The following is a 72,089-nucleotide window of genomic DNA, read 5'->3' on the forward strand; positions in this document are numbered from 1 at the left end:
TTCATTTAAAATAGCACTTTTCTTTTCCTAGTGCTGTTCTTTATGGAGGGCCTATCTGAAGGTGGAGGGTGGGAGGAGGGAGAGGAGCAGAAAAGTAACTATTGGGTATTAGGTTTAGTACCTGAGTGATGGAATAATCTGTACAACAAACCCCCGTGGCACACATTTACCTATATCACAAACATACACATAGGACTTGAACCTAAAAGTTTAAAAAGGTTAAAAATAAAAAGGCACTTATTGAGTATCAACCATGTTCAGTAAAGTCTGAATATAGAAGTGAATAAAGTCACAGGCTTTGTACTCAAAGAATTCATGGCCCGATGAATTATGAGATACATGCAGAGGTAACACAGGTGGTACCCTCATTGTGCTATTTGATTCAATGCGTTAGTGAATCTTCATTGAAATGACTGAGAACATCTTCCTGAAAGAGTCTGAAAAGACTTCACCAAGAAGGTGGCAGGATCTTGATTAGGTATGAAAGGGAACAGAGGAAAGAATTCCAGATAAACAGTATGAGCTACAAACATTACCCTTTTAGGAAATGGCAAATAACCCAGTGTGGTTGAACCTAGGATGAATATTTAGGGGACTAAAAGGAGTAAGGCCAACAATTTAGGCAGGAATAGGTTTTCACAAAAGTTTAGTGATTTTTATTTTTCTTGTAGCAATGAGATCCTATAAGTGGTTTTCAGCACGGAAGTGTTAGGTTGGTGCAAAAGCAATTGCGGTTTTTGCATAAAAAGTAATGGCAAAAACCACAATTAATTTTGCACCAAACTAATAAAATATGTGGTCTGTCGCACTGTAGTGGATGAGGTGAGCAGGGGTAGAAAACTAAGGAGGTTTTTATACTGACAGGGGAAAGAGATGATGATATGTCAATTATGGAAGGCACAGGGCATGGAGAGAAGAAGAACAGCATGAGACAATTCAGGGGCAGAATCAAGGGCCACCATCACTGACTGAGAAAGAACTCCATGAGCTCCAGTACCTGTGGAAGGCCATATGCCTGGAGAATAATGAAAGAAGTGGAAGAGATGAGGCTGAAAAGTGAGTAGTGACCAGACCAAGCAGGATCTTGTAAGCCAGAGTTAGAATGTGCATTCCATCCTAAGTACAATGGTAGCCCATGAAGGCTTTAGTGAAGGCCTTGCCTGATAGAACTTGCTTTCTTAAATGGCCTTTTTGGCTGCAGTACAGAGAATGAATTATTATAGAAGGTACAAGATTCCATACCACTGAGAAGAGTTAGAAGACTTTTGTAGTCCAGATGAAAGATGATGGTGACTTAAATAAGAGTGCTTGGCAAGGCACACAAAAAGAGTAGGGACTGGAACACATAGGTCGATCACACTTGCCTTTTGAAATTGGATATAAAGGATGAGGAAGGGGACTGAATCAAGGATTACACCCTGGGTTTCTGACCTAGCTATAGGATGGATGGTAATAATACATACTGAGATGGGCAAGTCATGGAGAGGAAAGAGTTTGTGGAGACAGATTTCTGTTTTGGCCCTATTTTGTTTGAGACTTTAAAGTGGAACTATCCAGTGGGAAGTAGGATATGCTAGTTGGGAACTCAGAGTAGAAGCTAGACAGTTGAGCATTCCCTGAATATTGATTTCTCTTGGCATTTTTACCACCTAAGAGAGCACCTAGAGAAGTATGAGAATAAAAGGGCAACAAAAAGAGGAGAGAAAAGAAGAGAGAGAGAGGGGAATACACAAGCAATGATAAGATCATATAAGGGGAGTAGAGGAGATGGGAGCTAGATTGGAAGGAATTAAAAATTAAGAGATGAGGAATTAGATAATGAATTACTCAACTTTTTCAACAAACATTGTTGTGAAGGAAAACAGTTGCGGGTGTTAGATGGAGGGAGATATAAGGCCAAGGAATGCGGGATTGTGCTGATGTCAAGAAAAACATTTTAAAAAAGGGGGCAGATTTGTGTGGGAGGGGGAATATTGTAATGACAAATAACAGTTTTACAATGCTTTACAGTTTACAGGGACTCTTCTCATGATTTTATCTTTCCTCATCATGAAGCAGTAAAATTGTCATGGAAGATATGGTTATGCCTTCATCTATAGGTGAGGAACCTAAATCTTTAAAAATTTCAGTGATTAATACTAGTTTCTATTGGTAGGCTGATGGCTCAATCATTACTTAAACCCAAGTCTTTAGATTCTAATTTTTTTTCCTATATCATGATAATGAGTTTGAGTTATATTTCTGTTAACTTGAATATGCTGGATTTATACTTCTTAGGAAGCAATGAGGTAGAAGCAGAAGAGTGTAGTGATTTAAGACATTGGATTGGGAGGCAGCAAACCAGAGTTCTCGAAGCTCAAGTTTCATCTTTGACGTTTTCCAACTGTTCTGATTGTTAGTGACTTAGTCTTTTGTTTTCTCAATTCATAAGTGTCCACGTTTACTGAGCACTGTTTCAAGATTTGTGCTAAGTGTTTTAAAAGATCTCAAAATCCCCAAAAGAAAGTTTTTAGGCAGGAGCTGAAAAAAAAGGTGGCACAGGTCAAAAATATTGCAAGGAAATGTTTAAACGTTTTCAAGGGAAATGACAACAGAAGGTGGAAAAAGATAGAATGATAAGGATCCCAGATGGAAAAATAGTGTGAAGGGAATAGGTCAGTCTTGCAAAAAGGTAAGTGTGGGGCATCTCTTCTTCTGAATGTCATGAAGTCCAGGAAGGAAGAAGCACGTAGAGATGAAGGTTAAACTACAGTTAGGCAAAAGAGAACAACAAAAGGGCTTCTCATGTTCTCAAGTTACCTGGAGGTAGGGCTTTAGTTGGAGGGATTTCTGAGTGTCAAACAAGGACCTACGAAACCCTGCTAGAAAAAAAATCTAAAGAACTTGTAGGGAAGTGAATTATTAGAAAGTGCTAACTACATTTATTTTTCATATGACCAAGATTGACATTTCAGGGCAGAAACTCTTTCATAATTGGGAGTGTAGTTTGAATTGGAAGGCAATAGGAAGACAGTGACGGTAAATGTTTGTGGGTATGATTTGAATTAAGCAGCAATCTGTATTATTTACAAAGTTGCTTTTGGCCACATGCAGGCCACAAAAGGCTCTTCCTCCACTTGATTTCTCAATAAGGCTGCTTTGTAATACTAGCTTTATTGGAATTAAATGTCCTGAGCACCCAGTGTTTTTATAAACAGCTTAAGGGCAAGGATCATGCATAATATTTCATGATACATATGATTATTTTCTCATTTCTTTTCATGTCTAAAAATGGGTCTAAGAACTAATCTTCTCACAAGAATGATCAGAGTTTGAATGTGAGCATTGTAATTCTGCTGATATTGAATATTCTCTGGAAGGGCCCTGTGGAAGCAGATAAGGAGGAAGAGAATTCCCAGGAGCCATGTCAGCCTCCAATATCACCTTAACACATCCAACTGCCTTCTTGTTGGTGGGGATTCCAGGCCTGGAACACCTGCACATCTGGATCTCCATCCCTTTCTGCTTAGCATATACACTGGCCCTGCTTGGAAACTGCACTCTCCTTCTCATCATCCAGGCTGATGCAGCCCTCCATGAACCCATGTACCTCTTTCTGGCCATGTTGGCAGCCATCGACCTGGTCCTTTCCTCCTCAGCACTGCCCAAAATGCTTGCCATATTCTGGTTCAGGGATCGGGAGATAAACTTCTTTGCCTGTCTGGCCCAGATGTTCTTCCTTCACTCCTTCTCCATCATGGAGTCAGCAGTGCTGCTGGCCATGGCCTTTGACCGCTATGTGGCTATCTGCAAGCCACTGCACTACACCAAGGTCCTGACTGGGTCCCTCATCACCAAGATTGGCATGGCTGCTGTGGCCCGGGCTGTGACACTAATGACTCCACTCCCCTTCCTGCTGAGATGTTTCCACTACTGCCGAGGCCCAGTGATCGCTCACTGCTACTGTGAACACATGGCTGTGGTGAGGCTGGCGTGTGGGGACACTAGCTTCAACAATATCTATGGCATCGCTGTGGCCATGTTTATTGTGGTGTTGGACCTGCTCCTTGTTATCCTGTCTTATATCTTTATTCTTCAGGCAGTTCTACTGCTTGCCTCTCAGGAGGCCCGCTACAAGGCATTTGGGACATGTGTCTCTCATATAGGTGCCATCTTAGCCTTCTACACAACTGTGGTCATCTCTTCAGTCATGCACCGTGTAGCCCGCCATGCTGCCCCTCATGTCCACATCCTCCTTGCCAATTTCTATCTGCTCTTCCCACCCATGGTCAATCCCATAATCTATGGTGTCAAGACCAAGCAAATCCGTGAGAGCATCTTGGGAGTATTCCCAAGAAAGGATATGTAGAGGGTGAGGTGGAGAAAGAATGGGTTGGCTTGTCTGCTGGAGTTGGAGACAGGCTATGGTAGAATGTGCACGGCTGCCAGGATCTTCATGTTTAGTTTTTTCTTGGAAAAAAAAAAAATGATGTCCTGAAACTCAGAGCCACCAGTCTGTTCAGGACTCATGGGTCTGTGTCCTCTGGTAGCCTGTGGATTGAATGTGCTGACTGTGCTGTCTTCTCACAGTGCCCTCACCCCTATCAGTAACTTGACAGAGACTTGACCCATGGGTCTCCAGGTGACTTCACCGAAAGACACAAAGATGCTTCCAACTTCATTTGCTGAAGAGAAGACTTTGAAAATCTGAGTTTCTTTTCTTAGTCATTGGGAATTTGGTGAACTATCTACTCAGGACCTGGGTGAGGGCCAACAGTATATCTGACATAGGAATCCTTCATTCATTCTGACTGGTGGTGTCCAGCTTCTGATGAAACACTCAGTGTTAGGAAGTTTGAAACATTCCAGGGCTGCAGGTTCTGAGTAAGACACCTATGCTTGCTAGAAAATCATTTTTTCACCTAAGCCAGTATGTGTATTCTTTTGCTTATATTTACCAATCCATCCTTATGTCCAATTCCTTTTATTAAGTACTTTGAATAAGACATGTCCTCTGGCTTTATGTTTCATGCAACTCTTTCTTTGCACATAGATGTATCTTATGTTTTCAAGAATGAGAATGGCTCATTTATTTACTAATTCCACCAAATCTGTGATAGGGGATGGGGACACATATACTAAATTAGGGGTGTCAGACTTGTGTATTTGTCCTAAGACAGAGAAGGAAATGATAATTATGATAGATTCTGTTCTCTGAAATTTCCATCCCAAGGCCCAGCATAATAAAAGAAGAGCAAGACCAAGCAGATAGGAGGCAAGAATATTATGTTTCTCTTTTCCTGTCTCATGTGAACTTACCTACTATATAATTCTCTATTAATCCTGACAACACAGCTAAGCTTTTCACACAAGCCCTGTATAAATACATTGTTCTGCTGTTATCTTCTGACCCACTTGTTTCCTCAGATATTATTGCTTAGAAATTATATATCTCTTTTGCTATCACTGTATCTTTCTCTATTTACCTGTCTATATTATTTAGCCTTGAAAGATAATTTCCAAGCCTATTTCAGGTGGGGTGTAGAAGGTTGGAAGCTGTCCAGGAGGGAAGAGTATAGCAAGAACCTAGAGTTTTACTTCCCCTTATATTCCACCTCTGCTCTTATAATTCCCTTTGACACAAAAACAAATACCCCAGAGAAATAATGTATTACATAAAAAATTGCTACATGCTAGATATATATATTTTTGGAGTATATGTGATATTCTGATATATTCATATAATAGATAATGATCAAATCAGGATAATTGGAATATCCATGACCTTAAATGTTTCTTTTATGCTAGGAACATTAAAATTATTCTCTTCTAGCTATTTTGATATATACAGTAGATTGTTTTCTATAGTCCCTACTGATTTCTTGAACACTACATCTTGTTATTTTTTATATCTAGCTGTATTTTTATACTCAATTAATCTCTTATCCTCCCTGCCTCCCTTCCCAGCCCCCAATAACCACCAATCTGCTCTCTATTTTCATGAGCTGTACTTAGCATCCACATGAGTGAGAAATACAATAATTGTCTTTCTGTACCTGGCTTGTTTCACTTAACTTAATGACCTACAGTTTCATCCACGTTGCTGCAAGTGACAGGATTTCATTCTTTCTTATGACTAATATTCCATGTGTATCATATTTTTCTTTATCCATTCAGATATTAATAGCACTTACATTGATTCCATGTTTTGGCTATTGTGTCTAGTACTAAATATAGGAATACAGATATCTCTTTGACATATTGATTCCTTTCTTTTGAATAAATACCTAGTAGTGGGATTACTAAATCTCATGGTAGTTATATTTTTAGTATTTTGAGGAACTTCCATACTGTTTTTCAGAGTGGTTGTATTAATTTGCATTCCCTCCAGAATTGTTGAGGACTAGATATGCTAATGGCAGCACAAGGAAGACTTTGTTCAGCCTTAGATGAAAAGTATTGCTTTTGGGTAAACCAACTGTGAAAAGTACAGGACAACATCACACGACTTCCAAATCAAGCCTCCATTTATTATGGGAACTTGCCTCTCAGGGTTGGTTAGATAGGGAAGGAGCCTGGAAATGGTTCTCCTGGGTTCTTTCCTTTTTAGGACCACTTGTTATTCTCCTAGTTTTGCACCTTTTTGGTTCAGGTCTTCTAAATTCTAAACCCAATTTGTCTCCTCTCACCCCCAGGCCATCAAGCTCCAGATGGTCCTCCGTGAGGTATACTGTCCTCTCAATATTCAAGAGGTACCCTTCTACAGGGAACCGCTAGACTGCTCATCAGTGGACAGAAAGTAGGCAAAATTCTGCCCCTGGACCTGGCTGGATACCACTTTTGCTAAGCCACTGAGTCACCCTCCTGCCCTGACAGCAAGAGGCCAAGACCCACAGAACCACCACCACCACCCCTCTGTCAGCAGAAAGCAGTTACAAAAGACTGACCTTCATCCATTTTCCTCCAAAGATTTGGGGTCTTGGGCTCTTGAGTGGGGGGAAACATTACAGGTAGTTAGACAGGCATGAGTGGGGCAGGAGGGGGCCCTACCACCTACCCACCAGGAATGTCTGACTATAGTCAAGTGATGGTTGGGCAGTTACCACACTGCCCCTCTAAAAATGATAACTTGGCCATCAGTGCCAGGGAGAGACAATCTCCCGATGGTCCAAGCTGCCACACTAAAGTGTTAATTGAATTCAGGTACCTAAGAGAGGCAACTTCCCAAACAGATGAAAATACTTGAGATTGGTAATCAGTTTCCAGTAAAATCACAGGAAATGAGCAAGTGAGCCTGGGCATGTTCATTAAAAAACAAAGTGGTGGAGTATGACCTTCCAGAGGCATTCTGTCAGAAAACTGAAGAAAGCCTCAGATGGGCATGCGTACAACTTCTTAAACACACTGCGCATGCTCACTTCCTAAGGGTAAGGAGGGCACTGTGCATTCAGGCAGCCCACCCTAAGGGAAGAATCATGGGAAAGGGGTGCAAGACCCTGGAAGTGGGCCATCTTATAAAGTCCCAGGATCAAGATTAAGTGGGGCACTTGTCCTTCAAGTCGCCTGCTTGGGTCTCTTCCAAGTGTACTTTCCTTTCTTTCCTGCTCTAAGGCTATTTTTTTTTTTTTTTTTTTTTTTTTTTTTTTTTTTTTTTGAGATGGAGTCTCTCTCTGTAACCCAGGCTGGAGTGCAATGGCATGACCTCGCTCATTATAACTACCGCTTCCTGGTTTCAAGCTATTCTTCAGTCGCAGCCTCCCAAGTAGCTGGGACTACAGGTGCCTACCACCATGCCTGGCTAATTTTTCTATTTTTAGTAGAGACGGGGTTTCACTTTGTTGGTCAGGCTCATCTCGAACTTCTGACATCAGCTGATCCACCCACCTCAGCCTCCCAAAATGCTGGGATTACAGGTGTGAGCCACTGTACCTGGTGCCTGCTCTAAAGCTTTTTAATAAACTTCCACTCCTGTTCTGAGACTTGCCTTGGTCTCTTTTTCTGCCTCATGACCCTCAAAATTCTTTTTTCTGAGGAGGCAAGAATTGAGGTTGCTGCAAACCTGTACAGATTCACTGCTGATAACTTGGATACCTTATATACGCATAACAGAAGCAGATATGGGACTAGATATTGGTGTTAGAACAACTAAGTTCCTCTTCAAAACTTAACTTTCTTGTTATAAGTTGTAAGATTGTAAATTAGCCCTTCTCCCTGCTTTGGCCTTCAAAGTCCTCATCTCACTACCTTATTTGGAAGAAGTTTCAAACTTCCTTTTTCTCTCTGTTCTGTGACCAACCCTTCCCTCCTTGCTGCACCCAGATATGCCTAGACATGCCTTCCCTCCTGCCTAGTTAATAACAGTCTCTCCCTCCCCTCCTCCCTTTGCAAATTGTGCATTTACTCCATTTGGAAAAGTTTAAGTCTTTTACCCTATTTGGAGAAGTTTAAGTCTTAGCCAATCTGGATAGCTTAGATTGTGAGGTCCAACTGCAGCCAATGGGGAAAGGACACAGAAACAGGAATTAGGGATAAAAACCCCTTTTCTCCTTTGTTTGGTGTGCTCTTGCAATCGTGGCTGATGCAGGTAGCACTGTTCTGCAGAAGTAAATTGCCATTCTGAGACAACTTTTTGCCTGAGTGCTGGTTCTTCTTTGTGGCATCAAGCATTTGTTTCTAACAATTTGGGGGCTCATCAGGGATCCCATTCTCCTCTGGGGAAGGGTCTGCAAACCCCTGTCATGAGGAGATGCATCCCGCTGCCTCATTGCAGTGGCCTCAGGAATAAGGAATTGAGCCCCACCCAGCGTGATGAATAAAACCAGGACTCTCAGCAACATGGGAGGAAAAGGCCTACAAATACTGCAGTGACCAGGTAACTGTGCACAGACTGTGGTAAGAAAAACCATAGGGGCAGTAAAGTATTTCTTGGTGGTCAGGGCATCCTGGAGGTTGAAAAGGTGTGGGTGAGCTGCACAATTGAGTGCGAAGCCAGTGTGGTCCTGATCTGCAGTTCTGTGGTCACCTCATATGGCTTACGCTGGATTCCTGTCGTGGGGTTTACATCAACATGCCAATGCTAAGAGGGACCTAAATTCACTCTGTGGAAGCAGCCAGAGGTGGATGAAGCAAAAGCAAAGGAGTGCAAGAAACCTCCAGTAAGGGGGTTGAGCCTCTAGAGTAGAGGGTACAAGAAATCTCTAGTAAGAGATGTTGACCCCCCACTTAGGGGTCACACTCAGGAAACACCTAAAGCTTCTAGGATGGGAAATAGCCCAAGCAAGACAGGATAAAAAGGAAAAGATGGGCAATAAAATACACTCAGATAGCCCTCTAGGTCTCGTGTTAAAATATTGGAAGGATAAGGAAAGAACTAAACAGAAGAAAAAGCAGCAAATGATAAAATATTGATTTTTTATTTGGACCAAAGAACCTATCCTCAAACCTTCAAGTCTTCTAGCCAAAGTTTGGGTCTAGTGAGGAATGGATTTGTCAACTTTTAATAGAGTATGTCAATAACAAAAGTCCTATCTCCCTGGAGGAAATAGACTATGCCTTGTGTTGGTGGCAGAGGCCTGTCATCCTCTAGTCCATAAAACTACAGGACACAAGCCAGAAACTACTTCCTCTCAAGAAATTAATATCCCTCACCCCAAAAGTGTAACACGTGGGCTGCCTTAGACCAACTTCCCCCACCAAACTTCCTTCCCCCTCCTACAGACCAACTTCCTCCTCCAAACATTACTAACTTCCCTCCCCCTCCAGCAGTTGCAACTGCCTCAAACTCTTCCCCAACTCACATTGTCATTTCCCTCCCTTATGACCCTGACTCTTGGGGCTGTCCCCAGCCCTCCCTTAGGAAGGCTTCAACATGAGATAGAACAATGTAAGAAGGATATCCAAACTTTCCTTTCCCCACTACCTCTAGAGGATTGGCTGCAAACCTTTTTCCCTTAAGGGAAGTTCCTCTAGGAGGAGGGGGCATTGGCTTTGTGAATGTCCCCTTAACCAGTTCAGAAGTCCAAAGCCTGAAAAGGGAACTAAAACCACTCTTAGATGATCCCTATGGAGTAGCAGATCAAATTGATCAATTCTTAGGCCCCCACTTGTATACTTGGGCCGAGTTAATGTACATCCTAGGCATCCTCTTTTCGGAAGAGGAAAGAAGCATTATCTGTAGGGCTGCTATGACCTTTTGGGAGCGTGAGAACCCCCCGGTCAAAACATCCCTGCAGCTGAACAGAAATTCCCTCCTCAAGATCCCCAATGGAATAACAATATAGCCTATTGAAGAAATATGAGAGACCTAAGGGAAATAATTAAAGGAATTAGAGAATTGGTGCCCTGCACCCAGAATATTACTAAAGCCTTTAATACACAACAGGGAAAAGATGAAGGGCCCATGGAATTCCTCAACAGACTTAAGGAACAGATGAAGAAATATGCAGGTTTAGATGTGGAGGGCCCACCTGGACAAGGGATGTTAAAGCTCCACTTTGTCAGCAATAGCTGGCCAGGCATCACAAAGGAATTACAGAAGACAGAAAATTGGAAAGACCATTCCATAGAGGAACTTTTAAGAGAGGCCCAAAAGGTATGTGTACGGAGGGATGAAGAAAAGCAAAAGCAAAACGCAAAAATTATGTTGTCCACCTTACAACTCCCTAACAGGCAGCCCAGGGAAATAGAACTTACAAATCTTCTAAGTCCCTGGCTGTCAGACCCTACACAGAAGGAAAAGGGATCAAGCCAGACAGCCATGAAATAGAGAAAAGAAGCAAAATAAATGTTTCAAATGTGGAAAAATAGGTCATATTAAAAGAGAATGCCCTGAATGGGAAAAAGAAAAGGAAGTTATTCCCCTTATGGCTTTTGAGGAAGATTAGGAGGGTCAGGGGCTCTGTCTTTTCTATATTGAGTTCCACCAAGAGCCCTTGATAAATTTAGAGGAGGGACCCAAATTCAAGCTTATTACCTTTTTAATTGACTCAGGGGCAGCTTCCTCCTCTGTTTATCATTCCCCATCTGGTGTAATTTGTTCACAAGAAGAACTCCTTATTTCAGGAGTGAAGGGAGAAGGATTTAAAGCAAAACCTTTAGAGGAAACAAAAGTCATATATAAAAATAGATCAGCTAATATACAATTTTTGTTAATACCAGAGGAAGGAACTAACCTAATAGGAAGAGATTTAATGCTAGAATTAGGCTTAGGCCTCTATGTTAACCAGGGAAAATTTCTCACCTCTCTAAACTTACTCACTACTATAGATGAAGAGTATATCCATCCTAATACCTGGTCAAAAGAAGGAAATCAAGGAAAATTATTTGTTTCCTCAATAAAGGTCAAATTAAAAACTCTTGGGGAAGTAGTAAGAAAACAACACCCTATTCCTTTAAAAGCTAGGATAGGTTTAAAACCTATAATTGAAAGCCTTGTTCATGATAGACATCTTGAACCCTGTATACCCCCTTATAATACCACAATATTACCTGTAAAGAAGCCAGATGGGTCATACTGGCTAGTGTAAGACCTCCGGGCTATTAATCAAGTAGTTCAAACTACATACCCTGCTGCTCCCAATCCTTACACCATTAACAGCAAAATCCCACCTAACTATGAATGGTTCACTGTAAAACCTGAAAGGTGCCTTCTGGACTTGCCCTTTAGTGGAGGACAGCTGGGACTTGTTTGCCTTTGAGTGGGAAGACCCCCGATCTAGTTTAAAACAACAGTACCCATGGACAGTTTTACCCCAAGTGTTTACAGACTCTCCAAATCCTTTTGGTCAAAATTTAAAATAAGTCATAGAAAAATTTTCCTTGCCCTCATGCATATGCCTACTCCAGTACATGGATGGCCTGCTTATTTCAGGGGAAAACAAAGAATGGGTAACAGCATTTTCAATCAACTTCCTTAATTTTCTAAGAGTAGAAGAATTAAGAGTCTCAAAAAGTAAACTTCAGTTTGTAGAGCCTGAAGTAAAGTACTTAGGAATTTTAATCAGCAAAGGCAAATGGAGGATTGGGTTTGAACGAATTGAAGGTATTATATCCCTACTTCTGCCAGAAACAAAAGAGGAGCTTAGAACGTTCTTAGGCTTAGTTGGATACTGTTGCCTATGGGTTGACTCTTATGCCCTAGAAAGAAAACTGCTATACCAAAAACTCAATTCAGAGGGAGTCGCCCCCACTTATCTGGACCCAACCAGAAATGCGACAGATAGAAAAATTAAAACATTTACTAGTAACTGCCCCTGTTCTCATTCTACCCTCCCTAGAGCAGCCATTTCATCTTTTCGTCAGTGTAAACAAGGGAGTGGCTTTAGGGGTACTCACCCAAGATCATGGGGGCCACCAGCAGCCCATAGCCTTTTTGTCAAAAATTCTAGACCCAGTAACCCATGGATGGCCTGCATGTGTCCAATCTGTAGCAGCAACTGCCTTGCTAACAGAAGAAAGCGGAAAATTAACCTTTGGGGGAAACCTCATTGTTAGCACACCTCACCAAGTCAGAACTATTCTCAACCAAAAGGCAGGAAGATGGCTTACTCAATAATTTTAAAATATGAAGCTATCCCACCATTAGAAAGGATGACCTAGCACTAACCACTAAGAATTCCCTAAATCCCATTGCTTTCCTAATAGGAAATCCAAACCCAGAAGTAACAGGGAACTCACACCCAAAGAAACCATAGCATAAATGTTTAGACCTAATTAGTTGCCAAACCAAAGTTAGACAAGACCTATGTGAAACTCCTCTTCAAACAGGGAAACATCTTTTCATAGATGATTCCTTCCAGGTAATTGAGGGGAAAAGGCATAATGGATACTTCATAGTTGATGAAGATACCCTCACAAAAATAGAATCAGGAAGATTACCAAATGACTGGTCCACACAAAGGTGTGAGCTATTTGCCCTAAATCAAGCCTTAAAATTTGTACAAAATCAGGAAGGAACAATTTATACTGACTCTAAATGTGCTTTTGGAGTAGTACATAGTTTTGGGAAAACCTGGACTGAACAAGGCCTTATCAACAGTAGAGGTCAAAACCTAGCCCACAAAGAGTTAATAATACAAGCATTAGATAATCTCCAGCTGCCTAAGGAAATATGTTGTTCATGTCCCAGGACACCAAAAGAACCTCTCCTTTGAAAGTGGGGGAAATAATCTAGCCGATCAAATGGCCAAGCAAGCTGCCTCTTCCCAAGCTGCACCCGTTTTTCATTTAACCCCTCACCTTCCCCCTACAACTGCACTCCCCATCTTCTCCCATGCAGACTAGGAAAAGCTAAAAAAAATCAGGAGCTAAAGAAAACCCAGAAGGAAAGTGGGTATTACCAGATGGAAGGGAAATGTTATCTAAGCCTCTTATGAGGGAAATATTGTCACAACTTCATCAAGGATCTTATTGGGGTCCTCAAGCTATGTGTGATACAGTCCTTAGAGTCTATGGGTGCATAGGAATATACACCCTCACCAGACAAATAGTGGAGGGTTGCATCGTGTGCAGAAAAACTAATTAAAGGGGGCCAGCCCCTCCACACCTGTGGGTATTTCTCATCAGGTGGGATGAGAGACTGAGAAAAGAAATAAGACACAGATGAAGTATAGAGAACACTCGGCCCAGGGGACTGGGGCTCAGCATACAGAGGAACTGCACAGGCACCGGTCTCTGAGTTCCCTCAGTATTTATTGATTACTATTTTCACTACCTCAGCAAGAGGAAGTGACCCAGACAGGATGCTGCAAGGCGAGTCTGAATTGCTCCTTCACTGTAGTGAACTGCAGGTTGGGCAATAATGGGTGCTGCTGGCCAAGTCGCAGTGAGCCTGGTTTCAGGCTCCCTCCTCCAGCACTCACTTGGCTGAGGAGGAGGTGGCCTTCATGGTTTTAGTCCTGATGGCCCTGATGTTTCTGGACCTTTTCCTTTTAATTTTAATGTTTCAGGATATATTACCTCCTGTAATTGCTTGTAGTCAACATTTTGTGTTGACCGAGCCATTACAGACTCTGTTACATTTTTACAATGTGAACTTTCCATTCCTTTCTTGAACTCTGTCTCTGCCTCTTCTTTACAATCTATTACACAGCTCTCAGGGGCATCAGAAACTGAAACACTATCTTCTTCTATTTGAAACGGTTTTAAAGTTGCTTTAATAATGGCCCAATTATTCCATACTGTAAGTGGGATGATTTTACCTTCCCTACTTGCTTGTTTTAATTCTTTGCCAATTTTTTTTTCCAATCTTTTAGATCTAAAGTTCTCTCTTCTGGAAACCATGGGCAGAATTATTCTATTGTTTGAAATAGCATAATTAGATTTTCTGTAGAAGCTTTAAGGCCCCCTCTTCTTAAAAGAATTTTAATGAAGCTGAGATAAGAGGCATTTTTACTTTCAGTTTTTCCCATTGTTACCATGGGTTCCTCCCAGCACACAAGCTTCCTGCAAGGCTGACCATGGACGTACTTGGGAATCTGTCATCGACTGTCCTCAATGCTCATGTTCTTAATGTATCTTCACCCTAGAGAAAGGCATCTACGCTGGGCGGCAGATGAAGGAGGCCAGCCCCTCCACACCTGTGGGTATTTCTCATCAGGTGGGATGAGAGACTGAGAAAAGAAATAAGAGACAGAGCTCAAGTATAGAGAAAGAACAGTGGGCCCAGGGGACCAGTGCTCAGCATACGGAGGACCTAGACCGGCACTGGTCTCTGAGTTCCCTCAGTATTTATTGATTACTATTTTTACTATCTCAGCAAGAGGAATGTGGCAGGAGAGCAGGGTGATAGTGGGGAGAAGGTCAGCAAGGAAACATGTGAGCAAAGGAATCTGTGTCACAAATAAGTTCAAGGGAAGGTACTATGCCTGGATGTGCACGTAGGCCAGATTTATGTTTCTCTCCACCCAAACATCTCAGTGGAGTAAAGAATAATAAAGCAGCATTGCTGCCAACATGTCTCGCCTCCCACCACAGGGCAGTTTCTCTCCTAACTCAGAATTGAACAAATGTACGATGGGGTTTTATACGGAGACATTCAGTTCCCAGGGGCAGGCAGGAGACAGTGGTCTTCCTCTATCTCAACTGCAAGAGGCTTTCTTCTTTTACTAATCCTCCTCAGCACAGACCCTTCACGGGTGCTGGGCTGGGGGACAGTCAGGTCTTTCCCATCCCACGAGGCCATATTTCAGACTATCACATGGGGAGAAACCTTGGACAATACCCAGCTTTCCAGGGCAGAGGTCCTTGCGGCTTTCCGCAGTGCATTGTGTCCCTAGTTTATCAAGCCTGGAGAATGGCGATGATTTTACCAAGCATACTGCTTGTAAACATTTTGTTAACAAGGCACATCCTGTAAAGCCCTAGATCCCTTAAACCTTGATTCCATACAACACATGTTTTTGTGAGCTCAAGGTTGGGGCAAAGAGGTTGGGGCAAAGTTACAGATTAACAGCATCTCAGGGCAAAGCAATTGTTCAGGGTACAGGTCAACATGGAGTTTCTTGTATCTTCCCTTTCTACATAGACAGAGTAACAGTCTGATCTTTATTTCTTTTCCCTGAAACTAAATAAGCAAACCTCAAAAAGGCAACCTCCCAGGGACGAAATCCAGGGTTAAGGCCATTCCAAAGTGTCCAAGTTGATTATACTGAAATGCCCCCAATAGGCTGCCTCAAGTATTTACTAGTTAATAGTAGACCATCTCACCCACTGAGTAGAAGCCATTCCCTTCCCAAGCACAACAGCCAGTAATATAGTCAAAGCTCTGTTGGAATGTATCACACCCAGGTTTGGACTAATAGAAAACATTGATTTGGATAATGGGACCCACTTCACTGCATACATCATTAAGGGGCTAGCCCAAGTATTAGGGATAAAATGGAAATATCATACTCCCTGGCACCTGCCCTCATCAGGGAGGTTAGAGAGAATGAATCAAACTCTAAAAAACATCATTTAACCAAACTAATCTTTGAAACTCGGTTACCATGGACAAAATGTCTTCCCATTGCCTTACTAAGAATCTGAACTGCCCCTAGGAAAGATCTTGGCCTGTCCCCTTATGAAATGCTCTACGGGCTGCCCTACCTAAATTCTACTACTGACCTTCCTAAATTTGAAACAAAAGATCAGTCCTTGAAAACTATACATTTGGTCTGTCTTCTAGCCTTTCCTCCCTCAGGACTCAAGGCCTCCTAGTGCAGACTCCACCCCTCAAATTCCCAGTTCACCAACACCAACCCAGAGATCACGTCCTTGTCAAAAGCTGGAAAGAGGGAAAGCTTGAGCCCACCTGGAAAGGACCTTACCTGATGCTCCTCACAACTGAGACAGCAGTCTGAACTGCTGAAAAGGGGTGGACCCATCATAGCCGAGTCAAGGTGTCACCCTCTCCAAAGCCATGGACCATCATTCCAGGGCCAACTCCCACCATAGTAACGTTAAAATGAAAAGTCTAATCTGTCCCTATTTCCTCTTCTTTTTCCTTTAGTTACCAAGGACACCTTATCATCAATGTAACCCGATCACTTTTCCCCCAAACAATTACATTTGATGCTTGCCTTGCCATATCTTGTGTGGACCTAAAAAGTCAAAGACAGCTCAGTTCTTCAGAAAAGTATCTTTGTCCCTCCGGGAGGACAGTATGGGCCCTCACTTATTATATTTGGGGAGAGGTTATATGGACCACCAAGTATCAGGGCTGGACTGCAAATTCTGCCCTAAAGCCCTACCTCCACCTCACCAAAGGAACCACCTTCCCCATCCCAATTGCCAAACACATCAGTGCAACCCAATACTTATCTCCATTACTACCCCTACCTCCAGTAATTCTAACCCCACCTTAGAGCACTTCTATGGTTTAGGAGCAGATATAACTGGAAAGGACCCTGTGGGTTTCTTTGAAATGTGTTTTGTTTCTCCTCCTCCACCCTCTCACCAAACCCACAAAATCAAACTATTTCTCGCTTCACATCAAATGACAAAACTAAGGTAGCTATAGTAGAAGTCAATGACCTAAAGCAAACTTTAGCTATTGAAACAGGGTATCAAGATGCAAATACCTGGCTAGAATGGATTAAATATTCCATCTGTACACTAAATAAAAGTGATTGTTACGCTTGTGCAACAGGCAGACCAGAAACCCAGATTGTCCCCTTTCTACTTGGATGGTCCTCCAACCACCCAGGCATGGACTGTATGGTAGCTCTCTTCCAAAACCCCACAGCCTGGGGCAATAAGCCATGTCAAACCCTCTCACTGCTATTCCCAGAAGCTAAACGTCCTGCAGGTCAGCCCCCGAGGGCCATCCATCCAACCTCCAGCTATAAATGCCAATTTCACCTCCTGTCTCTCACAGCAGGGGGGAAATGTGGCATTCCTTGGAAGCTTAACTGGATCCAGTGAGTCTAAACCTTTCCAAGAACTAACCCATCAGTCTGCCCTTGTTCATCCCTGAGCAGATGTATGGTGGTATTGTGGTAGACAACTATTGGGTACTCTGCCAAGTAACTGGAGCAGCACTTGTGTTCTAATACAATTGGCCATCCCTTTTACCCTGGCATTTCATCAACCCAGCAAAAAGAACCACCACCACAGTAAAAGAAGTGTCCCTCATGGGTCTTTTGATCCTCATGTTTATATAGATGTTATTGGAGTGCCCCAGGGGGTACCAGATGAGTTTAAAGCCTGAAATCAAATAGCCACAGGATTTGAATCTGTATTATTCTGGTGGTCGACTATAAACAAAAACAGATTGGGTAAATTACATTTACTATAACCAACAACATTTTGTCAATTACAAAAGAGATGCCATTAGAGAAATATTTGAACAACTAGGTGCCACCAGCCAGATGGCTGGGGAAAACAGAATAGCTCTTGATATAGTAGCTGAAAAAGGTGGAGCCTGTGTCATGATGGGAGTTCAATGTTGTATTTTTATTCCTAATAACACGGCCCTTGATGGAACAATTACAAAACCATTGCAAAGCCTTATCAATTTAGAAAACGAATTAGCTAAAAATTCTGGAATAAATAACCCTTTTACAAGTCTCATGGGAAATGGTTTGGGAAGTGGAAAGGACTCTTGACTTCAATATTTACTTCTTTTGCAATTGTTATAGGTGTACTCATTCTTGTAAGTTGCTGTATCATACCCTGTATTTGTGGGTTAATGCAAAGGCTTCTAGAACCACTCTCACAAAAGCCTTCCTCCACTCTCCCCCACCCTATTCAGATAAATTCCTACTTCTAAACTACCAAGAGGAACAACCAAGCCGAATTACGTTAAGACATTTTGAAGAGAAAGAATTATAAAATGGAAAAGGGAAAATTTGTTAGAACAATTTCCTCTTCAAAACTTAACTCTCTTGTTGTAAGTTGTAAGACTGTAAATTAGCCCTTCTCCCTGCTTCAGTCTTCAAAGTCCTCATCTCACTACCTTATTTGGAAAAAGTTTCAAATTTCCTTGTTGTCTCTGTTCTGTGACCAACCCTTCCTGCCTTGCCACACCCAGACATGCCCAGACATGCCTTCCCTCCTGCCTAGTTAGTAATGGACATCTCTTCCTCCCCTCCTTTCGCAAAGTGCGTGTTTACCCTATCTGGAAAAGTTTAAGTCTTTTTCCCTATTTGGAGAAGTTTAAGTCTTAGCCAACCTGGATAGCTTAGATTGTAAGGTCCAACTCCAGCCAATGGGGAAAGGACACAAACAGGAATTGCGTTAGGGATAAAAACCCCTTTTCTCCTTTGTTTGGTGTGCTCTTGCAATTGTGGCTGATGCAGGTTGCACCATTCTACAGAAGTAAATTGCCTTGCTGAGAAAACTTTTTGCCTGAGTGCTGGTTCTTCTTTGCAGTATCAAGCATTTGTTTCTAACATTGGGAAGAGGCTGGACAAATTTGGAGGAGCATCTTAAAAGCCTAGACTCTGATGAGGGCTTAGAGGAAATAAAGATTAGGGAACATTTGAAACTCTTTAGAGATTAAGTGGTTGTGGCCAGAATGCTGGTAAAAATATGAAGTGTAAGGGCCATTCTGATAAGGTTTCAGATAGAATTGAGGGACAAATTATTGAAAACAGGAGTAAAGATCATCGCTGTCATAAATTGGCCAAGAACTTAGCTAAACTGTGTTCATGCCCAAGGGCTTCGTGAAGGGCCAGACTTGACAGTGATAAACTAGGGTACTTGGCTGAAGAAGTTTCTAAGCAAAATATAGAAGGTGCTTCATGGGGGTTAATTTTGGCCCCTTACACTGAGATTCAGGAGCAAAGGCATAATTTAAAAACAGGATTTATGATTAAAAGGAAAGTAAAGTGGAAAGATTTGGAAAACTCTCAGCCTCTTGATGTAAAGAATGAAAAAGTGTGCTCAGGAGAGGAAACCAAGAGTGTAGCCCAGACGTGGTTTGCTACAGAGATTAACATGGATTGAAAAGAACCAGGTGCATTCCTCAAGACAATGGAAGTATAATTTGAGAGACCAAAATAGATGCCCCTTTATCAACTGATATGGACCCTAAGTTTAAGGAAACAAAAGTTACCTACTGGTTGAGGATTCACGCTTGACTGGCATGGTAACTTCCTAAATTCCTTATGGCTACAAGAAGAACCACACTCTTGCTAATCTCCCTAACAACAGGAGCTATTAGGTAGATTGTCAAACCTTTCCTAAGTGATTTACAACCCAGGCCACTACAATTCTGATTAGACAGAGGACTTGCCTTACACTCTTTCCTGATTAACAATTGCAGACCTCAAGCCAGTTTCAGCAAGCTCATAACTGTCTTTGTGTCCTATGGTTTGTCTTTTGACAAAAGGCAAAAATAAAGAGCCAAGTTCTGCCTCATTTTAATGCTAAAACCTCACTCCAAAATGAACATGAGATGTATATTCCATATATCTTTACCCACTATGCATATGCTCAACTCCCCTCATAAATATGTATTAGCTTTTTCTCCAAACCTGCTGAGTATGTATGACTATCGTGTAATACACACCTTGTGAAGCATAAAAACCAGTCTGCCCTTTTCCTCTTCAGAGAGAGAACCTTTGGTACAAGTTAGAGACTATCTTTTCCCGGTTTGCAACTAATATTGCCAATAAAATTCCTCTATTATTTAGCCATTGTGGTGGTCTTTTGCATGACAGAAGAAAGACCCTGAAGGCGTTTCAAAGATAGTTGAGGCTGTCACTCCTATCATAGGTCCAGAAGCCTAGAAGGAAAAAATAGTTTCCAGAGAGAGGCCCCAGGCACCCTCCAAAGGTTTGCTACCCAGGGCTGTCTTGGGATTCTGCTCCCTAATTTACTCTGGCTCAGTGCTTCTCAGCTGATCCAGCTATGGCCCAAGCAGCCCCAGGTGCAGGTCGACTTGCCCTTTAAGAGGATACAAGCCCTAAGCCTTGGCAGTGTCCATGTGGTGCTAATGCTGCAGGCTTGCAGAAAGCAAGAGCTGTGAAGACTTGGCAGTGTCCATGTGGTGCTAATCCTGCAGGCTTGCAGAAAGCAAGAGCTGTGAAGACTTGGCAGTCTCCATGTAGATTTCACAGGAAGTTGATTACAACGTGGGAGCTGGGGCAGAGACTTGTGGGGCAGAGCCACTGCACCCCTGCTAAGAGCCCCCACTAGAGCTGTGCTGAGTAAAAATGTGGGGTTGGAGCTGCTGCAGAGAGTTCTTACCAGGATGATGCCTAGTGTCATGAAAGCAGGACGCCAGAACTGTAGCGTTACCAGCAGCAGGCAATGCCTACCTGGGAAACCCTCAGAAACCTATAGAGGCAGTGTTGTGTGGAGTACACAGCAAAGCCATAGGGTGGGGCTGCCTGGGGCTGCCAGGAGGCTTTACATAAAGTGAAAAGCAATTATTGTCTAGCTTTAAGATGTAATGTCTGCCCTGCTGGGTTTTGGCCTTGCCTGGGGCACGTTATTCCTTTCTTTTTGCCTATTTCTCCCTTTTGGAATAAGAATGTCTGTCTTATGTCTGTAGCATCAATGTATCTTGGAAGTAGATAACCTGTTCTGATTTCACAGACTCATAGATGAGAGTCTGCACTTTGGACTTTTGAGTTGGTGCTGGAATGAGTTAAAACACTGGGGCTATAGAGATAGCATGAATGTATTTGTATGTCAGAACATGAGTTTTAGGGGGTGGGGCAGGGCAGAATGCTATGGTTTGAATATTTGTCCCTGCCATACAAATCTCCAATGTGGCAGTACTGAGAACTGGGGCCTTTAAAAGCAGTGACTGGGTCACATGGGCTCTGCCCTCATGTATGAACTAATCTATTCATGAATAGATTAATGGATTAACAAACCAGCTTGTTAACATTGTGGTGGGAATGGTGGCTTTATGAGAAGAGGAAGAGAGACCTGAGGTAGCACATTAGCATGCTCAGCTCCTTGCTGTGGGATGTCCTGTGGCCCCTTGAGACTGTAGGGAGGCCCCACCAGCAAGAATGACCTAGGCCCCATGATCTTGGGCTTCTCAGCCTCCATGACTGCAAGAAATCAATTCCTTTCCTTTATAAGTTACCCAATTTAATGGTATTCTGTTATAAGCAAAAGAAAATAGACTAAGACAGGAACCCTGGTAAAAAGCAGCTTTCTTCTCAGGTCTTTGAAAAATAGACATTCAAGTCAGTTGTAGGCAGAAAGGTCACCCTTTATCATTTATAGAGGAACGGTCATTATTCATACACATTCACATTTATACTGTCATCTCAATTATGTACATAAATTTCCCATCCATTCTGTAAGTTATGATAAATTGGGAATATTATCTCTACTTTAGAGATGAGAAAGCAGATTAAGCATCAGAAAATGCCAAACCAAGGTCACAAGTGGGATGTTAATGTAGCGTTCAGTTTAATATAGAATATGCACGCAAAATAGAACACCTAATGGATGACCTTGGCCTGGTCAGACTGGAATCATTACCCTTTCACGTCACATTGGGATAGGAGCTGCCTGCAGTGTACACATTCTAGTGAGTTGGTCTTTCTTTTGAGATACTGCAAGTATGATAGTAAAGGTAAGGAGAGGCACAGCAAAGTCCAAGGTGCAAGCCAGCTCCACTGAAAATGCTCACAGCTTCTGGGAAGTAGGGCATGATCCCTGGGAGGCATGACTCAGTGCTATTAAATGGGGCAGGAAACCCTCAGGGTTTGAGTCCTGGGTCAGGGGAGTCCCCTTATAAAGGCCCTGAGAGATGAGGCCAGAGCCGTCTGTGATCCCTGAGGATTCTCCTCAAGTGCAGCAGTTTCTGCTTCCACAGCCTTTTGGGAGGAGGGCAGAGGTTGGTGAGGATAAAGCCAGCTGCTATTTGCCCAGGTTCTTCCTTCCCAAACTCTTTAGACTAGAAAAGGAAGGTGGCACTGGGGCTGCATGAGCTAAGGGAAAGAGCCCAGAATTTTAAGTCAGACTGAGAAGTGTGAACAGAGCTGCAACTGGGGAGAAAGAGGAAAGAGGTAACAGTTGCGGTGAGCAGGAAGGTGGGTGGGGGCACTCTCAGTTACTTCCCACACCTCACCCTCTGCCCAAACCCCATATTTCCTCATCTTTGCCCTCCAACAGAGGGAAGAGAAGTCTTGATAGTCCCACCTAACTGGTTTGTGTATAAACCCCAGACACTTGCCCCACCACAGAGGATGCCTGCTTCCTTTCTGTGCCAAACACTGTGGGCCATCTCCAAGAGCTCTTAGCTGATTATTCCAGTTTGGATCCAGTCACTGCTTTTCCTAAGTCCCACCAGTGTCCCCATCCCAGTTAAAGGGCTTCTGCATTAGTCAAGAGGAAGAAAATGGGGCCTGAACTAGATAAATGTCAGAGAAAGGTAAATACATGTTTTTGAGGTTCTTCTACCAGAAGCAGTCTTGAAGCACCTTGCATATGTGACTATCCTTCCTTGTCTGGTTCTTAATTTTTCAAATCTGTCATTCTGATATCCTTTTAAGATAAAGCTGTAGGCAACCAAATAGATATCAGTATTAACTGAGTCCATTCAGCATATGGAGGCCTCTTTTAAGGAGTTCTGGGAGACATAAACAGACAAGTCCTTTGAGCATGGATATCTTAGTTCTGAAAACAATGAACAGTCTGGACAAAATTTTCACTACAGAGCAGGTCTTAGATTCTGGATATTAGGGGAAGACGACTGGCTCCATTCACGCTCCTACTCTGAGTCCTTCATTCTGAAAGGAGTTGATTTTAGATGACCTTCAAAGGAAATAAGATTTATGGACTTGGACATCCTGTCTTTTCCAGAAAAATTTAAGAGATGCCATCCATTTTCTATGTGTGAGGATGGGCGAGCAGGTCTCAAGATGATCAGTGATGTTCAGAAGTTGCACAGAGGAATTCAAGGGGGATATGAAGACAAAGTAAAACATGCTTGGATTGAGGAAAATGCATGTTTACAAGGGGAGATGTACAATAGCTGTGTTTTTTTTTATCCCACAGGTTCGTTATGTACCAGCAAATGTTCATGGTACTGAAGATATACCAGTTGAAGAGAAAGAATGTTCTTGTTGTCATAGTACCTATTTGCTACGAGGTCAAATCTTGTTCCTGGAAGAAATGTACAAATATTAATACTTAAAACAGTATTTTCCATTAAGAAGAGAATTTTATTCTGATGTAGGTAACAGAGGTTATTGTTGGGATTCTTAGAACTTCCATCCTAGATGCATTTTAAATTACAAGATAACCAAACATTCTGAGCTTGCATCATATGAGAGGAGGGGAGTAGTAATCTGAGAACGTCAGAGAGATGTCTTTCAGCAGTCTAGAAGTCATGCTTCATTTGGTGAAATGTTCCACGCTTACCATGTATGTTAGAGCCTGAGTTTACAGAAGGGAATAGGCACAGTCCTTTAACTTCAGTCCCTTCACTTTGTGATTTGGTGAATATTTATGAAAGGACAGATATTAGAGAATAAAAGAGGAACTTTGTATACTTGTTAAGATTCTTTTGCAGCAGTAGTTGGTGATAGATGCTGGTGGTTTGCACAAGGGTGATGATGATGGAAATAGACACCTTGGAGATTTAGTCCGTAGGATGATCCAGTGGTACCTGCTGATGGTTAAATATGGTGCAGGAAGAATAGGGAAGAATCCAGGATGACTTGATTCTAGATTGAGCAACTGCTTGGACAGGATGTTGCATTCTGAGATATGGGTGGCACAAGCAGAGAAGTAGTTATAATTTCTGCCTCAGGCATGACAGGTTTGACATATCTGTGAGGCTGATATGTGGGGATAGTCTAGTCTGGAGTTTACAGGGAAGGTAAAGTATTTAAATTATATTTGACATTTCAGGATATGTTTACGTCTCAATGGTCAACCAGAAGAAAGATGCAGTGTTCAAGTTCTTTTCAAGAACAGTATTCCCTTTTTTAATTTTCAAGTTTTCTCCTACTACCGGATAATTTTTCAACAGAAAAAAACATGTTATTTCTCCCTTCTTAAAAACAAATTTACATATAAACACACAGACATGCAAACACACAAACTCTTGACTCTACTGTTCACTTTTAGCCAGTGTTCTATTTACTTACTGGCCTTTACATCCAAACTCTTCAAAGGAGTGAACCATGTTAAAAGACTTCAATTCCTCTTTCAGCTATTCTAAGTCAAGTAACACTTTACCTTCCTCTATTCTAGCAAAATAGTTTTTATCAAGGCATTTGATCCTCTGTGATTCCAAAAGCAGGCTAATTTGGTTTTCAAATTCTTTGACTCATCAATAGCATTTAGTATAATCTTACTAAATCAGTGATAATGTCCTCATTAACAAACTATATTCAATAGACTATTAATATAGCACATCACCTTAAAAATCTTTCTATATTAATACTTGTCCACTATCAGAGTTCTTTTCCAACTTCTCCATGGGCCCCAACTCCTCTCCTACCCCATTCTTAACATTGAGATTCAGTCCTAGGTTCTTTTCTCTCTGTGAACACTTACTATCTGGGTGCTGTTTATCTCTTTTCCACATATATTTCACCATCTTCACTTGAATTTCTGATAGATATCTCAAACTTAACCTGTTCAAAATTGAAGTCTTGACCTCCACCCTCCATAACTTCCCCATCACAGTTGGGAGCAACTCCTTTCTATTAGATGTTTATGTGAAAAATTGGGTCTCATCTTTGACTCTCTGTTGTCTCACATCCTATATCCAGCCTGTCAAGAATATCACTGACATTATTTTTGAAATATATCCCCAATCCCATTACTTCCCACTACATACATTGCTACCTTGATCCTGAGCCAATGTTCTCTCCCTTCCCTGGATTCCTGCAATAGTCTCCAGGCACTTTTCCCCGGTTCTACCCTTCCCTATTTGTGCTATTATCCATCATGGATGCCACAGAAAACTTTAAAAGTCTAAGTCTCCTCCCTCTCTGCTGAAAACAATGTCTTTGATTCTGAGAGAAATGAGGAACCTTTGCAAAGTTCCACAAAGGCCTATGAGGTCCTGTGTGATCTGGCCCCAGCACCCTAACTTGATTCTCCTGCTCATTCACTTCATCCTAGCAGGCTGCCTGCTGATCTTCGAATACCAGGTGTTTTTATGTCTTAGGGCATTTTCTCTGGCTGTTCCATTTTCTTAGACTGTTCCTCTCCTGTGGGAGACTCCTACATCCTACATTATCTTATGGCTGTCTCACGTCCTATCATCTCCCCTTTTTGTTGTAGCCATTGCTGTGGGAACCATTTGAGTGCTGGTGTAGGTTGATAGCACCTTGCTCAGCTGCATCCCACCCCAGAGTTTCTCTCCTTTTTTGCATGGCACCTCGGGGATCTCATTCAGTTATTCTGGTGCATGTATAGACCTAAAAGTGCAAGGAAATTCACCCTCCTTGGGTCGTCCCAAGGATGTGTGTGGAAGCCAGGGTGTGGAAGCCAGTGGATAAGAGTTCCCCTCTTCTGTGTCTAGAGTGGACAATTATTTGGTTCCTTCTTAATGGTTCTTCATGTGGAACTGGATACAGTGATGACTGCATTATCCAGCTCGATAATGCACCTTTGGATCCATATTCTCTTTCCTGTTCCACTCCTTCATCCTACTCTTGTTCATTGTATAATTTTTCTATGTATACCACTTGTCTGGAATTACAGGTTTGGCTTTTTAAAGAAACAAAGCTAGTATTTCCTCACCTCATTTAATATTTGCTAGAATTCCCTTTGCCATGAGGCCTGCAATGATCTCTTTATTTCAGATTTCAACCTCCCCTGCTCCCTGCCATGGAATTCCTATCCTCATTATCCTTGATCCTTTTTTTGGTTTGTTTTTTAAAATCACGGCAGTGAACCTTTGTATATTATGATGTAATTTACTTACTATGTCCTTTTATTATCCTTCTCCAACCTTTAGCAAAATTATTCTAAGGGATCTGTTTTGTTCATGAATTTTTTCTTAATCGAATCAGCAAAAATATTTACATTTTTATTGTACTAAATTTGCCAAATATATTTACTGAATTTTATGTGAACATAGCATTGAACAGAATTAAAGCTTGAGACATGCAATAATTCAATATTTTGAGGTAGGGCTGAAGCAGGAGACTGAAAGAAGCAGCTCCTTTGATGGGTAATGTAAGTATTAAGGGGAGCCAAGAGGAGAAAAGGAGTTTCAGAAGAATGGTCAATTCAGAAAAAAGCTGCTGAAAGATCAACATGAATGAAGGCAAGTATGTGACCATGGCATCATATGGAGGTCATTTCTGGCCCAAATGAGCGCTTTTTCAGGTAGATTAGAATGTGCTAATACTACAGGAAATTTGTGGGAGTTGAATCTGAATATGTAGACATTCCTAGGTATTTTTATGCAAAGAAGAGCTAAACTTTGAAAAAATAGAGAGGATATAAGATCATGGAGGAGAAGATTATAAAGTGTTAATCGACATAGAAACCTTTTTTTTTTTTCTTTTCAAGCATAAGTTTTCTGTGGAGGGAGAGACAGATGACAAATAAGGCTCTAAATAATAAACGTTAGGCTGGGCGCGGTGACTCACGCCTGTAGTCCCAGCACTTTGGGAGGCCGAGGCGGGCAGATCACGAGGTCAGGAGACGGAGACCATCCTGGCTAACAGGGTGAAACCCCGTATCTACTAAAAATACAAAAAATTAGCCGGGCGTGGTAGCGGGCACCTGTGGTCCCAGCTGCTCGGGAGGCTTAGGCAGGACAGTCACGTGAGCCGGGGAGGCAGAGCTTGCAGTGAGCCGAGATAGCGCCACTGCACTCCGGCCTGGGCGAAGGAGCGAGACTCTGCCTCAAAAAATAATAATAATAAACACTAAATAATTATACAAAAAGACATTTTGTGTGTAATTCTAGTATTCTCCCTACAACCCTGAGATAAAGGTAGGGCAGTTTTATTACCCATTTCCAGAGAAGAAACAGGGGCTTGAAATAAGCTATTTGCCACATCTTCTAGCTACGTGACCTTGGACAATCATGATTTTGGCTGAGGCTTCAGATTCTAAACTTTTCCCGTACTTTATGGAAAAAAAGGAACTTGTTTTAGATTTGGATATACAAAACATGAGTTGCCTTTGGGCATTTAGGTAGAAGCAAAAGGAGATGATTATTTAGAACATTAAATTTGGAAAACGCTAGAACTCAAACTTGGCTGACACTATTAACTATGGTGTCTTAGAGATATTATTTTCCCAACACTCAATTTTCTCATTTTGAAAAAAGACCAATAACTAAGCAGTTACTTTGCTTACTGACTGTGCTGTCTCGATGCATTATCTCATTTAATTCTCAGAAGAACTTCATTAAATAAATTCTAACAAGAAGAATGCCCGGGTAAAAACTGGGCAACTTCAGTGTTTAAGGCTTTTGACAGAAGAAAGAAAAACGAGCAAGAGAGGAGAGAAATATTAAAAATTGTTAAGCTAAAGTTTGTGTGTGGGGGAGCCAGATGTTAGTCTTTCTAAAGATGAAAGAGTTCTGTGATGAAAATTAAGGAAATGGAAGATGGACGGAGGGAGACCCACATGAACAGGAAAGTTAATGTGAGTTTAGATGAAGGAAAACCAAAAGAGAAGGCTCTTCATCTTCTCGTAAGCTGCAGGCATAGCTGTATTTTTAAAGTTTTTGTTAAAAGAACCTGGAAGATGTATTATAGAGCAGTGCCCTTTAATGGAGCTTTCTGCAAGGATAGAAATAGTCTTGACCTAAATTGTCCAATATAGTAGCCACTAGTCACATGGGGTTATTGAGCACTTAAATTAGGTCTATTGAGCACTTAAATTTAGATGCTACTGAACACTTAATTTTTTCTGATTGAGGTATGAATTTTTAATTTTATTTTTGATGACTAGAAATAGCCACATTTGGGCAAGTGGCAATGCCATTAGATAGTATACTTCCAGATAAGTTAAACAGATTGTATGATTAATTGAGGCACTGGAATTGCAGGGTTCATTTGACTTATATAGTCACTTAAGCCAGAAAGTTCAACAGAAAATTTACTCATATGATTGGGAGTTTTGTTTGATTGGTAGGTTGAATGGTAACAATGTATGACCTAAATCAATTGATTTAAACATATTTTACTTGTTTGATCAAGATAATCCTGTCACCAAGAACACAAAACAATACCACTTCTGCATTCCTTTATGAGAACTGTTTAGTGGTATCAGGTCTATTGATATCTAAATATTTAGATGTCAGTAAAAATGAGAGTTTCTTGTGGGCAGGAACCATAGATTATGCTTCTCCATGTCTATGAGAACTTCTAGTGGATTTTGTTTAAGGACTAGGAATGGTAACAAGGGCTCATCATAGAAGGTGATTGAACTCTCTAATCCTATGTACCCTGGATACTCTTCCTAGAAGGTGAAGGAGCCTATGAAGATCAACAAGGAGAATTTCCAAGAGTCATGTCAGCCTCCAGTATCACCTCAACACATCCAACTTCCTTCTTGTTGATGGGGATTCCAGGCCTGGAGCACCTGCACATCTGGATCTCCATCCCCTTCTCAGCATATACACTGGCCCTGCTTGGAAACTGCACCCTCCTTCTCATCATCCAGGCTGATGCAGCCCTCCATGAGCCCATATACCTCTTTCTGGCCATGTTGGCAGCCATCGACCTGGTCCTTTCCTCCTCAGCATTGCCCAAAATGCTTGCCATATTCTGGTTCAGGGATCGGGAGATCAACTTTTTTGCCTGTCTGGTCCAGATGTTCTTCCTTCACTCCTTCTCCATCATGGAGTCAGCAGTGCTGCTGGCCATGGCCTTTGACCGCTATGTGGCCATCTGCAAGCCACTGCACTACACCACGGTCCTGACTGGGTCCCTCATCACCAAGATTGGCATGGCTGCTGTGGCCCGGGCTGTGACACTAATGACTCCACTCCCCTTCCTGCTGAGATGTTTCCACTACTGCCGAGGCCCAGTGATTGCCCGCTGCTACTGTGAACACATGGCTGTGGTCAGGCTGGCTGTGGGAACACTAGCTTCAACAATATCTATGGCATTGCTGTGGCCATGTTTATTGGAGTGTTGGATCTATTCTTTATCATCCTATCTTATATCTTTATCCTTCAGGCAGTTCTACAACTCTCCTCTCAGGAGGCCCGCTACAAAGCATTTGGGACATGTGTCTCTCACATAGGTGCCATCTTAGCCTTCTACACACCTTCAGTCATCTCTTCAGTCATGCACCGTGTGGCCCGCTGTGCTGCGCCACACGTCCACATTCTCCTCGCCAATTTCTATCTGCTCTTCCCACCCATGGTCAATCCCATCATCTACGGCGTTAAGACCAAGCAGATCCGTGACAGTCTTGGGAGTATTCCCGAGAAAGGATGTGTGAATAGAGAGTGAGGAATAAGTGGAAAAAGAGTGGGGCACAGTGAATGCTGTAGTGGGCCAGGGCTGTGCTGAGAGTAGATGGGTGCTAGACTCCACGTTTAGTTCTTTTCTTGTATTATGGAAAGAATAAATGATGTCCTGAAGCTCAGTGCCAACAGTCTGTTTAGAATTTGTGGGTCTTTGCCCTCTGGTAGCCTCTGGATTGAACCTGGTGACTGTGCTGTCTCCTCACAGAGCCCTGACTCCTGTCAGTAAACTTGACAGAGTCTTGACCCTCCGGCCTCATGGTGACTTTGCTGAAGGACACAAAGATGCTTCCAAGTTCATTTGCCTAAGAGAAGACTGTGAAAATCTGAATTTCCATCTCTGACTTGTTGGAAATTTGGTGAATTATCCACTCAGATTCCCGAGTTAGGACCTCTACTCCATCCAGTGCAGGAGTTCTGCTACATTCTAACAGTTGAACCCTAGACTCTACCTAAACACTGTCAGTGCTGGTGCACATGCATCCTTTAGGCCTATTTATTCCAAGTGAGACAGCTCTGCTTGTTAGAAGGTTATTTCTTCAACTAAGCCAGTCTGTATTCTTTGACTTCTTTTTACCTCCTCATCCTCATGGCTATTCCATCTCATTAAATACTTTGAAGAAAAACCATATCCTCTGACATTTTATTATATATCACATAACTCTTTCTTTGTGCATAGACGTATCTTATATTTTCAACAAGAATGTGAATTGTTTACTTATTTAATAATCTAGCCAAGTCTATGCTATCTGCTAGGGATACAGACTGTTAAGAAAGGGATGCTGGACTCATGTTTATGTCCTCAGACAGAGGATGGAATAATTCCAATGGTTTGTGTTCTCTAAACTCACCATTCCAAGGCCCAGCATAGAAGAAATATGAGAAGTCAAAGAAGATGAGATGTGGGCGTATTGACTTAGGTTTTGTTCTATTTCATTCAAACTTAGGTACTCAAGAATTCCCTTAATATTAATCCTGAGAACTGCACCTCTGATGCTCCCTCATACCGTGTCTTATGAGTTGAATTTTGTTCCCCTTTCCAATTTATATGTTAAAATCCTAACACCCAGCACTTCAGAATGTGACTGTATTTGAGGATGAAGTCTTTAAAGTAATACTTAAGTTAAAATGCGGTGATTAGGATGGGCCTTAATCCAATATGACAGGTGTCTATATAAGAAGAGAAAATTTGTACACAGACACAGGCAGAGTGAAGACCACGTAAAGATACAGAAAGATGGCCATGTACAAGCCAAGAAGAGTGGCCTCGGTAGCAACCAATTCTGCTTGGGTCTTGGACTTCTATCTTCTAGAATTGTGAAGAAATAAATTTCTGTTTATTAGGCCCCCCAGTTTGTATTACCTTTTATAGAAGCCCTAGAAAACTACTTTTGGCACCAGAAAGTAAGGTGCTACTGTAACTAATACCTAAAAATGTGGAAGTTGCTTGGAAACTGAGTAATGGGCTGAAGCTGAAAAAGTTTTGAGGTGCGTGTTAAAAAAGGCTAAGATTTCTTCGAAGAGATTGTAGGTAGAAATATGAATATTAAAGATGCTTTTAGTGAGGTCTCAGGAAGGAGGAACTGGAAGAAAGATGATCTATGTTATCAAATGAAAAAGAACTTGGACAAATTGTGTTCTAGTACTTTGTGGAAAGTAGAACTTGTAAGTAATGAACTTGGATATTTAGCTGAGGAGATTTCTAAGCAAAGTGCTGAAATTGTGACCCGGTTTGTTCTTGTTGCTTATGAGTGAGGAGAGAGATAAGTTGGAGAAGAATTTAAGCAAAAAGGAATCAGGAATTAAAGACTGAAAAATTCTCAGCATATCCATATTACAATAAATAAGTGTAATTTGGAAAGAATATCAAGGGTGTGGCTGGATAACCATTTTCTAAAAAGATTAGGTATATTAAATGAAATAAACCAGCACAGAATGACAAGTACTTCATGGTCCCACTCATATTTGGGAGGTAAAGAAAAGTCGGTGTTACAGAAGTAGAGACTAGAATAGTGGTTACCAGAGGCTTGGAAGAGTAGGGGGGAAGAGGGTATAGGGAGGAGTTGGTTAATGGGTAGAAAATTGCCCTTTGGGTAGAAGGAATAAGTTTTAGTATTCCATAGCACACTAGAATGACAATAGTTAATAATTTAGTATAGATTTCAAAACAGCCAGAGGAGTGGATTTTGAATGTTCAACACAATGAAATGATAAATATTTGAGGTGACAGATTATCTCAAATTGATTACCCTGATTTTATCATTACCAGTTGTATACATGTATGGAAATATTGCCTGCACCCTCTAAATATGTACAATTAATATGTGCCAATTTTTAAAAAAAGGATTAGGCATGTGTTTATGAATACAATCAGCCATCTCAGCAGAAGCCAGGAATAGAGATGGGGCTATGCAGGAAAGACTCACAGGAATCCCTTTTATCTGATAGTTTGGACCCCATGAATTGCATCAGAGACCAACATGCTTTTTGAGAATTTTATTAGCAGCAGAAATGAACAGAGTTAGGATGACATGAAAGAAGGTAGCTGGACTTCCGGGATTCCAGAGGATGGCCCAATACAGCTATTTAGCTGCAAACGTGCATTATCCTTAAAGAAAAGGGAGAACATACCCTAAGGTTGTTCAGAGGTTGGCAGGGATACCACTGCCACCACAAGCCCAAAAGACACAGATCCAGGAGGTTAGGCTGCCTCTTCCTTGGTTCCAGAGGGCAGAGCCAGCCCATTGGTTTCAGAAGGCCAGGGTGCCTCTAACCCAGGACTGAGGGATTAGGGCTGCTGTCCATTGAGTCAAAAAGGATTATTCTGAGCCTTAAATCAAGTGTAATTTGCCCTGCTAGGTTTTAGACTTATTTGTGACTCATAACACTTTTATTCTGATTTCTCCCTTTTTGAGTGGGAATGCCTATCCTGTGCCTGTTCTACCATTATATTTTGGTCACAGGTAGCTTGTCTGGTTTCACAGGTTTATAGATGGAGGGAAATTTTGCCTCAGGATGGATTCATACCAGAGTGTCACATAAACGATTTAGATATTACATTTAGATGAGATTTTGTATTTACAGTTAACCCCTGGAATTGGGGATGCTTGTATTTTGCATGTGGGAAGGACTAGACTTTAGGGAGCCAGAAGGCAGGGTGTTATGAGCTGAATTGTGTCTCCTTTCAGTAAACTCATATGTTGAAGTCCTAAACCCTAGTATCTCAGAGTAATATGACTGTATTTGGAGATAAGGTCTTCAAAGAGGTTAATTAAGTTAAAATGAAGTTATTAGGATGGCACTCAATCTAATACAACAGGTGTCCATATAAGAAAAGACACAAGGAGAAGATAATGTCCAAGCCAAGGAGAGAGGCCTCAAAAGGAATCAACCTTGCCACACCTTAACTTGAACATCTAGCTTCCAGAATTGAGAAAATAGGTTTCTGTATTGAGACCATCCAGTCTGTGGTATTTTGTTATTACAGCCTAGAAAATGAGTATATTTTCATACATCATCTTCCACAAATGCATTCTTGTACTTCATTTTTTGTGACCCCTTTCATTGTTTCCTCAGAGACTACTGTTTAGGAAGCATCTCTATCTCTCTCTATATTAGTTATCTTTGAAACAATCTCCAAGCATTTGTCAGGTGTGGTGTAGAAGGTTGGAAGCTGTGCAGGAGACAAGAGTATTGCAAGAACCTACACTCTTGCTTCCCCTTATATTCCATCACTGCTCCCATGAATCCCTCAGACACAAAGACAAATGCCTCATGTAGTCAACACCTCTTGATTATTTTGTCTGAGAATAGTTGGGGCAGGTGGGCAGCTAAAAAATAAACACTAAGTTGTAACCACATATAAACAAACATGGAAAAGAGCATGAATTTTAAAAGGTATTTCCAACAAGAGAAATCTTATTTTCCCATTGACTTATACGGGGAATAACATCATCCTTAAGGTCATATCTATCCCCAGTGAAGAAATAATTTTGTTCCCAGAACAAGTCCAGTAGTATAAGGATCCCATAGACAGGTAATATATCAACATAACATTAGCACAGCCAGGATTAGTCACAAATAGTAAAAGGAAAATTACCTTCTCTATGAGCTCATTTGAGTTTAGCACACAATCAAAACATGAATAAGAAATATGAGTAGCCTACAGGCACATATAATTTTATACCCATATAGATGGGTATATAGATTAGGATAAAGGAAACTTGATGCAGTTATCTAGGCCTAGATGCAATACTTCTAATCACTCAAAAACTAGGTCATCCCAACATTCCAAGCTAGGACACAGAGGTGCACATCATCCTTAAAGTAGGATCAATGCTTGAGTATAGGATCCTGTTCTGCCTAGCAACCCTCACAACACCTTCCCACCTACGTGTTCCTCAAGCAAGGAGTCTTGGTGTTATCTTTGATTTCTTTTTCTCTCACAGCCTGGAGCTAATTTTTCAGGAATTCCCACTGGCACTTAAAAAATAGATATAAAATCTGATACATCTGATTTCTCTCCATATATATGATTAACACATTGATTTGGAAACACCATCTTCTCTCTGGATGCCTACAATAGCATCTGTAATCCTTTCTCTGCTTTCATCCTCATCATCTTGTGCTGTTCCCATTAAGTCAGAAGCAATATCTAAAAAACATATGTCAAATAATGTCAATTCACTGCTCAACCTTGGCTTTTATTCCGAGAGAAATTATGAACCTTTGCAAAGTGAAATCCTTACATGGCTGATATGGTTTGGCTCTGTGTCCACACCCAAATCTCCTCTCGAATTGTAATCCCCACATGTCAGAAGAGGGGACCTGGTGAGAGGTGATAGGATCATGGGGGCAGATTTCCCCCTTGATGTTCTGTTTAAAAGCGTATGGCCCCGCCCCCATTCCCTTTTTCCTGCTCCGCTGTGGTAAGACCTGCTTGCTTCCCCTTCATCTTCTGCCATGACTAAGTTTCCTGAGGCCTCCCAGCCATGCTTCTGTACAGCCTGCAGGAACTGTGAGTCAGTCAAACCTCTTTTCTCCATAAAAGTACCCAGTCTCAGGTAGTTCTTCATAGCAGTGTGAGAACAGACTGATACAAAGGCCTACAATGTTCTGTGTGATCACAGCTAACTGGAAAAAAAAAAAAAGAAAGCAGCACCCAGGTATGGGTAGGGCACATTATATTCACAGGATCAACAATAAGACTGATATTAATAGATACTTGACTTCAAAAAAAGCAAGTGAAGGCAGAATACAATTAATATACTAAAGTGGATGAAAGAAGAATTGCCCATTTAAAAACCTATTCAAATTGAAATAGAATTTTAGACAGAGGCCCGGGAGGTGAGTCATCTTTCACAAACAAAGATGACTAAGATAATTTTACAAATGAGCAAAAGTTGATGGAATGTGTCACTATATGGCCTGTAATAAAAGCAAAAATAAAAGTAGTTTTTCATGCAGAAAAAAAATGATCCAGATGGAAACATGAAAAACCTGGAGGGAATGAAGAACACCAAAACAAAGATGCATATGAATGTAAAAGAATCTAGATTTTACAAAAGAAAAGATAGGGTGGGGAGGATGTCAATGAATTAAACAGTCTAAGTGTTCCAATATTCCAGCAGTTATCTCCAGCATGGTTTGAGCCAATGGCCCCACTGCCCACTCCCCCACTCCATGTGCTTCTTATCCTGCTCCTATGATGTCAGGATTGCCCATTCAGAATGGAGTTGGGGGCAAATTAAGGTGCTTTGTTCACAAAAACACTGTCTATTCTATCTGGCTCTTGTCTGGCTTTTATCTGGCTTTTGCCATATTAGGTTTTGGTGAGGTGCTTTTCATACAGGCTGTATCCCCTTGGCCTAGCTGTACATTGTTAAAACTATGTAGGAATTCCACTTTATCCCAGCATCCCAAAAGATCAGACTTATCATGGAGGAGTGCTGAGTCCACACCCTTGAGGGCCAACTATTACAGAAGGGGAAGTTAGTTCCAGGGTACCTGTGTGGGAAGGGAGTGAGATGACTGAGTTACAGCGTTCTGAGATTGCTTTTAAAAATTATGGGGAATTAGGGTAGACAAAATCCATGGAGAACTCTAGTGAAAAGCATCTTCTCAGGTCCTTGAAAAATAGCACACATTAAGTCAGCTGTAGGTAGAAAGATCACTCTTTATCATTTATAGATGATTGGTAATTTCCTAATTATTAATAAGGAATCACATTCATAGTGGCCTCTTGTTTATCTACTTAGATCCTCCTATCCTTGTGAGTTAGAAAATATTGTAAAAGTTATCTCTACCTTAGAGATAAGAAAAATAGATCAGGGATCAGACAGGTGCCAGATCAAGTTCACGAGCTGGTTATTAATGCATATCTCAGGCCAATATGAAATATGAATGCAAAATAAAATGCCTAATGGATGACCTTGGCCTGGTCAGGCTGGACTCCCTGCCCTTTCAAGTCAGTTCTGACAGGAGTTGCCTGCAGTGTATATTTTCTGATGAGGCTGGCTTTCTTTGAAGACACTGTAAGGATAAAGAGTAAGGAGAGGCACAGCAAACACCAAGACACAAGCCAGCTCCACCTGAAAGTCTCACAGCCTCTGGCAAGTAGGGCATGACCCCTGGTAGGCACAACTCAGTGCCACTAGCTGGGGAGGAGGCATGGGTTGTAGGAAACAAGGATACAGTCCCCTTGGGTCAGGGGAAGTCCCCTTGCATCAACCCAGAGAGAGGAGGCCAGAGATGTCTCTGAGGACTCTGCTCAAGTGCAGCAGTTTCTGCTTCCACAGCCTTCTGGGAGAAGGGCAGAGGTTGGTGAGGATTAAAGCCAGCTGCTCGCTTCCCAGCTTCCTCCTTCTAAGACTCCTTAGACTGAAAGAGGAAGGCGGCACTGGTGCTGCATGAAGCTAATGAAAAGGGCCCAGGATTGTAAGTCAGACTGAGGACTGTGGATACAGCTGCAACTTAGGGAAATAGAAAACAAGTGATGTTATTGGGGTGAGCAGGAAGGTGGGAGTGAGCTGGAAGGTGGGGGCACTGTCAATTTCTTCCCATAGCCATTCCTGATCTTAGGCATCAGCTCTCCAACCCTGTTATTGCTTCTACTCTGGTCCTTCAATAGAGGGAACAGAAGTCTCGATAGTCCCACCCAACTGTTTGGTACACAAACTCCAGATGCTCTCCCCACCACAGAGGATGCCTGCTTCCGTCCTATGCCAAACACTGTGGGCCATCTCCAAGAAGTCTTAGTTGATTATTCCAGTTTGGATCTGTCACTTCTCACCTCCTGTCATTGCTTTTTCTAACCCCTGGCAAATGCCCCATCCCAGTTAAAGGGCTTCTGCATTAGTCAAGAGGAAGAAAACGAGGCCTGAACTAGAAAGATGGCAGGGAAAGGTAAGAAATACCTTATCTTTGAGGTTCTTCTACCAGAAGCAGTCCTGAAGTATCTTGATTATGTGATTATCCTTCCTTGTCTGGTTCTAAGTTTTTCAGATATGTCATTCTGATATCCTTTTAAGATAAAGGTATAGGCAACCAAATAGATTCAGTATTAATTGAGTCCATTCTGGGTACAGAGGCCTTTTTTAAGGAGAAATAGAAGATAAATCCTTTGAGCATGGACATCTTAGTTCTGAAAACAATGAACAGTCTGGACAAAACTTGCACTACAGAGGAGGTCTTAGTTTCTGGATATTAGGGGAAGAAGACTGGCTCCATTCACACTCCTACTCAGAGCACTTCATTCTGAGGAGTTGATTTTAGATGAACTTCAAAGGAAGTAAGATTTATGAACTATTAGACACCCTGTCTTTTCAGGAAGAAATCTGATAGAAGAGATGCCTTTTTTTCTTGTATGAAGATGGGTAGACAGCTCACAGGGTGGTTAGTGATGTTTAAAAGTTGAATGGAGGAATCTAGGGGGACATGGAGACTCAAAGTAAAACATGTGGGTTTTGTGGAAAATACATATTGAGATAAGGTAAAGATGCAGCAGGTTTGTGGGATTATTTCACAGTATTTTAGAAGAGTTTCTTAGACGCCAGGCATGTTTCTAGGTACTGATATGTACTTGAAAATAAAAATGTCTGTTGTCATAAGAGCTTGTTCCTGACAAAAATGCACAAACATTATGAATATTTAAAATAGTATTTTCCATTAAGAAGAGAATTTTATTCTGATGCAGGTAACAAAGTATTGTAATCGGGATGCTTAGAACCTCCATTCTGGATGCATTTTAAATGAGAAGATAACCCAAATTCTGAGCTTAAATCACATGAGGGGAGTAGTATTCTGAGAAATATGTCTTCCAATAATCTAGTAGTCTGTTTTATTTAGTGAAATGTTCCACACCTATGTATGTTAGAGGCTGGGTTTACAGAAGGAAAATAGGTAGAGTTTCTTAACTCCAGTCCCTTCACTTCATGATATGGTGGGTAATTGTTGAAGGATAAATATTGGAGAACAAAGTGGAACTTTGTGTACTTGTTAGGATTCTTTTGTAGCAGTAGTTGCTGGGAGATGCTGTGGCTTGAACAAGGGTGATGGTGTTGGAAGGGTGGAAGTGTTGGAAACGCAATGGGCAACGTGGAGATTTACTATGTAGGATGATCCAGTGTGCTTGCTGATGATTAAATATGATGCAGGAAGAAAAGAGAAGAATCCAGGATGACTTGATTCTAGGTTGAGCAACTGGTTGGGCAGGATGTTACGTTCTGAGATATGGGCAGCACAAGAAGAGAAGTAGTCATGATTTCTGCCTCAGGCATGGCAGGTTTGACATATCTGTGAGGAAGATATGTGGGGATATCGAGTATGGAGTTGGATATCCTAGTCTGGAGCTTACAAGGAATGTAAGGTATGTAAATTTGTGTTTGTTTCAGGATATGTTTATATTCTCAATGATCAACCAGCAGACCACCTAGAAAGATGCAATATTCACGGTCTTTTCAGGAGCAGTATTCTCTTTCTTCGTCTAAGTTTCAACTTTTCCCCTACTACTGGATAATTTGCTTCAGCTAAAGACATGATACTTCTGTTCTAAAACACACAGACACACACACACACACACACACACACACACACACACAGTTGACTTCGCTTTCCATTTTAGCCAGTGCCCTATTTACTTGCTGTCCTTTGCTTCCAAATTCCTCAAAAAAGTTAGCCATGTTAACAAACTTCAATTCCCCTCTTATCTATTCTAACTCAGTCAAGTCAGGCTTTGCCTGTCTCTCTTCTAGCAAAATTGCTTTTATCAAGGTATCCAATCCTCTTGTGCAATTCTAAACACAAGGCCAATTGTGTTTTCAAGTTCTTTGACTCATCAGTAGCATTTTACATGGTAATAATCCACTTGTTAGTAAACTATATTCTATATACTAAGATAGTACATTATTTGGGGATGTTTCTATCTTAATAGTTTCCACTGTCAGTTTCCCTTGCGAATATCTCAGTGTGCTCCAACTCTTCTCCCATCCATTCTTAATGTTGGGATTCAGTTCTGGGTTCTCTAGTTCTCTTTTCTGTGAACATTTACTGTCTGGGCGATCTCAAACAGTTTTGTGGCTTTAAATATGATTTATTTTCTATACGTATTACCATATTCACTTGAATTTCTGATATCTCAAACTCACCATGTTCAAAAATTGAAGTCTCGAGCTCCTCCTTTCATGCTTTCCCCGTCTCAGTTGGGAGCAGCTCCTATCAGTGGTTTATGCCAAAAATCAGGGTGTCATCTTCGACTCCCTGTTGTCTCACTTCCTATATCTAACCTGTCAAAAATGCCACTGACACATTTTAAAAATATATCCCCAATCCTATTACTTCCCACTACATACACTGCTACCTTGATTCTGAGCCAATGTTCTCCCTTCCTTGGATTCCTGCAATAGTCTCCAGGTACTTTCCCCCAATTCTACCCTTCCCTCTTTGTGCTATTCTCCATCATAGATGCCAGGGAAAACTTTAAAAGTATAAGTCACATACATCTCCTCTCTGCTGAAAACAATGTCCTTGATTCTGAGAGAAATGGGGAACTTTTGCAAAGTCCACAAAGGCCTGTGGGGCCCTGTGTGATTTGGCCCCACTGTTCTGACCTGATTCTCCTGCTCATTTGCTTCATCCTACCTGTGCTGGCTGCCTGCTGATATTTGAATAACAGGTGTTTTTATGTCTTGGGGCATTTTCTCTGGCTGTTCCATTTTCTTAGACTGTTCCTTTCCCCTGGGTGACTCCTATATTCCAAATCTATTATGGTCTTCTCATGTCCTGTCATCTCCCCTTTTTGTTGTAGGCATTGTTGTGGGAACCATTCGAGTGCAGGTGTAGGTTGATAGCACCTTACTCAGCTGTATCCCACCTCCCACAGTTTCTCTGCTTTATTGCATGGGCACCTCAGGGATCTCATTGTGTTATTCTGGTACATGTATGGACCTGAAAATGCAAGGAAATCTACACTCCTTGGGTCATCCTTGACCTATGGGGTGTGGAAGCCAGTGGATAAAAGTTCCCCTCTTCTGTGTCTAGAGTGGACAATTCTTTGGTTCCTTCTCTATGGTTCTTCATGTGGAATTGGATTATCCATCTCAGTAAGGCAACTTTGGATCCATATTCTCTTTCCTGTTCCACTCCTTCATCCTATTCTTGTTCACTGTGTAATTGTTCTGTATATACCACTGGCATGAAACTTTAGTTTGGCATTTAAGGAAGTGAAGCCAAGTATTTCCTCACCTCATTCAATTTTTCTCAAATTTTCTAATAAGGTGTATAATGAGCTTTTTATTTCAAATTTCAACTTCTCCTGCTCCCTATCATGAAATGCCTATCATAACTGCCCTATTCCTTGGTTTTTAAATCACAACAATGAAACTTTGTATAATATGTAATTTAATCATGATGTCCTTTTATTATCCTTCTCCAACCTTTAGCAAACTTATTCTACTAAGGGATCCATCTGTTTTGTTCATAAATTTTTCCTTAACCTCTTCAGTAAAAATGTTTAAATAGTTGTCATTAAATTTAGTTAGTATATTTTCTGAATGACATGGATATAAAATTTGAAAAGATGCTTGAGAACTGTAGAAATGTAATACTTACAGTTAGGGCAGAAGCAGGAGAAGGAAGTGAGACACTCTGGAGCTGGGAAACGGGAATATGGTGGTACACGAGAAAAGTGAGTTTTAAGCAGGAGAGTGGTCAATTCAGATAAAAGTTGCTCAGCGGTCCAGTTGCATGAAGCCAGGTAAGTGATAAGGGCACCATCATCATGGAGGTCATTGATTGTCACAGTAAAAGGAATTTTTGGTTTGTGATGGGAATAAAATCCAGATTGATATGTTTCAAAACCAATTATCCTTGAGAGAGTTGAGATTGTAGACCTTTCTACATGTTTCACTGTAAAGAAAAGCAGAGGTTTGAATAAAGGGAGGAGGATTTAATGTCACGGTAGATTAATCAACATAAATAATTTTTTAAAAAGTAACAGTTCTACAGAAGAGAAATATAAGTGACAAAGCTCTGCACACTAAGGAATTATACAAAATGATTTTATACATAATCACACTTAACCTCCCTATACCCCTCAGATAAAGGGAAATAGCACTGAACTACCTTTAACAGAGAAGGAAACAAACTAGTACATAAGTGATTTGTGCAAGGTCTACCACTAGAATATGTGGCAGTCATGATTTCAGCCAATAACTTTAGATTCTAAACATTTTCCAAATGTTATGGAAGGAAGTTAGTTTTCAGTTTGGTTATGCTGGATGCAGGTTGCATATAGGGCATCTAGATGGAAACAATAAGCCTAGTTACTTAAGACATGGGAATCGGTAGAAAGAAGGACTCAGATATGGCTGTCTGACACTATTAGCTATAATATCTTAGAGCAATTATTATATTTCCCAACAGTTTCTTTTTGAAAAAGAGACCCAGTTTTTGTTTTCAATATTTACTTTGTTCTGTGACTATTAAGTGTTTGAAGTACATTATCTCATTTAATCCTCAAAAGAATCTCATTAAGTGGATCCTATATTTTATATTTTGTATAAATATATGTTTTATACAAACATATATTTTATAATTTTATAACAGTCTTGGTAAAAACTGGGTAACTCTAGTGTTTAAGGATCTGAAAAAAGAACAATGACCAGAACAAGATAAAAAGGTGAAAAATTGTTAACAAGAAGGATATTTGGAAGTCATAAGTCAGTCTTGCTAAAGATGAGAGCAAATTCTCCTGTGACAAAAAGAAGGAACTGGAAGACAGGTGGAGGGAGAGTCACATGCACAGGGAGTTTAACATGAGTTTCAGTGGAGAACCAAAAAAGGACGTTTCATTTTCTCCGTATGCTTGCAGCATGGCTGTATTTACAGAGACCTGTGAATACTGAGAAGATGTGAAAGATATACTGTAGAGCAGTGGTCTTAAACAGAAATTTCTACAATGATGGAAATATTCTTGGTAGTCACTAGTCACATGTGGCTATTGAGCACGTGAAAAGTATTTTGTATAAATGTGAAATTTATTAAGTATAAATTTAGGTTTACATAGTGACATGGCTAGTAGCAACCATATCAGATAAAGTAGTTTTAGGGAAAATATGCAGATTGTGTGATTAATTTGGGCATTAGAAACCAATGGGTTTGACTTATACATGGACTCAACTCAGATTTCAGGAGAGAAAATTGGCTCTTGCATTTGGGAATTTAGCTTAACTGAAAGGTAGAATGGTACCAATGTATGTGCTAAAGAAATGAATTGATTTAAACATATTTTCACTTTTTTCAAGGTATTCATGACATCACCAAGAACACAGAAAACACTACATATACTCCATTCCTTTATGAAAGTTGTCTTAGAATATTAAATATCCATAGAATTGATATCCCATCTACTCAATGAGATTCAAATTTCTTTGAGGGTAGAAAATATGGATTATACTTCTCCATGTCTATGAAGGCTGCTAGGTTATTTTGTTTAAAGTCTAGCAATGGAAACAAGAGGTAATCTTTGCAGGTGGGATAGCACAGGTTGAACTCTAATCATATATACTGTAGAAGGTATATATAGAAGGTGAAGAAGCCCTGTAAAAATTGACAAGGAGATTTCCAGGAGCCATGCTTCCCTCTAATATCACCTCAACACATCCAGCTGTCTTTTTGTTGGTAGGAATTCCTGGTTTGGAACACCTGCATGCCTGGATCTCCATCCCCTTCTGCTTTGCTTATACTCTGGCCCTGCTAGGCAACTGTACCCTTCTCTTCATTATCCAGGCTGATGCAGCCCTCCATGAACCCATGTACCTCTTTCTGGCCATGTTGGCAACCATTGACTTGGTTCTTTCTTCTACAACGCTGCCCAAAATGCTTGCCATATTCTGGTTCAGGGATCAGGAGATCAACTTCTTTGCCTGTCTGGTCCAGATGTTCTTCCTTCACTCCTTCTCCATCATGGAGTCAGCAGTGCTGCTGGCCATGGCCTTTGACCGCTATGTGGCCATCTGCAAGCCATTGCACTACACGACGGTCCTGACTGGGTCCCTCATCACCAAGATTGGCATGGCTGCTGTGGCCCGGGCTGTGACACTAATGACTCCACTCCCCTTCCTGCTCAGACGCTTCCACTACTGCCGAGGCCCAGTGATTGCCCATTGCTACTGTGAACACATGGCTGTGGTAAGGCTGGCGTGTGGGGACACTAGCTTCAACAATATCTATGGCATTGCTGTGGCCATGTTTATTGTGGTGTTGGACCTGCTCTTTGTTATCCTGTCTTATGTCTTCATCCTTCAGGCAGTTCTCCAGCTTGCCTCTCAGGAGGCCCGCTACAAGGCATTTGGGACATGTGTGTCTCACATAGGTGCCATCCTGTCCACCTACACTCCAGTAGTCATCTCTTCAGTCATGCACCGTGTAGCCCGCCATGCTGCCCCTCGTGTCCACATACTCCTTGCTATTTTCTATCTCCTTTTCCCACCCATGGTCAATCCTATCATATATGGAGTCAAGACCAAGCAGATTCGTGAGTATGTGCTCAGTCTATTCCAGAGAAAGAACATGTAGATGGATAGTTCTCTTTTTTTATCCCACTTGCCAAGTAATGAGAATGCTGGATTGGGGTTGAGGGGAAAAATCTAAATAGGAAAATTGCAGAGTATCTTTGACAATTCTCTAGTATGATAAGGAAAATGAGGTTTCATTCCTCACAGATCTACGAGTCAGGTCAAACCAGGAGTGCACCTATAGTCTGGTCTGATAGTAGAGGTTTGACCTTCCCATTGTCATAGACTCATCACATGGCTAAGGAAGACAAACCTCTCAAAGTGGTATTGTAATCTGGGTGAAAGACAGTAGGACCTTTATTGGCTGAGATTGGCCCAAACAGCTGAGTCACCCAAACAGGTGACTTCTTTATCCAGGTATGAGTGAGGAAATGTACCTCAAATTTTGTGACCCCAAAACCATTATTCCTTTTAGTACTGAAATTACCCCCATGTCTTTTCTGACAAGTACCCTCCACCCTTTGCCACTCTTTATAGCCTACTATCTCCCAATTTTATTTCTACAGTTAGACAGCTCCATTTATAAGTAGATCTATTTCTTCCATTAAGTCAATTCCTCTTTTACTTCCTTCCTGATAGACATGGCCAATTCCTTTAGTGAACATTTATCAAAAGAGTCCTCCGATGTTCCTTTTTATCAATTTATATCATGTATCTAGCTTTTCACTGCATGTCTTTTGCCTCCAAAATACTTAGTAATATTTATTAAATGAACGGATAGAAGAGCTGAATACTATCTTTGAACTATGAACCATGAAAAGAGAAATAACACCCTTCCCTCTTGAAGCTGAGATTTCTGAAAATAAGAAAATACAATACTGTCACACACTGCATAATGAAGTTTTGGTCAGTAATGGATCACCTATATGATGGTGATTGCATAACATTATAGTACCGTATATTTACTGTATGTTTTTTAACTTTTAAGTTACATGTACAGGTTTGTTATCTAGGTAAAGCCATGTTATGGGGGTTTTGTTGTACAGATTATTTCATCACCCAAGTATTAAGCCTAGTATTCATTAGCTATTTTTCTGTTTAAATACACAAATACTTATTGTGTTACAATTGCCTACAATATTGGGTTTGTAGCCTAGGAGCAACAGGCTATACCATATAGCTTAGGTGTATAGCAAGCGATACCATCTAGGTTTGTGTAAATACACTCTATGATGTTCACAGGTTGATAAAATCACCTGAGGACACATTTCTCAGAATGTATCCCCATCATTAAGCAATGCATGACTAGTTAGACATGATTGTAGTTGTGATAGACTGTATTACTGTCCACCAATATTTAGTCTCCTGTCCTTCTATCATGGGTAGGGTATTTCCTTCACTCCACGAATTTTAAACTTTGCTGTATGACTTGATTTGGCCAATGAAATTTGAGTAGCCCTGAAATGTACTTCGAGAATCAGAAAGTTTATTAAAAAAAACAGATGCTAGTGAGGTTGTAGAGAAAAGGAAACACTTATATACTGCTGGTAGGAGTGTAAATTATTTCACCCATTATGGAAAGCAGTAGGTGATTCCTCAAAGACCTAAAAACAGAAATACCATTTGACTGAGTGATCCTTTAGTGGGTATGTACCCAAAGGAACCTAAGTTGTTCTACCATAAAGATAACATGTATGTGTACATTCACTGCAGCACTATTCACAATAGCAAAGACACGGAATCAACCTAAAGGCCTATCAACAGTTGACTGGATAAAGAAAATGTGATACATATGCACCATGGAATACTATGCAGCCGTCAAAAAGAATAAGATCATGTCCTTTGCAGGAACATGGATGGAGCTAGAGGCCATTATTCTTTGCAAACTAAAAGGGGAATAGAAAAATAAAATACCACATGTTCTCACTTATAAGTGGGAACTAAACAATGAGAACACATGGACACAAAGAGGAGCAGGAGACACTGGGGCCTATTTAAGGTAGGAGGGAGAGGATCAGGAAAAATAACTATCAGGTACTACGCCTAGTACCTAGGTGATTAAAGAACTTGTACAACAAACTCCCGTGACACAAGTTTATTTATATAACACACCTGCACATGTACCTCTAACCTAAAATAAAAGTTAAAAAGGACACTATGATATTGGTGCAAAGATCGAATGGAAAGGAACAGAAAGACAAGAAGTTGCCTGGTCCATATAGACACGTGTTATTGCAGAGGTGTGTGATACATATGCACCATGGAATACTATACAGCCATCAAAAAGAAATAAGATCACGTCCTTTGTGGGAACATGGATGGAGCTAGAGGCCATTATTCTTTGCAAATTAAAGTGTGCATTAACTTTCCTGCTTTCTTTCCCCTCTGCTGCAAAACCCAGCAAAGTTCCAGTTAGAGGCTGTGACAAAGCCAAAGTCCACCCACAATGAGTAAGAAGTGTAAATGAGAAATTGTGTTTGAGCTGCTAAAAAAAAAAAATAAACTTTAAAATATGGCTGGAAAGCTTATCTTTCATTCTTTCCCTCTACCAGAAGAATAAGCGTATCACAGCCTAGACTCATGATGAAGATCCATGGAGCAGATGTGAATCTGACTCACTGCCTGTAGCATAGTCATAACTGACCCACAGTGTTCATATAACATGAACAAGGATGATTTTGTTGTTTTTGTAGTGAACCACTGAAATTTGGGAGTTGTTTGTTTCACAGCCTTACCCAAGGAGCACCAATTGCTGGAGTTGTGAGTTCTATCTTGCATTTCAACTCATGACAGCTCAAGACTGAATATTTAAAGGAAATACAGTCTTCTTACAGCATATCATAAAATTATTTCACTTATCTCTGCTTTTGTCTTTCAAACTCTCATAATGAACACTTCTTCAGTCAGTTCTACAAAAAGAAGCTCCCATACATACTTTTACATGATCTACTTATACTGTAGGGACCAGCCCTACAGGGTCTGTGAGTTTTTCCCCTTGTGTGCAGAGATGAGAGATCATAGAAATAAAGACAAAAGATAAAGAGAAGAAAAGACAGCTGGGCCTGGGGGACCAGTACCACCAAGATGCAGAGACCGGTAGTGGCCCCGAATGCCTGGCTGCACTGTTATTTATTGGATACAAGGCAAAAGGGGCAGGGTAAAGAGTGTGAGTCATCTCCAATGGTTGATAAGGTCACATAAGTCACGTGTCCACTGGACAGGGGGCCCTTCCCTGTTTGGCAGCCAAGAAGGAGAGAGAGAGAGGACAGCTTACACCATTATTTCTTCTATGCATTTCAAAGACTTTTAGTACTTTCACTTATTCTGCTACTGCTATCTGGAAGGCAGAGCCAGGTGTACAGGGTGGAACGTGAAAGTGAAACAGGAGCGTGACTGCTGAAGCACAGCATCACAGGGATGCTGGATGCTGTGGCCTCCAGATGGCTGTGGGTGGGCCTGACTAATGTCAGGCCTTCCACAAGAGGTGGTGAAACAGAGTCTTCTCTAACTCCCCCAGGGAAAGGGAGACTCCCTTTCTGGGTCTGTTAGTAACGGGTGTCTTCCCTAGGAACTGACTACTACTAGACCACAGTCCACTAGGTAATGGGTGCCTTCCCAGGCACTGGCATTACCGCTAGACCAAGGAGCCCTCTAGTGGCCCTGTCCGGGCGTGACAGAGGCTCACACTTGTCTTCTGGTCACTTCTCACCGCGCCCCTTTAGCTCTTATCTCTGTATGGCCTGGTTTTTCCTAGGTTATAATTGTAGAGCAAGGATTATTATAATATTGGAATAAAGAGTAATGCTACAAGCTGATGATTAATATTCATGTATCATCATATCTATAATCTATTTCTAGTATAACTATTCTGATTTTATGTTTTCTTTATTACACTGGAACAACTTGTGCCCTCAGTCTCTTGTCTTGGCACCCGGGTGGCTTGCCGCCCACATCTCCCCCCTTTTTATTAACTAGGATCACCATCACCATCATTGCTTGTCATTGACTTCGGACTTTTCCTCAGACTCTTTGGAGGCATCTGCAGGCTAAAAGTAGACAACACAAGCATGCCAATATTAATAATGCCAGGGACAACAATGATCCTCCAAGGGGTTTGATCCATTTAAAGGGATTAAGATCAGATAATCCTTTAGTTATTGTTTCAAAAATGTCTGAGCCAGGAACAGTGGTTAAATGAGCCTGTGAGGCCTCAAAAATTTGTTCCTAAGTTTTGAAATATCTAAGGTTAAGTTATCATCCCAGGCTTTTAAATGTCTTGAGACCTTTTCCCAGCTATGTTGATCTTTATTATAAGCATAAGGCGTTATGCAGTAATCAGAAGTATTCCAATCATGCTGTAATTGCATACAGCATTCCAAATTCGTAACTATCTCCCAGCCATATTACACTTTGGCAGAGATCATTAATTTGATTAGCTAATTTCTGATCAACTTGAGTCAGAATCCTAGAGTCTGGAGGAGTTTTCCTGCCATGCTTCAACATATTGAGCGGTTTGAACAGAATTGTGGGTTGCAACTCCAGTGGTTGCCGCTGTTGCAGTAACCAAAATTACACCTGCAATGACTGCAATAAGAGTAAAAATGAATCTCTTAGTTCTTTTGAAGATACCTTTAAGAACTTCATTGACTATGTGTATAGAGGGGGAAGACTCCCATGGATGATGTAAAGAAACTGGTATCCATACCCCCTCGCTCCCCAGCCCTTACCAAGAGAATACTTGTTCTGGGATTAAAAGTAGCATCAATGCACGTGAACAGCTTACAGTTATCACATTCTATAGTTTGTGTATTGGGAATGATAATTGTATTTCCAACCAACAGCATATGAGGGGGTTTGACACATCTCATGATAGGTATCACCCGTTTAGACATCAAGGTGATGTTGAATATGGGTGTCTTGGTATTAGTAGCAAAGAGTTGATAGGTAGTGTTCCATAGCCTTATTCCTGTCATGGCTGCAGCTAATTTCCATAATTCAGGATGTTCTGGGGTAACAATTGGATGAATCATTTTTGGTCTAGGAGGAATGATGCCTGTGTACATCAATTTAAATGGGTAAGGAGCTACCCATTCCCTCAACCTGTAGGACTGCCATCCGTCCTCTACATATTCTAACAAATAAACTCTGAGCATGTCATATTTTGGCTGGAGCAATTCCGCCAATAATAAATACCCTCTTGGAGCCCAGTCAACAACAACAACCGTAGGTAGAGTTTGGAACACTACGGGCTTTGAAGCATTACAATCATTCCATACAATTGAATTTACTAAAAAAGGTCCCTTTGTAGGTTTATTGGAGCAGTCTGGCAGTCCTTTTGTTATTTTTTGTGGTAACAGGAACCCTCCAGTCCTCATGTGGATTAAGTTTAACAATCATAAGTTGAAAAGAGTTGGTACTGAACACATTATGTACCTGATAAGAATCATTACTCAAGGATGGTATGGTCCACATCCAATTCTGATAAGAATAAGCTAAACAGCCAGGTGACATTCCAATGCACAGTGGTGGATATTTATAGCCGATTGACAAATTAAAGTGCACATCTCCTTCTGGTTGAGCTGGAAAGCTGTCATCATTAGGGGCTGGCATGAAGGCACTATTATTAGTGTAAACTTCTACTGAGGAGTCCATCCAGGAGACAGACTGAATTAAAGGGGGAAAAGGAACATATGTGCAAGAAGCATAATTTTGAGTTGCCCCAACTGCTGGTATACTCACCACTACACTGACTACCATAAAGGCAGCCAGAATTATATTACCTGTTTTTGGAATTCCTTTTTCTTGTAGTAATTTTTCCGTTTGATGTGATAAGACCTTTATTTGACCCCATGTTGGTGGAGTAGAATGACTGGTATTGTAGGTCACACGGTGAGATTGTGTCATAATGTTGAGGTCATGGAATTTATGTGTCAGGCGGCAAAGCTTGCCTTTCAATTTCTGACGTTTCTTCGCCTTTTGTTTCTGAGAGCTTTTTATCTTTGAAGTTATAGTGCAATTTCAGTTGCCGGGAGGGAACCCACACGGGTTGTTGTCCTTCTTTTGGGCAAACACAGCAAAACCCCTACCCCATGTTACCACAGTGCCTGATTCCTGTTTGTCAGTTTTGCATCTTTCCACCATACCCGCTTTTCCTTTTTGTGGATCAAATTTATTTCCAGTGAAATGTTCTGCTGCTGTAAAAGGTTGATTTCTTACTAAATTTAAGAAATTTAGTGTAAAAAAGCAGCACTAGTGTAGCCGGGGCCGTCATTAGTTTTTAGTTTCTCGGGACAGCCCATAACTGAGAAAGATGAAAGTATGTGTCGTTTAACATGAACCATATACTTTCCCTTGTTTGACAAGTGACCCAGATAAAATGAGAAAAGGTGTCAATAGTTAATGTATAAAAGAGAGTTTGCCGAAAGCAGGATAATGAGTCACATCCATTTGCCAGAGAGCATTTTGTGAAAGTCCTCTAGGATTAACTCCTGAAGAAAGTGGCTGTAACATTAACACTTGACAAGTAGGACAGTGATGTACGATGGTTTTAGCTTGTTTGCCTGTAAAGGGGAACTTTTTCCAGAGTCCTGCAGCACTGACATGAGTTAAAGCATGAACATTTTCTGCATCTGTAAAAACGGGAGCAACTAATGTATCAGCTTTGGCATTTGCTGCCGAGAGGGGTCCGGGGAGGGGTGTGTGAGCCCGAATGAGTAATGTAGAAAGAAGACCTTGCTGTGAGTACGGATTGAAACTTTTGGAAAAGAAAAATTAGGTTATCAGGCAGAAGTTTGATTAAGGCAGTTTCAACGTTGCGAGCAACATGTACTACATAGGCCGAATCAGAAACGATGTTAACTGGTTCAGGGAAATCTTCAAGAACAGCCATGACAGCGATCAGCTCAGCTCGTTGTGCTGAAATAACTCCTGTGTTAAGAACACATTCTCTTGGCCCGGTACATGCTGCTTGGCCATTATTACAGGAAGCATCAGTAAAAACAGTGACAGCTTCAGCTAATGGTGTGTTTCTAGTAATGTTAAGGTAAGATCCAAGAAGTGAGTTTAAGGAACCGGAATAGTTTTGCATTAGGATAATGATAATCAGTTATACCCGGGAAACGTGCCAAATGTACTTGCCAAGCAATGCAGGTTGCAAAAGCCTGTTGGACTTGTAATCAGGTGAGGGGAACAATGATTTTTTGGGGCTTAATAACCTTGTCTTCTAGCTGCATTCCTAAATAGTGATAAGGAGAAGAAGTCTGGATTTTTTCTGGGGCAATAACCAAACTGGCTGTTGCAACTGCAGTTGTGCTGCAGAAAAACAAGATATTAACACGGAGCGTGAAGGTGCCGCAAGATCAGCCGCCTGCTGAGCAAGATCAGTGGGTTGTGGCTGATTTTTTGCCACAGGGAAGGCAGGTATTGGAGGTTGTAAAATTAGAGGAAATTGCCAGGCTTCGGGATCCCCATATTCTCTTGCCTGTGCTATAGCCCTCATAAGAGGAGTCTCATTTTTAGGAATGTATGTGACTTGTCACAGTAGCCACCGGACCAGAAGCAGAAAAAAGTTGGAATTTTGAATGGAGGAAAAGTTGAGAACCTGTAAACCAGGATGAGACGAGATTACCTGCCGAGCAGATCTTTCATGGGCCTGAAATCCAGGCTGCCCCGGTAATTGCAGACCAGGCTACAGGGGAGCCTGAGGTTTCTTAAAGGGAACCCGATATTCCAAGAGAGATCCAGGCTTCAAGGGAAACATTTTCCGAGAGAGACCCAGGCTTCAAGGGAACCTGATTTTCCGAGAGAGACCCAGGCTTCAGGGGAGCCTGAGGCTTCAAGGGAGCCTGATTTGTGGAAAGAGAATCAGGCTTCAGAAATGGAAAACTAGGCTGTGGAGGGATAGGATTGGGGCCTCATTACCAGGCCAAACAGGCAGAAGGTTGAGAGCCCTACAGCAGGGCTGAACAGGGACAGGGTTGAGATAATACAGGAGGGTTTTTATGAAGTTTAAATAAGTCGAGTACTTAGTACTGGCTTGTCCCCTGGTGTCCCCGGGATACTCTGAGTGCTCAAGCTTACCACCAAGCTTATTGACCACAGTCCTCAGAAATCTGTCGTCAAATGAATTGTTTTGGGCCCAGATAATATATAATTTTGATAATTTCACTTATTTGTACCTTGATTTTCCCCTGGAGCCCTAGCCTGCTTTTCTCTTTCTCTGAAGCAGAATTGTCCCTCACAGGATCCGTAATCATGCCAACTTCTCTGAACTGACTATATTGTACTGGATTCCCTGAAGTAGGTTCAAACTACAGGGCTGGTATCAGATATGTTTTTTTATTCAGACTTGCATTTAAATCTTTAATCCATCTTGAATTGATTCTTTTATATGGTGTAAGGAAGGGATCCAGGAGTAATCTTCTGCATATGGCTAGCCAGTTATCCCAGCACTATTTATTGAATAGGGGGGTCCTTTCCCTATTGCTTGTTATTGCTGGCTTTGTTGAACATCATCTATCTCCACTTTTGTAGATTACATATGAGAGATTATATAGTATTTGTCTTTCTGTGCCTGGCTTATAACATAATGCCATCCACATTCATCCATATTGTTGCAAGTGATGGGATTTTAAGGCTGAATAGTATCCCGTTGTGTATACATACCACATTCTCCACTCATCTGTTGATGGCCATTTAGGTTGATTCCATATCTTGGGTATAGTGAGTAGTGCTGTAATGAACATGTGAGTGCAGACCTATTTTCAACATGAGGTTTTCATTTCCTGTGGATATCCATCAAGAAGAGGGTTTATTGGATCATATGAGAGTTATACTTTATATGAGAGTTTAATTTAAGGAACTGCCATAGTTTTTCCCCATAATGGCTGTACTAGTCTACATTCCCACCAACAGTGTGCAAATGTTCCTTTGTCTCTGCATCCTCATCAGCACTTGTTCTTTTTGTTCAGGACTGCTTTGGCTATTCACAACTTTTGTGGTTCCATATAAAATTTAGGATTTTTCCCCTCTACTCATGAGGAAAACATCATTGGAATTTTAATACGGATTGCATTGAATTTGTAGATCACTTTGCATAGTATGGGCACTTAAAAATATTCTTCTGATCCATAAACTTGGGATATCTTTTCACTTATTTGTATTTTCTTTTTTTTGAGAAGGAATCTTGCTGTCACCCAGGCTGGAGTGTAGTGGCACGATCTCGGCTCACTGCAAACTCTGCCTCCCGGGTTCATGCCATTCTCCTGCCTCAGCCTCCCAAGTAGCTGGGACTACAGGTGCCCGCCACCACGCCCAGCTTTTTTTTTTTTTTTTTTTTTTTGTATTTTTAGTAGAGACGGGGTTTCGCTGTGTTAGCCAGGATGGTCTCAATCTCCTGACCTCATGATCCACCTGCCTCGGCCTCCCAAAGTGCTGGGATTACAGGTGTGAGCCACTGCGCCTGGCCTCACTTATTTGTATTTTCAACTCCTTTCAGTGTTTTATAGTTTTCAATGCACAGGTCTTTAACTCCTTGGTTAAATGTATTTCTACATTTTATTTTTTCGTAGCTATCATGAATGGAATTGTTGTCTTATTTTCAGATATTTCATTGTTTGTGTATAGAAACACTGTTGATTTTTATGTGTTGATTTTTATTTATGACTTTTCTAAATTTATTAGTTCCAACAGTTTTTTGTGTGTAGAATATTTAGTTTTCTGTACGCAAGATTATTTCATCTGTAAACAGGGACAGTTTAACTTCTTTCTGATTTGGATATCTTATTTTTTTCTCTTGCCTAATTGCTCTAAGACTTCAGCACTATGTTGAATACAATTGGTGACAGTGGGAATCCTTGTCTTGTTTCCAGTCTTAGAGGAAAATCTTTCAACTTTTGAGAGTGTTGTTAGCTATGAGTTTATCATATACAATCTTTATTGTGTTAAGGTACAATTTTTTTTTTTTTTAAATATAGGCTCTTACTCTGTCACCAGGCTGGAGTGCAGTGGTATGATCATGGCTCACTGCAGCCTCAACCTTCCAGAGCCCAAGTGACCCTCCCACCTTCAGCCTCCTGAGTAGTTGGGACTACAGGCATGTGCCACCATGCCCAGCTATTTTTTGTATTTGTAGTAGAGATGGGGTTTCACCATGTTGCCAGGCTTGTCTCCAACCCCCGGGCTCAAGTGATCCACCCTCCTCGGCCTTTCAAAGTGCTGGGATTACAGCCATGAGCCACGCCACTGTACCTGGCTGAGGTACAACATTTTATACTTAATTTGTTGATAGTTTTTTTTAAGTCACTAAAGGATGTTGCATTTTGTCAGTTTTTTCTGCATCTAATGAGGTAATCATATGATTTGTCCTTTATACTGTTAACATTGTGTATCACATTTATAAACTTGCATATACTGAACCATCCTCACATCATTGGGATAAATCCCACTTGATCATGGTTAAATGATTCTTTAATGTGCTGTTGAATTTTGTGCTAGTATTTTGTTGAGGATTTTTGCATCTATATTCAGAAATAAATTGGTCTATAATTTTCATTTCTTCTATCTTGTCTGGATTTGGCATCAGGGAAATGCTGCTCTTGTAAAATGAGTTTGGAAGTAGTTCTTGTTCGATTTTTTGAAGTGTGACAAGGATTGGTATTAGTTCCTTAAATGGTAGGATTGCACAATGAAGCCATCAGCTCTTGAGTTTCTTTGGTGGAAGATTTTTAATTATTGATTCATTACTTATTCATCTGCTCATATTTTAAATTTCATCATGATTTAGTTTTTGTAGGTTATAAGTTTAGGAATCTAAACATATAACCTTCTAAGCTATCCAATTTGTTGGCATATAATTATTCATAGTGGTCTTTAGTGATCCTTCATATTTATAGGTATCAGTTACAATGTTTTCCGTTTCTGATTTTGAGCATTCTTTCTTAGGTTTGTAGAGATTTCTCAGACTTTCTAAAGTTTTATATTGTTTATCTTTAAGAAAACAACCCAGTTTAATTTATATTTTCTATTGTTTTTCTAGTCTCATTTCTGCTCATGCCTTTTTTTCCCCTCATACTTATTTGGGGCTTAGTTTCTTCTTTTTCTATTTTCTTGAGGTGTAACATTTAGGCCATTTGTTTGGGATCTTTGATGTTGGCGCTTGTTGCTGTAACTTCCTTCTTAGATTGCTTCGCTACATCCCATAAGTTTTGGTGTGTTGTGCTTCCATTTTTATCTCAATCTTTCATTTCCCCTCTAATTTATTTGACCCTTTGATTATTCAGGAAAATGTTTAAGTTTCCATATATTGGTAAGTTTTCAAAAGTTCTTCCAGTTATTGATTTTTAGTTTCATACTATTGTGGTCTAAAAAGAGACTTGATACGATTTTGATTTTTTAAAATTTGTTAAGCCTTGTTTTGTGGATTAACATGGTCCATCCTAGAGAATGTTTTTTTGTGTACTTGAGAATATGTATGTTGCTATTCTTGGATTAAATGTTCTGCATATGGTTATCAGGTTCATTTGGTCTAGAGTGTTTTTAGTCAGTTTTCTTATGAATGTTCTCTCTAGATTATTTGTACATTGCTGAAAGTGGGGTATTGACGTCCCCTAGTAATTGTATTATACATTCTTTGTCTATTAATATTACCTTTATATATTCAGGTGGCCTGATGTTGGGTACACATATATACTTACAATTGTTATATCTTCTTGATAAATTTACCCCTTTATCAACATATATTATCATTTTACAGTTTTTGACTTAAATTCTATTTTATCTAAGTATATCTACCCCTGCTCTATTTTTGGTTCCCATTTGCATGGAATATATTTTACCATCTTTACTGTTGGTGTGTGTGTTTTTACAGGTGAAGTGAGTCTCAGGCAGCATACAGTTGAGTCTTTTTTAATCTATTAAGCCACTCTGTCTTTTGATTAGACAATTTAATTCATTTACATTCAAGGTAATTATTGATAAGTAAGGCCTTACTATTGCCATTTTGCTAATTGTTTCCTGTTTTTTTAGGGCCTTCGGTTTCTATCTTATCTTCCTTTGTGAAAATTTTTTGTAGTGGTATATTTTGATTCTTTACTTTTTATCTTTTGTGTATTTACTATAAGTTTTTGCTTTGACATTTACAGGAAGCCTACAGAAAACATTGTAATAGGCTATTTTAAGCTGATAACTTTGATTAAACATTTCTATGCTTTACTCAACCTCACCCACATTTTATGTTTCTGATGTCACAATTTACATCTTTTATATTGTCTGTCCCTTAACGATTAGTGTAGCTATTTTCAGTTTTGTCTTTTAACCTTCATATTAAAGATGGAAGTAACTTACATATTACTATATTATCACCATTAAAGTATCAGAGTATTCTGAATCTGAGCATGTACTTTAAAAAAAAAAAAAAAACACACCAGTGAGTTTTATACTGTCCGCTATTTTCATGTTACAATTTAGCTCCCTTTTCTTTCAGCTTGAATTTTTCCTTTAGCATTTCTTGTAAAACAGGTCAGGTGTTGATGCATTCCCTCATCTCCTGGCTGTCTGAGAAAGTCTGTCTCTCTTCATTTCCAAAGGACACCTTGCTGGGTAAATGCTACTTCATTAGCCTTTTTTCCCTTCAGCCCTTTGAGTATGTTGTCTGGCCTATAATGTTTCTGTTGAGAAATCCACTATCAGACTTATAGAACTCCCCGATAGGTGACTTTTCTCTTGCTGTTTTCAGGATATTCTCCTTGTCTTTGATTATGGTATGCCTTGATGTCTTGTTTAGATTGAATCTTATTTAAAACCTTTTACCTTCTTGTACCTGGATATTTATATATTTTCCCAGATTGGAAAGTTTTTACCTATTTTTTAAATTAAGCTTTGTCCTTTTCTCCTCTTGTTCTGCCTAAACTCCTATAATTCAAGAATTAGCTCTCTTGATATTGTCTCATAAATTCCATAGGCTTTTTACCTTTTTCTCCTTTGTTCTCAAATTTTCGTCTGCTTGATCACTTCTGCTGTTGATTCTATTTGATGTTTTTTCATTTTTATTGTATTGCTTAGCTCCGGAATTTTAAAAATTTCATCTGTTACATTTGTCTTCCTAGTTTTTTTTGAATTATTACTCTATTTTCTTGAGTCTAAGATATTTTAAAACAATTATTTTGAATTCTTTATCAAGTAGTTCATAGATATCCATTTTTGGGGGTCAGCTGCTAGGAAATCATGTTCTTTTTATGGTGATGGCTTTGCTTTTCAAGTTTCTGTCTTACATTGTCTTTTCATTTGGTGGAGTAGTCATCTCTTCCAGACTTTATAGACTGGTTTTGGTGGGGAAAGACTTTCCCCTAAAAGGAGGGGTGAAGGCACTGGCTGGGTGTGGGTCAGTGGTTTTGGCACTGAAGATGGCATGTCGGTATAGTCTCCATGCAGCTCTGTCTGCTGAGATCATGTTAACTAAAATTTCAGGGATCCTCAGTGGCCAACCCTGTGGATGTCTGCAGAAGCAGTGAGGGCTGTTGGCGTGTCTTTTGTGGCAGTGACTGCTGGAGTCCTTCAAATCCTTTTCTCCCCTCAGGGAAGTTATTGCTGAGGGGATCCCTCTTAGCGTGGGGTACAACTTGCAGGCCTGCTTGAGTTGGCAATGGCACCCATGTCTGGTGAGTAGTGCTCATGGAGGCCTGAAGTGTGGCATGCATAGAAGGACTATAGCTTTGGGCCTGGGGTGGTAATGGCACCAGGACCTGGGGTTCAGGCACTTATATGGTTAAATTGGTAATGATATGTGAAGTGTGGGTGCTTGTGAAGCAGCCATGGATGGCAGCACAGTTGTACGTAAAGCTACAATGGATCTGGGGTCTAGCTCTCTATGGGTACATGCCGAGACCTTAGCTCTGGGTGCAAATTGCTCTGGTGTCTGAGGCATGGGCCTACATTGTGCAGCCTTAGATCTAGGACTGGAACACAGGCTAGCTACTTCTTAGTGGTAGCTGAGCTGGTGTCTCAAGTGTTGGCATGCAGAGAGACTTTGGCTTCAGGGTATGGGTGTCAATTAGCTTGCTGTGGTGATGGATCTGGTGTCAGAGGCATGGGTAGGCACAATGCAGCCACAGAGCCAGGATCTGGAATGTGGGCACTTGCAGAGTGGCCATGGCTTGGGACCCTGGGGCACATGCAGTATTGGGAGAAGTGGTAGCTCTAGTCCTGGAGTGGCACAATGGCAGCTGTTTTTTTGGTGTGTGTACAGCTGTGTCTCCCTCTCTGGGGCTCTCCAGTATGAATGGTCATTGATTGCCTAAGTTGAAGAAGATGCTGGTTTCTTTTTCAGAGCAGACCACACTGGAAACCAGTGGTTCCTGCCCCATGGCTGATACAATCACCCCTGTCTTCTTTGTAGCCACCTCAGGTATGCCCTTCTCATCAGTGAACCTTTGTGTGGATATTCTCTACTTTTGCTCCACTGTGTTGCTGCAGATTCTTAAATTGGCTCTTGAGGCCCCCCAGGGCTATTTTGATTTGTGGATAGCTCTCTATTTGTTGTGTGGGTAGGTATATGTGGGGAAATGAAGGCTGGCATCTTCTACTCTGCCTGTTATCTTCTAGTCTGCCATTGTGATGACATCCAGTATTATTTTAAGATGTCAATATTTACTATAATCCAGGAATTCTATTAAAATTATTTAATCTGATAAAAATTGTAGTTATAAACTCAAAATGATTTTAAAAACTATACATCTCTTCATGCACTTAAGGAGTTCATGGCAAATGTTGGAGGATCTCTCTAAAGAACATGTTCAGCCCTGGTGTTTGATCTGAAACTTCCAGAATGGGAAAGATTTAGATGATCCCATTATCAGTCTACAAATATTTTTAAAAACTCTTCACCCCCACTTTAGGACTTTAGTGTTTTCAGTTTCAGTCCTTCTTGAAGTTAAGCAGTAACTGAGGATCTAATATTGTATGCAAAACAGTGAAAATATTTGATTGTTAATAATTGCCAAGTCCGTTGCCAAGCATTTGGCTTGGGCTGTTGGTAGAACGATAGCTATCTATGGCTCTAAGATTTTTTTTTCCTGAAGCCTCAAGACAGAAACATCCTAATTGTATCAAGATATAAACTCCATGGATGATATACAATTTAACTGTCTTATCCATTCAAACTTCAGTCATTCAAATATTTATTAGGCCTTAAATTTATGAGGCTTAAATATATCAAAGATGGAATTCTTGTGCTCAAGGATTACAGGATGAGAGCAACAGGACAGGAGACCAAGTGTGAAGGACCAGCACCAAGTATCTTCATTGTCTCCTCTCTCCAAACCCAATTCTTAACAGCCCAGTGCTGCCAGAATTCCCATCTCATACGCTTAGTTATGGCCTGATTTTATGATGACTAATTCAGAGTTTTCTGAGGACTTAGTCGGAAGTCTAACTGCAGTCTATTTGGTGACTGATGTCTTGCTGCTTCTAGTCTCCTGACTCTAGCCGACCTATGTTTCTAAGCTTTTGCTATTCCCAGCAGTATCACCCACAGAAAAGGGAGTGTGTAGATACAAGAATCTGAAGATGACATCTGTATCCATCATGATCAGAAAGCACCCAGGTTAGTATCTGACCAAAGGAAAAAAGTTCAGTAACTGCTGTCATTGACACTAAATCCCTAAATTTTCTGAATGGCATGTTACTGTTTCCCTCTAGTTCTAGCTTGTAACCTCAGGTATAGACAGTGCTCCAATGCCATAGATCCTCTCCCCAGTGTACAACAGTTTTCTGGGTGGCCTTGGACTGACCTGGTTCTCCCCTTGTTTTTAGTTCTACGGAATTATAGAATGTGCAGGGAATACAACATCCTGAGATACGAAAGAACTGGATGGAACAGACTGGCTCTGGCTTTAGTTCTCCCTAGAAACAGGATGTCTTTCAATGTTTTAGCCCAGGGTGTCATGTTGCCTCAGGAAGAAAACCCAGAAGGTGCTGCTTTCTAGGGTCCCTCAGGTGTGGTTCAAATGTGACACACACCCTGATGAAACTCAACCTATCCTGGTCAGCTTTCCTGAGCCTTGGGGGACCAGCTTGACATGAATTCTAGGCCTCTATTGCCCTTTGCTGCCTACCTGTTGTGTGAGTGTTCTGTCTCATAAGCCTCTGACAAGTTGGTAACCATTGCATGGTGAAACAACTTCACACCCAGAGCCTTGTGCTGTAATACCCCTAAGGTTCTACATATTAACTTTTAACCTCTATTTTAGGTCATAACTTTTGTTCTGGTCCCAGAGTAAAACATTTCTATATGCCTTGTTCTTTCCTATACTTTCCTTGATATGCCAGACATCAGATGTAATGGTAATTGAGCTGAAGCGTTTCAAGTAGAAATAAGGCTTCCCAAATAAGAAGCAACACAAGGTGTGGGGTCAAACTGGAACAAAGTCTAAGAATGCAGGAGTATAGGATTGTAGGTAAGGGTGGGCTTTACTTGAACAAACATTCTCTTTAGAAATGGCCTGGCAGCTTTTGCCCATTCAGTATGATGTTGACTGTTGGTTTGTCATATATGGCTCTATTTTGAGGTGTGCACCTTCAGTACTTAGAGTTTTTAACATGAAGGGATGTTGAATTTTATCAAAAGCCTTTTCTGCATCTATTGGGATAATCATGTGGTTTTTGTCTTTAGTTTTATGTGATGAATCACATACTGAATGGGCAAAAGCTGGAAGCATTACCCTTAAACTGGCACAAGACAAGGATGCCTTCTTTCACCATGCCTATTCAACATAGAAGTTCTGGCCAGAGCAATCAGGCAAGAGAAAGAAAAAAAGGGCATACAAATAGGAATAGAGAAAGCCAAACTATCCCTGTTTGCAGATGACATGATTCTATATCTAGAGAACCCCATTGTCTGAAACCCAAAGCTTATTAAGCTGATAAGCAACTTCAATCAAAGTCTCAGGATACAAAAGAAGTGTGCAAAAATGCTAGCATTCCTATATACCAGTCAAGCCAGGGGCCAAATCATGAACTCACTCCCATTCACAATTGCCACAAACAAGGATAAAATGCCTAGGAATACAGCTAAGAAGGGAAGTGAAAGATCTCTACAAGGAAGACTCCAAACCACTGCTTAAAGTAATCAGAGATGACACAAATGGAAAAACAATTCCATGCTTATGGATAGGAAGAATCAATACTGTGAAAATGGCCATACTACCCAAAGCAATTTATATATTCAATGCTATTCCCATTAAACTACCATTGGCATTCTTCACAGAAGTAGAAAAAACTATTAGACTGGTGAAAAAGTAACTGTGGTTTTTGCAAATATTTTCAATAGCAAAAACCATAACTACTTTCGCACCAACCTAATATTTTAAAATTTATGTGGAACCAAATAAGAGCCCAAATAGCCAAGGCAATACTCAGCAAAAACAAAGCTGCAGGCATTATGCTACCCAACTTCAAACTATACTACAGGGCTACAGTAATCAAAACAGCATGTTACTGGTACAAAAACAGACACATAGAGCAATGAAACAGGATAGAGAACTCAGAAATAAGACTGCACACCTACAATGATCTGATCTCCAACAAACCTGACAAAAACAAGCAATGAAGAAAGGATTTAATAAGTGGTGCTGGGAGAACAAGTTGAAACTGGATTCCTTCTTTATGCCTTATACAAAAATTAACTCAAGATGGGAATTGAACAATAAGAACACTTGGACACAGGAAGGGGAACATCACACACCAGGGTCTGTTGTGGGGTGGGGGAAGAGGGGAGGGATAGCATTAGGAGATATACCTAATGTAAATGACGAGTTAATGGGTGCAGCACACCAATATGGCACATGTATACATATGTAACAAACCTGCACGTTGTGCACATGTACCCTAGAACTTAAAGTACAATAAAAAAAATATTTAAAAAAACAAAAAAAACCCCCAAAACTATAAAAACCCTGGAATATAACCAATGCAATACCATTCAGGACATAGGCATGGGCAAAGATTTCATGATAAAGATGCCAAAAGCAATTCCAGCAAAGCAAAAGTTGATAAATGGGACCTAATTAAACTAAAGATCTTCTGCACAGCAAAAGAAACTATCAGAGTAAACAGACAACCTACAGAGTGGGAGAAAGTTTTTGCAAACTATGCATCTGACAAAGGTCTAATAGCCAGCATCTATAAGGAACTTAAGTTTACAAGAAAAAAAAAATCAAGAAGTGGGCAAAAGACATGAACAGACACTTCTCAAAAGAAGGTATATGTGGCCAATAAACATGAAAACAAGCTCAACGTCACTGATCACTAGAGAAATGCAAATTAAAACCACAATGAGATACCATGGCAGTCAGATAGCTATTATTAAAAAGTCAAGAAATAACAGATGCTGGCAAGTTTGCGGAGAAAAAGGGAACACTTATACACTGTTGATGGGAGTATCAATTGGTTCAACCATTGTGGAAGACAGAGTGGCAATTCCTCAAAGACCTAGAGACAGAAATATCATTCAACCCAGCAACCTCATTACTAAGTGTATACCCAAAGGATTATAAATCATTCTGTTACAAAGACACACGTATGCATATGTTTACTGCATCACTATTCACAATAGCAAAGACATGGAATCAACCTAAATGCCCATCAATGATAGACTGGATAAAGAAAATGTGGTACATATATACCATGGAATACTCTGCAGCCATAAAAAAGAAAAAAAGTCATGTGCTTTGCAAGGACATGGATAGAGCTGGAGGCTATTATCCTTAGCAAATTAATGCAGGAACAAAAAGCCAAATACTGTATGTTCCCACTTATAAGTGGGAGCTAAATGATGAGAACACATGGACACATAGAGAATACCACATACTGGGGCCTACCAGAGGGTAGGAGGAAGGAGAGATCAGGAAAAATGATACCAGGCTTAATGAAATAGTCTGTACAACAAAGCACCATGACACACGTTTACTTATGTAACAAACCTGCACATCTTCCACATGTACCCATGAACTTAAAAGTTAAATAGCCTCTTACTTCCTTTTAAACAGGATAGAATTCTTGGTCCAGTTTTTCCTGCAGAAATATCAACTTAAAAGAAAACATGAGAAGATCACCTTTGTTTTAGGGTTTATGGTATCTTACCCCTCTCTCCAACTCCTCTAGTCATGAAAGAATGCCATGCATGAGAGCATTTAGCTCTTGTTCCTGAAAATATTCTCCTTGATTCTTTGCTTTGTCATGGGAAGTTGGCAACTTGACATAAACTTGTTTCTGATTCTCACTCCTCACCATTGTTCAAAGCTAAGGGCACCTAAATAAAGAGCATGATTGACTAATTTGGCTGATTACCAAAGTATTTAGGTTCGTAAGAGTGGAAAAGGGAAGCAGCAGTCTCAGTCCGCAACATCTGCCCATGCAATTATGCTTTAGAGACTGTGGAGGTTGCCATGCCTGAACACATCTGAGCAGCAGGAGATAGGTAAAATTAGGAGTGAGGAGACTTAAGTGCAGCAGAGGCTCCAGTGTAGAAAGATGAGGGGAATGCATAGTCTATAATGAGGCTATCTAAAAATGGTTTATTCTCAAGTGGTAAGCTCAACAATGAGGCAATTTCTCTGGTTCTTCAGCTCTTCAAGAGAATAATCATAAAAGATTTATAAACAATCCCATTTCTATGGAACACTGAATCCGAGAGGAGAAAGCAGCCTTTAGAAGCAAGCTATCTTAGCACTGTGGGTGGATGTCATTCTTACTGTCAAAATGATCGGGCAAGATAACATAAGAAATCATTAAAGTGAGAAAGTGAATTTATGCCTCCACTAAAAAGTTTTATAGAGTAATGCTGACTATAGATTTTCCTTCCTGCCTTTGATTGGTAGGAGTAGGTATGTAGAGAAGTCTGATGTATCAAGCTTCTTAGGATTGATTAAAGAGGCAGAAATACTATGAATGATATGAAATATAAGGTTTATTATACGTATGAGACCTTAGGTCAACAGGGCTAACAGTCAGGAAGAAAACCTGGATGTGAATTGACAGAAAGTAAGAATTAAACAGCAGCCAGGATGGACTGGAATATACAAGGACAGCCTAGAGTCTGTTTCTGTCCTTCATTATTTCAAACCTTGACAATGCAGGTGATTTTCAAAAGGAGCTGGTACCATTTACCATAGAGCTGCACAACGTACCTAGTCTAGCACTTGGAGAAACAGAAGAAAGGGATTTAAATAGGAGATGATGCCCCAAACCAATGAGGTGAACCTGTAATCAGTGACAAGCAGCATGAGCTGCAGCAGTACCAGATGCTCTATGCTGCCCTTCAGAGAATGGTTGCTGCTTTATTTCTGCCTTCTGGCATCACAAAACTATATTTTGTGGCCAGCCTAGCCAGGAACCACAGAGGGAAGGGAAGTCTGGGTAGCGTCGTTCCCGCTTGGTCAAGATGACATAGTACAAAGTCCCTATGGCATTAAACACATCTGAGAAATCTCAGCTAAATGGAGAATAACAGTGTCTCCTTTAAGTAAAGGTCCATCAGCCCACCTATTTTCTCTATCATATATCTAATTATCTTTCTAATTTAGCTATTCCAAAGGGTGAAATTTATTCCCTTTCCCTCATACTTGTATCCCTTGAAAGGTTATGTATCTATTAAACACATTCATCTTTATCCAACTTGTTTCACCAATGAGGACTGAGACAGGAAGTAATATTCTTACAGGAAGATGCTCGTTCCAACTCATCATTGCTAGTAATATAATTGGACACTTGGGCTAATGTCGATTTGTTCCATGTGAACTTACTTTCTCTAGTTGCTGAAGACAAAAGTAGTCAACCATATTTCCTGAAAAAGAGATTAGTCTATTTTAAAACACTGAAGACATAATACTGGTTTGTGTTGGTCAGGCAGTATTTCCAGAAGGTCATATCCCTCAGATTTAGGCTTTTATTCTCAGATTTTCTGCAGAGGCATTTCTCAGGGCCAATACCTGAACTTCTAGAGTACAGCCAGAGAAGGCCCTGACAGCCAGGGCCTCTTACTAAGCCTCTCTAGCAGGACAGAGGCTACTCTGCCATGAATATAACTTTGAGGTTTGCAAATGATAGGGAGGAAAAAATGTTTCTCTAAAAGCCTCCATTCTGACTGACCAAGTATTCAGGAATGGCAGGACAGTGCATAATTTATGAAGAATGGTCACATTAAACTATGGAGACAAAGACGAATATCCCAAATAATTCCCTAGGGAATTATTTTCATTTCTTCTGTGACCACTTCTACTCTGTCTGCAAATTCTGGACTCACCATTTACCTCAGGGAGATGTCAAATCAGGTCAGAGAACAAATACATCCAATTCTTATCTTTTCAGTTCAAAAGTCTTGATCACAAAATATAGAAAAGAGTTCTATAAGGATCTAAAGTGGTAGAATAGGTTTTTCTTCCTGGCTTCAGATTAGGTTAAGCACAAAAGATCCTCTGGTGCCTGGCAGTAGAGGAGACATTCGTTGGGATCAGCACACCCCCAACACCCTCAAGCTGAGGCTCCCAAGACTCCCAGTGCTGTGGGGTGAATTCTGAGCGCTCCTGGGGCACAGCGAGATGAGGAACTTGGCTAAGAGCAACAATGATCATACTGGCTAGTTTGCACAGAGTCCTGCAGTCACGATGAAGGATGGGTTCCAGACAGATGTGGACCAGCTGGTCTCTTCCAGGATCCTACGACTGATTTCAGTGGATCAACAATACCAGAAAATCCAGGAGGGTCAGTGCCCACAGGTCATGATGTGAGGCAGCACCATATGTTACAGAACAAGACACATCTGGCTTGAAGGCCAGACAGGGAACAGCAAGCAGAAGGCATTCCTCTTTCATGTGACTTCCATTGTGACAATTCTGTAAAAGGCCATTTCATCCTCTACTGCAGTTTTAAATCTAACACATGAAGGTGATAGAAAAACTCCTGGGGGTGTTTTGAAAATTGTATCAGAATGAATTATGAACTAGAATCAACTAAGATCAATGTTAATTGGATTTGGTAGAATGTGGCTGTTGTCTATGACTCATTTTATGTTTATTCAAAGACCCATTCTGGCTGATGTAGAAAAAGCTGAAGGCAATTATAGTTTTACATAACTGGATCTGTGACTAAGTTTTATGCTTGTTATACAAGGAATTATCTAGAGGTATTTTGTTTTTTACCAACACAGAGCTGATTAGGTGGGTGTAACTCTAGTTGAAAAGCCTCAGAGGTACATGAGTGGGTGCCGGGCAGTCAAGGGGAGCAGAGAAAAGCTGGCTCTGTTTATACAACTTTCTGCAGAGAAGCAAATGGAGGGAGCTTTCTAAAGCCAAAACCAGTACATTCATAAGTCATTATGAGAACATTCTCTGGCCTTTCCTGGAATTTGTTCTAGTTACTCTTCTCACATTATCACCACCTCCAACCCCCCAGAGCCTTTTAGTGTATGGTAAGTATTAAGAGGCATGTTTTTATTCTTTGTGTGCCAGGCACTAGAGAAGCATTTTACGTTATCACATCCTTATAAAATATCTGTAAGGGGCTGCCATTAGTTTCATTTCAAGAGGAAACTGAGGTTTACATTATACAACATGTCTGGTCTGACAGATACTGTTTCAGATCCATCTCTGTCTTTGATTTCAGAGCAGAGGTTCTTAGCCACCTGTTAAGAACATAAAATCACAATAATGCCTCCTCTCTCAAGTGTCTCCCAATCTTTGCTTTTTTCCGTGAAAACCTGCAGACTCAAAAGGGGTTGACGGTAGTGTATTTTATTTCCACTTTAAGTCTTAGTGATGGGAAAGAAACATTTGTGTGACAGGGAAATGTGACATTGGCTTTGAATAAGAGATTCAATTGTTGGGCTTGTCTCATTTTTATAATATGCATTCTCCAGTGTATGTTCCCTTCCATCCTGTTTGGAGATAACCCCTTCACCAGGAAGTGGCCTACCCATGACTACTGCTGACAGTGGGACTAAATGCTGTAATGTACTTCAGGTCATACCCCAAGTATGATAGAACTTGTCATGAGTGTTTGTCCCTGGATAGACTAGTAGCATACATACAAGTGATATTTTCTTTATCTGCTATCATTCAACACCATGTGAAGACACTGGAAATGATTGGTATTTGGTCCTGGTCTGTGATAGACCCAGCAGATGATCCAGGGAAAAATACTTTGATATGGGTTTTCTAAGGTTATTCTTTCAGGAAGTTTTTAGTATAATACTAATCCTACTAGTTTTAATTAAGGGCAGGTTTTAAGAGCCCCGCACTATATGCACACTCTGCTTTACATGGTATAAAAAGATTTTAGGCATTATGCCAAAGAGATCTCCTGTGAGAAAAGGTCCTGGTCACTTTCCTCAGCACTGGTGCTACTGTTGGACTTGAGTATCATCTTCTCCAATGCCTGGACTTACGATTAGGAGATCATCTGTAAAATAAGTTTCGGCCCAGACTTCTATTTGGAGTTGAGGAAAAGATACTAATCAGTAGATTACATTTGGCACTAAAATTATGTTCACAGAAGCCTATCTTCTCTCAATAGTTAGATTCAGACATTGGACTGCAGAGACCCTGATAAAGATGGAGGAATGACCACCTCTTATTGTCAAGACGATAGAGAAAATTAAATAAAATGTGACTCAACTTGATCCTGGAGTTAGGCATAGATTGAGGACATAGAAATTTATTAATAGTCAGGGGCTCAGGGGTTTAGGCTAAACTTTAGAAAAGAGCTCATGCAATTACAGTTTCCTACATTTTTGGCGGGGGCAGGGGTGGGGGTCGTGGGAGTGATATGAAGTTTATATGCTAGCTCTGGTTTGATTACTGGCTTCTTTAGAATTTTGTCTTTAAAAATACTAAAGCAACTTATTTTTAACCTAAGATTGGTCACTTTAGCCTTCTTAGATGTTATTGTTTGTAAATGTAGTTAAATGATTTAATATTGGAAACATCTGAGAACTAAGATGTACATAATCATAATTCTGGGTCACTAGGATTGGGAGTGACTGCTTCATTCTACTTGTCTACTTGTCATGCATTGCCACAAAATTCCTGCAGGTTTCTGGCCTGAAGTAGTCCTCATTACAGAACCTTTGTGATCAGTGAATAATGAAAGTGGTCAAATCATAATTCAGAAGTATCAACAAGAATTACCCAGTGAGATCTGGAAGCATTTCAAAGTTTACATGCACCACAGGGCCTCCATCTATTCTCATCATCTTTGGCTTATCAGTTACCCCAACCCCCTTCAAATCCCATTACCCTCTTCCCTCTACGCCGTTCCGTTATTTTGGTGTGGCTCCTGTCTACCAGATATGCCAATCTCAGGGCCTCTGAAATGGAATCTTCTAATGCCCTTCTCTGTCTACTCTTCCCTGCTCTCAGCTAGCCCTATCATTAGGAGATACAGAATACTGCAAACTCATCTGGCTGTTTAAATGGGATAGGACTTGGTTTGAAGATTTTAATTCCTGTGCGTGGTAAGATCTCACTCCAAGTCCTATTAAGATTTCTCATACTTATATTTTTATGTTCAACTGAAGGCATTTTCTGGGGCAAGCCAAAAGGTTGGCAAAGCTTGTCAACACAGTTGAGATTTTCCAGACCTTTAATAACAGAATTTGTAAACTGCCCAAGATGTTAGAACATAATTCTGACTTCTAGAAATTCTGCTTTATAACATTCTACAAAGAGGAATGATGTTTTATACCAAAAAAGTAAAGGATAAAAATTACCTTGCTTTCTGTGGCCTGTATGCTTATGTTGCTTAATTTTATAGTTAAACAGAGAATTGTAGTACAAAAACTCATGCCCTGATTTTCTTCACTTTCAGATATTAGGTCTATACTGTATAGAAAATCCATGATCAAACAGAATAGACTTTAAGATTGCTCTTAGACTCTTATCCTCAAAGTTCAGGTAGGACCCAGACATTTCATGGGCTTCCCCAGTCAGAGCTTTGTCCTGTCATGACTAAGTATTTATATGCCCTGTAAGAAAACATAACTATTGAGTACTGAGCTTAATACCTGGGTGATGAAATAATCTGTACAACATATCCCTGTGACATGAGTTTATCTATGTAACAAACCTTTACATGTACCCCTGAATCTAAAATAAAAAGATATAGAACAGTCACCTGGTTTGAGTCCTTGCCTTAATATGGAGAAGAGCCTCTCGGATCTGCTTTGTGCGGACAGCATAGACTATTGGGTTGAGGATAGGTGGGATGAGGAGGTAAATGTTGGCCAAAAGGATATGGATATGGATATGGATATGGATATGGATATGGATATGGGGAGGCACACGATGGCCAAAGCGGTGTGTGAGAGAGGAAACAGCAATGGGGATGTAGAAGACGAGGATGGCACAGATGTGAGAGCCACATGTCCCTAAGGTTTTAAGCCTGGCTTCAGAGGTGGCCAAGCCCATTACAGCCCTGAAAATCATCACATAGGAGGCAGTGATGGCCAATGAATCCAGGATTAATACCAGAAAGCCAATCCCCATTCCATATAAGTTGTTGACCCTTGTGTCACACCACATGCCAAGGTGACCACAGCCATGTGCTCACAGTACGAATGGGCAATGATTTGGGTGTGGTAAAGGGGCAACCTCAGACAAATCACTAGGGGCAGAGGTCCAATGTAGATTACCCCCCGGAGGAGGGCAGCCAGCCCCAAACGACCCACCACAGCATGGGTGAGCAACAAGGTATGATGCAGTGGGTCACAGATGGCCACATAGTGATCAAAAGCCATGGCAAGGAAGATGCCTGACTCAACAGTGGCAAAGCAATGAATGAAGAACATCTGGGCCAAACAGGCATTAACACCAATGTTGTGGGCACCAAACCAGAAGATGGCCAGTAGTTTGGGCATGGTAGAGGTTGACAGGACCAAGTCAATGACAGCCAACATGCACAGGAAGAAGTACATGGGCTGATGCAGGCTGTACTCCATCCTTACCACTGCCAGGATGGTTATGTTCCCCAGCACAGCTACCAGGTACATGGAGCCAAAGGGGATGGAGAGCCAGATGTGCAGGGATTCCAGGCCAGGGATGCCAGTGAGCCGGAAAGAGGTAGGCACGGAGCAGGCATTATTAGGGGTTAACATATTCAGGGATCTGGGGTATCCAGGAGACAGGAGCTCTTAGTTTTAGATTTTTACTCTTGTGAGTGATACTGCTTCGGGAACTGTAGACTAGATTTTCATTTCCAACCAGGGTGACTGGTGGTGCCTATAATAAAAAATTCTGAATGCCAACTTGAATAAAAAATCAGTTCGTGTTTTATAAAATAAATTATCCATAATGATACCTACTGTTAATGATCCGTAATTATGCTCATGATTTTTACTAAATCGCCCTACCACACTGTAAAAATCCCCAACACTATGCATCCCCCTTTAACTCATAATTTTACTCTAAGGAAATTTTTCTGAAGGAAACAAAGTACAAAAGAGTTCTACATGTAATAGTTAAATGTAAATCCATGTAACATGTTTAGCCAGTGCCTGCATATGCTTCTCATCACTGATCAATAGCAACACTAATAACATACCGATTAGATGTTTCCAACTAATTTTTACTAATGAAAATTTGCAATAATGTGCTCACAAATAAAGCATTGTTTAAATTCTAGTACCTCCATTCAGTGAATTAGATTATGTTGATATTTTTAAAGATAAGCACTTCCTGGTATAATGTTCACATCATAGTATAATAAGTCAGGGAATAGCAGGAGGCAGATTAAACTATGGTTTAATTGTATTAAAGTATGCATGTGAGAGAGAAACACACACCTTTAAATAGAAAACGGAAGATTTGGACCCAGCTTTTGTCTGTTGATTTTGGGTGGATGAGATTTGTGCTTTTTTATATTATGCCTTTAAAAATGATCAAGAGCTTTAAAAATAAGGTTATAAAATATCAAAACCTGCTAAAAATATAAAGAGAAAATTTGCTATGGTAAATGTACTAAGGAAGCACATTACTTTTTCTCTGAATGGGTTTAATATTGGTTTTTTCAGATTGTCAAATCTAGTTGATCAAAGATATTTAGTACAGGACCTACTTTTTTTTTTTTTGGGGACAGTCTTGCTCTGTCACCAAGCCAGAGTGCAGTAGCGCGATCTTGGCTCGCTGCAACCTCCGCCTCCCGGGTTAAAGTGATTCTCCTGCCTCAGCCTCCCAAGTAGCTGGGACTACAGGCACATGCCACCACACCCAGCTAACTTTTATATTTTCAGTAGAGACGGGGTTTTACCATGTTGGCCAGATGGTCTTGATCTCTTGACCTCATGATCCACTCACATTTAAAGTTGCCCAGACTTAATGGTTAAACAAAATGAAAATAAATGAGTTTTTAAGAAACGTTTACTCTAAGGACAGGATCTATTAAGTTTTCCTGGCAAGAATTTTGATATCACCTATAATTTGAGATAATAGAAGAAATACATCTTTGGGCAACTTTTACTAGATATTGTCCATCTAATAGGGATTTAAAAAGAATGGACTGATATAAGTCAGCAAGACACTTCTGCCCTACCACATCCTTCTTGGCCTCCTTGTGAGGAGACAGGAAGATCACTTTATAAAAATCCTTGTCTATTTTTTTGTCCTCTGTCCTTTAGGTGCTTCTAAAAGTCTAGCAAGGAATCCTATTGTTCACATCCTCAGGGTTCAGAATCAGAGGGCCTGACATGTCCTCTGTCTCAGGCCTGCCCTCCTGACCATTCTTACCGTCAGTCAGCAAGTCTCATGACACCACACATTTTTGCTAAGTTTCACCACCTGTTTGGTTTTTACCTAGGGAAATTTTATATCCTTTGAGGCCCTTATCCCAGATCACCCTTCTTTGGTATCTCCAGTCTATACCAGAGTGGGTGGGTAAGTGGGGAGAGACACCATAGTCGCTACATTCCCCCAAATTGTATCAAATTGAAATGTGCATGGGCTTGTTTATCTAAAATGTAAGCAGCAATTACACTTCTGTAGCAAATAAGCATAAGAAACATTCCTGTGCAGACTCATGGCTCCTTAATTCAGGCTCCAACATTCAGTTTATCCTTTTATGAGTTAACATTTGGTCAGGCATTGACAGTCCTAAATAGAAATATGAAAATTTTCTGAACTTAATGGTTCATGAGTGTTTCCATGTTAACTGATCCTTTAGTGACTAATTCTTCGATATGTAAATAAGTTATAATGTATGTA

The 72,089-nt window shown here is 40.7% G+C and overlaps 2 protein-coding genes and 2 pseudogenes across 3 annotated transcripts, besides 3 other annotated features; 3 read left to right on the forward strand and 1 right to left on the reverse strand.

Moving 5' to 3' along the window:
• Positions 1 to 3,358: 3,358 nt before the first annotated feature.
• On the forward strand, positions 3,359 to 4,425 carry OR52K2 (olfactory receptor family 52 subfamily K member 2). Its single transcript, NM_001005172.2, has one exon. It carries the CDS (start codon positions 3,404 to 3,406, stop codon positions 4,346 to 4,348), a length of 945 nt encoding a protein of 314 aa, NP_001005172.2. The 5' UTR covers positions 3,359 to 3,403; the 3' UTR covers positions 4,349 to 4,425.
• Positions 17,886 to 19,085: an enhancer, noted in NCBI's record as "MED14-independent group 3 enhancer chr11:4485052-4486251 (GRCh37/hg19 assembly coordinates)". NCBI's record gives its function as "activates an origin of replication core promoter dependent on BRD2, BRD4, P300/CBP and CDK7 cofactors, and independent of MED14, by STARR-seq in HCT116 cells {active_cell/tissue: HCT116}" and the evidence as "EXISTENCE:reporter gene assay evidence [ECO:0000049][PMID:35650434]".
• Positions 28,874 to 29,820, forward strand: OR52K3P (olfactory receptor family 52 subfamily K member 3 pseudogene; annotated as a pseudogene).
• On the forward strand, positions 36,710 to 47,561 carry OR52K1 (olfactory receptor family 52 subfamily K member 1). Of its 2 annotated transcripts, none has more exons than NM_001005171.3 (2): positions 36,710 to 37,240; positions 42,637 to 47,561. In NM_001005171.3, exon 2 carries the CDS (start codon positions 42,965 to 42,967, stop codon positions 43,907 to 43,909), a length of 945 nt encoding a protein of 314 aa, NP_001005171.2. In that variant the 5' UTR covers positions 36,710 to 37,240; positions 42,637 to 42,964; the 3' UTR covers positions 43,910 to 47,561. The 2 variants fall into 2 exon arrangements, with proteins under 2 accessions (NP_001005171.2, NP_001372665.1); NM_001385736.1 differs by having other exon boundaries at positions 43,017 to 47,561.
• Positions 47,144 to 47,393: an enhancer, noted in NCBI's record as "active region_4324". NCBI's record gives its function as "activates an Ori minimal core promoter by ATAC-STARR-seq in GM12878 lymphoblastoid cells {active_cell/tissue: GM12878}" and the evidence as "EXISTENCE:reporter gene assay evidence [ECO:0000049][PMID:35858748]".
• Positions 49,210 to 50,409: an enhancer, noted in NCBI's record as "BRD4-independent group 4 enhancer chr11:4516376-4517575 (GRCh37/hg19 assembly coordinates)". NCBI's record gives its function as "activates an origin of replication core promoter dependent on BRD2, P300/CBP, MED14 and CDK7 cofactors, and independent of BRD4, by STARR-seq in HCT116 cells {active_cell/tissue: HCT116}" and the evidence as "EXISTENCE:reporter gene assay evidence [ECO:0000049][PMID:35650434]".
• On the reverse strand, positions 69,009 to 69,988 carry OR52M2P (olfactory receptor family 52 subfamily M member 2 pseudogene; annotated as a pseudogene).

This window comes from Homo sapiens, chromosome 11 (genome assembly GCF_000001405.40).
Source record: "Homo sapiens chromosome 11, GRCh38.p14 Primary Assembly".
In the NCBI taxonomy this organism is placed as follows: Eukaryota; Metazoa; Chordata; class Mammalia; order Primates; family Hominidae; genus Homo; species Homo sapiens.

What these genes read in the sequence shown, in the direction of transcription:
- OR52K2 (NM_001005172.2), top strand. Translation starts at nt 3,404, where the DNA reads ATGTCAGCCTCCAATATCACCTTAACACATCCAACTGCCTTCTTGTTG.
- OR52K1 (NM_001005171.3), top strand. Translation starts at nt 42,965, where the DNA reads ATGCTTCCCTCTAATATCACCTCAACACATCCAGCTGTCTTTTTGTTG.